Source organism: Coptis chinensis, chromosome 1 (assembly GCF_015680905.1).
Source record: "Coptis chinensis isolate HL-2020 chromosome 1, ASM1568090v1, whole genome shotgun sequence".
Classification (NCBI taxonomy): Eukaryota; Viridiplantae; Streptophyta; class Magnoliopsida; order Ranunculales; family Ranunculaceae; genus Coptis; species Coptis chinensis.
In genome coordinates, this window is record NC_141456.1 from 70175983 (window position 1) to 70236930 (window position 60948).

General features: G+C 37.9%; 2 protein-coding genes across 2 annotated transcripts; both read right to left on the reverse strand.

Moving 5' to 3' along the window:
• Positions 1-38647: 38647 nt before the first annotated feature.
• LOC147525084 (protein FAR1-RELATED SEQUENCE 5-like) lies at positions 38648-39905 on the reverse strand. Its single transcript, XM_086578010.1, has 3 exons — positions 39492-39905; positions 39139-39403; positions 38648-38754 (listed from the first exon to the last, which is right to left on the reverse strand). Exons 1-3 carry the CDS (start codon positions 39903-39905, stop codon positions 38648-38650), a joined length of 786 nt encoding a protein of 261 aa, XP_086434136.1.
• Positions 39906-39908: 3 nt separating this feature from the next.
• LOC147525085 (protein FAR-RED IMPAIRED RESPONSE 1-like) lies at positions 39909-42388 on the reverse strand. Its single transcript, XM_086578020.1, has 3 exons — positions 42334-42388; positions 40489-40628; positions 39909-40205 (listed from the first exon to the last, which is right to left on the reverse strand). Exons 1-3 carry the CDS (start codon positions 42386-42388, stop codon positions 39909-39911), a joined length of 492 nt encoding a protein of 163 aa, XP_086434146.1.
• Between the last annotated feature and the right edge of the window lie 18560 nt (positions 42389-60948).

Below are 60948 nucleotides of genomic sequence, written 5' to 3' on the forward strand. Positions count from 1 at the left end.
GTTACCATGGTACATAACGGAAAGGGTGACTATGTTGTCACACAAGGTCCTATGAAATGGAGAATCTGTATTGATTACAGACGTTTAAATGCTATGACACTAAAGGATCACTTTCCTTTACCTTTTATAGATCAGATGCTCGAACGCCTAGCTGGTCATGCTTTTATTATTTTCTCGGATGGCTACTCGTGCTATTTTCAGATTATTATTGATATTGATGACCAAGAAAAGACTACCTTCATATGTCCCTTTGGAACGATGCCTATAAACGAATGCCTTTTGGCCTTTGTAATGCTCCTCCCGGTACCTTCCAAATGATTATGCGCTTCATATATTTTGTGACATGGTAGAGTGCTTTTATGGAAGTTTTCATGGATGATTTTTCTATCTATGGAGACTCCTTCACAGATCGCTTGTCTAACCCGCCTAAGGTTTTGACACGGTGAGAAGAAAAGAGCCTCGCTTTAAAATTTGGGAAAAGTGTCATTTCATGGTGAAAAAAGGGCATAGTACTAGGTCACATTGTATCTAGTGATGGCATCGAAGTAGATAAGGCCAAACTAGATAAGATAGCTTAATTTACCTAAACCACGGACTGGTCCGTGATATTAGAGCCCTTTCTAGGCCATGCAGGTTTTATAGGCGATTTATTAAAGACTTCTCAAAAATAGCTAGGCCTTTAACTAATCTGCTTTTGAAAGATGCAATCTTTGATTTTAATTTTAACTATAAGCAGGCTTTTGAAACTTTAAAAGTCAGCCTCTAACCCTCTCGCACCAATTATACAGCCTCCCGATTGGTCTAAACCTTTCGAACTCATGTGTGATGCTAGTGATTATGCAGGTTGGTGCCGTCTTTGGGACGTAAACTAGATAATAAGTCCACTGTTATTTATTATGCTAGTAAAACCTTAAACGAGGCTCAACGGAATTATTCAACTACTGAAAAAGAATTTTAGCTGTCATTTATGCTTTAGATAAGTTTCGGCCCTTATTTGGTTGGTTCTAAAACTTTAGTTTACACGGACCATGCAAATTCTTAAGTACCTTCTTGCAAAGAAGGAAGCTAAGCGAGATTAATCCGATGGATCCTTCTCCCGCAAGAGTTCACATTAGAAATAAAAAGACAAAAGAGGGTCGAAAACGAAGTTGCCACCACCACTTATCTAGACTTACAAACGGCGATAATAGTGATTCCGAGTCCATATCGGACTTCTTTTCACGATGAGCATCAGATGCTATTTTTTTTCAGCACCATGGTATGCCGACATTGTAAATTATTTAGCGGCTGATGTTATGCCTTATAATTGGTCAAGAAATGAACGTAGAAGTTCTTGGCCAAAGTTAAGTTATACCTCTTGGGATGAGCCCTACCTTTTTAAGTATTGTGCGGATTAGATTATTCGTCGTTGCATTCCCCAGTGGGAATATAATGAAGTTCTATCGTTCTGCCATGACAAAGAATGTGGTGGCCATTTTAGTGGAATGAAAACAGCCGCTAAAGTTCTTCAATGTGGATTTTATTGGCCTACCCTTTTTAAGGATGCCCAAGTGCATTGCAAGACGTGTATTCGTTGCCAACAACTTGGGCGAATCACAAAGCGTAATATGATGCCATTAAATCCAATCTTGATAGTAGAAATTTTTGACGTTTGGTATTGATTTCATGGGTCCCTTCCCTGTTTCCCACGGTTATATTTATATTCTAGTTGTCGTGAACTACGTGTCTAAATGGATAGAGGCCATGGTTTGCCATAACAATGACCATAAGACAGTTGTATTTTTTATTAAGGAGTATATTTTCTATCGTTTTGGCATTCCTAAAGCCATCATTAGTGATGGTGGAACACATTTTTGCAACAGAGTTGTTGCTTCTCTAGTGAAAAAGTATGGAGTTACACACAAGGTAGCAACTCCTTATCATCCACAAACTAGCGGACAACCAAATTTCGATAGGAAAGATCGGGTCGAGGTTGCCTATCGGATGCCTTATGGGCGATCTGGGGGCGACTTTCAAAACTTCTATAGGTATGTCTCCCTTTAGACTTGTATTTGGGAAACCATGTCATTTGCGGATTGAATTAGAGCACCGCGGCTCGTGGGCTATAAAAGCCTTAACTTCAATATTGATGAGGCGGGTGTCAAACGCGAAGTTGTAATTGAATAAGCTTGAAGAAATCCGTGAGCGATTCTTACGATCTCATGAAGGATTATAAAGCTAACATGAAACGGTTCATGATAAGCAAATCTTGCGAAAAAGTTTGTGGTCGGTCAAAAGGTCTTGCTTTATAACTCCCGCCTACATATTTTCCCTGTGGAAACTAAAACCCGTTGGTCTGGCCCTTTTCTGGTTACTGAAGTCACCCCTTACGGGGCAATCACCTTGGTAAATCCCACGGACAACAAGTACCTTTCAAGTTAATGGTCAACGGTTAAAACATTTTCACAAACTTCGCCCCCGATGTAGGAAGTCCTTTTACAGACCCCGTCTATGAGGATCGACCTTTGTCATTTGGTGTACTTCCTTTCACTTCCATATAGTGGTAAGTGCACCATTCAGGTAACCGGGCCCTCCCTATGGAGTGTGTGGCTGTAAGTACCGGATCCTAAGTCCACGGTTCACATAATTCATGTTTTCCACTTTTGCATGTTTTTCTCTGTTTTTGAGTCATGTTCCTCTATAGGGTGAATTATGTATTTATTGTTTTTCGTGTTTTTTATAATAAACTAATAAAAAAATAAAAAAATAAAAATAAAAATAAAATTTCTAAAATCATAAAAATAGCAATCCAACAAGTCTTGGGAATCTGACTTTAAACGACCCACATAAAAATTTGTTTGGGGGTGGGCAGTCGGTCTTTCCATCCGGATTGCTCAAACTTTCCATTTGTGTTGCTTAGGCCCATTAGTTGTAGTTCATTGGGGTTGACGTTATCTAAAACTTAGATTTCCTTCGTTCGCATAACTTACATCACTCACACACTTCGAGGCATTTTCCACCTTCTTATACGTCACCCATGGTTGGAATTGAGTGTTTTATGGATCATTGGATTGGAAATTCTCTACTGATCATTTCCATAACTCATTCGCCAAAATCGGGCCAGTAACGAAGCGGCAAATTGAATTTGAAATTGCGCGAAAAATCGGAAAAGTTCGGAATTCGAATTGGGCTTGGGCCCAAACCGCACACACGTCTGTGCGTCTCCTTCCTTCCCAAAATCACACAGTTGTTTCCTTTTCCAATCCCGCCGGTTACCAAAGTTTAAAACAAACCTTAAACACCAAAATTAAAAAAAAAAAAAAAAAAAAAAAAAAAAAAAAGATGCCAAGCAATTAAATCAAACTGAAATCTTCTCCAAACCATTACCACCACCAACCCCACCAATTTTTAAAACTCTGAAAACAGCCACCAATTCAAGCTTAAACCTGCCACCGTACCCACCATCCCCACCACCGTTGTTTTTAGTTGTTTTTCATCAAACTCGCTTCCTCCACCGTCTACAAAACCATTGGTTGTTTCAAAAACTTCAATGGTACTACGACGAAGAATTGTGCCGGAGCACGCGTTTGCGGCCGACCGCTTCGCTCCATTTTACGATGCGGAGATGATTAGGAGAAATTGGAATGGACTGTGGTACTCGACTGAGGAGTTCTATCACTTTGATTTGGTAGAACAGTTTTATAAGAAGTGAGAATTGGAGGGGGATAGGATTTTCATTAAGGTAGCAGGAACGAGGAGGGAAGTAACGAGACAGTTGTTGGCTGAGCTGTTAGGAATTATGCCTGAAAGCAACCTAGAAACGACCATTCAGGAATCCTAAAAAAGATAATCTTTGGAGTTTCGCTTTGATGAAAGATACCGCCGTGGAGGGTGAATACAATACGAAGTTCTCATTCGTTCACCGTGCAACCTCGAGAACCAATCAACGGGTCAGAGCTCGGTGGATTGGTGGAAACGCCCTCGAAAGACAAAGTCAGCGACATCGGTCGCAATGTCCGCGACGTTCTCCGGATTTTGCAAACGAATAAGTATAATTTCTGCATCCTCGATTTAATTTTTAATCTGATTAGAGGAGTGGGAAAGAGCATGGCGCCTCTTCCCGTATTGATCACTAAGATCATGCTCTCATTTAGAGCTGTCGCAAAATCTGCTCCTATTAAGATCAAATTGCATTCTAATGCAAGTATCTATACGGATTGCATCCAAGAGACTTGGCCGTTGTCTGAAGGAAATGTGGTTGAGTCGGAGGATGAAAGGGAGGATATGATATGTCTGGATGACAATGCATTAGATAGTTGTAGTTCTAATTTAGAATGCATGCAAGTGTTGCAAACTGGCTTGCGTTGCGTTTATGGTATTTGTGAAGATATCCATGATAGACAGATTGTCGTTTGAAATAAACAAACGAACCTTCAGACGAGAGTTGAAATGCTCGAAAGGGGTCAGGAAGATATCTTGTCTAACATGAAGACTATCCACCAGCATCACCAAGCCCAGTATGCAGTACTCAGGACTGAGATGGAAGCACAGTGCTTGTTCCGAATAGAGATGCTACGATGCATGCCACCCGTGGAGGATTCTGTTTCAGCCGAGTCTGAGAGGCATGAGCGTCGTTGTCGAAGGACAGATGGCTCAAGCCATTCTTCATCCCAGGACCAATCTCCATCTCAGGGTCCATCTTCATCACATGGCTAGGTGTTCACCATTAGTTGTGTTCGCTGTTATTTCATTGTTTTTATTGTTTTATTAGTTGGATTTTAATTCAGTTGTTAAATTTAAATATTAATGTGTTTGTTTTATGTTGTTTGGATTTAAGTTTTAGTTTTAATATAATTGGTTATTTTCGAATTGTGCGTGTTTTTATCATTAATCCCACCTTCCGAATTGTTTGGGGTGGTAATATTTATACCGAAAGCATAATTCGTTATATGATCATCTTCTGTAAGGTTGTCTTGGAGTAAAGGTTGAGAATTTGGCCGATATCGGCATATCTATGATTATATGTGGTGGTAGCATGAAAGCTAGGAGAGTTTAGAAGTTACTATTCTAAATCCAGTATAAAAGATACTAGGGTTGTTATAAAATCTAAAATATGGTTTGTTTCCGTTTTCGGGTTTGGAAATTTTCTATTCTAAAAATGCCTTTAAACAATTTGGCAACTTGCCGATTCGTTTTGGAAGCTCAGAACCTATTTAAACTCCCTTCATTCTACACTCACAACCCACACTACACCCCACCATCATCTCTCACTTCTCACTCCAAGCTTTTCCTTCTTTTTCCTTGAAAACTTTCGTTTTCAAGCAATTACGGCGCATTCGCGCTCTAGACACCGTCGAAATTTTACTTTCGAGAGCGACAGCGCGTAAAAGTTGAGCGACTAGCGTCAAACACTATAACTCTAAAACACCTGACTTCGCGACCAGTTGAGCCAAACACCAAACACAGAATCCAAAACACCCGAAAGACTCGCTACCAAAACACGATAACTCTAAAACACCGAGCGCGACCCGCCTCTACCCTCCGCGGAACATGAAAATTTCCAATTTTCTCGAGGGTTGTTCCAAGATTTTGGAGCTGTTCAAAAGAGTAGTTGAGATGACATCTCCTATAGTCATACACGAACAGTCTTTCGAAGACGTGTTGGGAACCGAGACCTATGGACATTGGTTCCAAACGGGATCCCGCGAGTTAGGATGGGCCATCCACGGTAAGTGATGACGATTCATATTCAAAGATAGCCATCGCTTATTTCTACCGATTAACGTTAGATTCTATTGTAATCGGGATGGAGAACAAGAATTCTCCATCGTGAGTCGATGACACGACACTAGAATTCAATAAAAATGTGGTCGCTTTAGTTTCGTGGATTACCAATACCGATCCCGTTCACACATGGGGATATATGACCGATAATGCATACCTTTATGATTATACATATTTCCATGAATATTATGGGGAGGGTATTTCGAGTAATGGACCGTGGGCTTATATAGCATTGCCCTTGGTAGCCTGTCCCTAAATGTAGGCACCACCATGTTATTCATCCTGATGAATATTTTAGGGGAATTGCAGTTCACTTCTGCAAACAGTATTGCTGGTGACATTTTCCTCGCTTTAGCTGAGGGACGTCGTCGATATGACATTCCCCGAGTTTTAGTCGCTAGTCTTAAGAGAGCCCAAAGCATGAGGCGTAAGTATCATCTTATGCCTGTTTTGGTAAGCTGCATCATGCGTAGTTGTTTACTCAGATTCGCAGGCACAATTCACGATTGGAAAAGGGTTGAAGTCATGAGACCCACCAATTGGGTGGTTCGCTCATTGCGAATTATGACTTGGCCGGGATGGCAGGTGCAGCCTCATTTGGTCTCCCCGTACATCCCATTAGACATAATAACACTTAACAGGCTAGCATTAGTAGATGATAAATGGCAGCAAGCTTGGCAAGTTATAATGGCCTGGCAGGATGCGAAGGAACCTCATCTCTTTGATGAGGAGGAGGATGCTTAAGCGGAAGATAAGGTAAGTTTTTAATTTTTTTTTATTGTCTGCTTATGTCCCAAGCAATTTAATTCTGTTAACCCCATAATGGGTGGAACTCTTATAGAGTTGCGTCAGTTTTTTTTTTTATTATTTCCTATATTAGTATGTTCTAACCTTGTTTTGCAGATGTTCCAGAATTTCACGCGTTTCCATGGTATTTTTCTACCCTCTTTATTTAAATGCTTTGAGGACAAAGCATGCTTCTTGTTTGGGGGGGGCATAGAAACATGTGTAATTAAGCTATCTGTTAAGATATAGATATGTATAATATGTATTTGTTTTCAAGTTAAAATTTTCAAAAATATAAATAAATAAGTTTATGCTATACACTTAGGAATATTTTTATTGTTTTCTTTCTATGCTCTTAACAATCTAGAAGTCTCCACGTAGCTTTTGCATCGTAATAATTGTTAGAAACTTAGGTTAATATGTAGGTAATAATCTTTGCATCTATCTATAAATATATTACATGAGTATCTATGATTGTTAGCAAGTAAGTTTCTTAAATCTAGGCTAGAGTACTTATTCTACAAATCCTGTGAGAATATAGCCTAAAACCTTATATGAAATAAACATTTGAGAAATGACACAAGGGAGAAGTAAAACCGGATAGAGAAATCACACGACCACTTGCTTGATCACTATGCCATATCCTAAGCAAGAATTTAGGCCCTCTTTGGATCGATATAGCCAAAAATTCAAACCTATGAATTATTTTCCGCTAGTAAGCCCCTCGAGCCTTTCTTTAGCCTTCCATAAACCACAATTCCTTTACCCTGTTACAAAACAAAACAAAATAAAAATTCAACTTACCCAATCTAGAATAAGTCTGAGAATAGAATGAGTGAAGAAAGAAGAAGAGAAAAACCTGTGTAAACAAAAATTAGTTAGTTGCTTCAAAAAAAAAAAAAAAAAAAAAAAAGTTTCCATCCAAGGAAAAGAAAAAGAAAAATAGAAATAAATAAAAACTCCAAAAATAGAATAAAAGGGAGTCAAAAGCCAAAGAAAAGAAAAAGGAAAATATGGCGAAGGATGGAAACAAAGTAGAGAAGCAAAAGAAAATAACAAGGTTTTCTCTAAGTTACATAATATAAAGACTCTATTATCTCAGACTTGTCCTTTTGAATATCCATTTCCTTCCTTCTTAAACCATCTCCTAATCCCCGCAACACCTAATAAACACCTCTAGCTCAATTAGGAATAGGTTAGTGTGATAGTAAGTGGCAGATGTGTTTGATCGACTCCGGCTTCCTTGTTTGTCATTGAGATTGTAAGGTAAAGTGTGCCCACTCTGATTAATCGGAGTAGCTTAAACTTGAGCGGAAAAATCGAGTGGTTTTGTCTTGACATTTATGTGAGGACCTACTTAAAGACGCTTATTCGAAGTTTTCAGAAACGAACCACGCTAGGCATTTCATAGTATTACTCATAGTATATATATTTGTGTCATAGATGATTGATTATTATGCATATATTAGTTTAGGTTTTGACTTGGTTATTCTTATTCATTTGCTAGTGAGAAAAATAGATAGTTGAGACATGAATGAGGAAACAATAGTTTTATTTCTTAGTCATTGTAGTATAGATGAAGTTTGTGAGTACCTTTCTTCGAAAACTCTCACGAGGCTATAACTCGGCCCACTAGGGAATTCCTAGTGGTTTAAGGCCTTGTTGCATATGGTCAATGCAATCGCGACTCATCTAAACGGAGAGTAGTTAGAACTCCATTTTGGTCACTTATTCTAATTTCTCATATTTGCTTGAGGACAAGCAAAATGCTGTTTGGGGTGGTTTGATAAGAGCCCAAAACTGTAGTTTTAACCTCAGAATATCATACTTTTTAGACCAATTATGTAAGTAATAATTAAGAGTTAATACTGATTACGTGTTTTTATGCGTTGCAGGCTTCAAAGTCAATTATGTTCAGAAATGTGCCACTTTGATGAGATAAAGGAGAAATGGTTGGTTGCTAAGGAGTTCTGTGATTAAAGGTCAAGATTCAAGAAGACAAAGCCTTTCTAAAGCCCGATCAAAGCTGAAAAGTCAAAGTCAACGCGGGCAGAAATAGCACACAAAGTCAGCAGAACTTCCGAAGGCCGTATCTTTGGACTCAGACCTCGGGATTGGGTGTACCTTATGTCAAAACGACCGGCTCTGAAAGAGCTTTCCAATGGTCCAAGCCTTGGCCCAATCAAAAGAGTAGAAGGGAACGAAAAGTCTGTCGAAGCCAACTGCAGCTGAAGAGGCCTTTTTGGACTTAAAATATTGGGTTTTGGGCCTGATTCTCTAGCCCAAAACATGGATCCAAGCCTATGCACGATTTTTGGATCTGAACATATAAAAACCAAAACTTAGCTCTTTGTTAATGGTAGCTAGTTAGACCTAAAACTATAGATAATTCTAGATCTAGTTTTCATTAAATAAAAATTAAGTTTAGTTTAAATTCAATTCTTGTTTTAGATTAAACTCTTAGAATCATTGTTCTTCATTAGTTTGATAAATAAAATAGTTAGTTTGTCAATTTCGATTTTTGTCATTTACCATTGTTTAGATCTAAATTCCTTTATTACTTGTTATTCATTTCCTAGTTATTACCTAAGAATTCAATTATTGTTTAGATAAGTTGCATAAAGATAGAATTTTTATATGATGTCTAGTTTTAAATCAATGGGAAATGATAGTAGTATGAATCAAGGCTAAACCTCCATTAGAGGGGTTGAAGAAGCCTTGATGACGCTTGATCCTTGTTAAACTTAGAAATCGTCGTGATAATTATTCCACTCTAGAAACGATTAATTCACCATGAGAATGGGTTTAATCGCTCACATGCTAGTTATGAATTGGTAGAAATGTCATGTACAATTAGGGATTAGAATTACTATTTTGATATGCTAAGCATTCAATTTGGATCACGACGAGTCTTTGTTAGTAGGATTAAGTCGAGTTAAGGTGGATTCAATTTCCTTTAATTCTTTATCTAGATTCAACCCCTTAGCATTCTATCATTTCGATTTATTAAGTAACTTGTTAATTGAATTCACCTCGTAGTATAGAATTCCCCTCGTAAATCTCTCATTAGACTTAAAACCAATTAATTAGACTAGAAAACATTCCATGCTAAAGAACTAGGAGTGGAACGAATTTGTTACTCCACTCTATTTCGATAGAATTGAGAGTAGAAAACTTGATAAATTAGGTACATAATAAGTTTTAGTTTACTTACGTTTTGAGTTTTATCGTTCATTTCGTAGGTAAACTATCATTTTTATGTTTATCAGTAAATTATAAAGAACTAGGAGTGGAACGAATTTTCTACTCCACTTATTGCAATAGCATCGAGAGTGTAGAACTTTGATAATTAAGCAGGATTTAGTTTTAGTTTTACTTACGCTGAGTTTCATCGCTTATTCGTAGGTAAAACTATCGTTTTTACTTTTATCAGCCCAAAAAGGAGCTACTGATGCTAGCACTTGGAAAGTGAAGTTCTTGGAATTGTGCACCCACTTCACTACCCTGCAAGCAAAACATGACCAAGTCTAAGGGGAACTTAACCATAGGAACACCGAGATGAGGACCCTTGGGCAAGCCATTGCCCATGTAAATGAGGGCATGGCAGGCTATGAGAGGGCACTAAAAGAGAAACATCTTCACTCTGATAAGAAGGTCGGTGACCTCTTGGCAGAGACCTCTGAGTTCTATTCTCATATGGTGAAGGAGGTGAAGAAGTGGTCAGCTGAAATTGTCATCCGCTTTGCTCTGAGAGTACTTGATGTTTCTCGAGAGTCTTTCGATGCTACCAGACAAGTTAAGTTTGAGGAAGCTATTGAGGCTACTGGATATGTCTCTCAGTTAGATGCTCAGGGGCGAGTGACCAACCCTGTCATCTTTTTTCCTAATCTAGACACCAGTATCTCAAGTATCCATGAAGAACTTATGCCTGATGCCTCCTCATCCTCTGAAGAAGACACCGATGATGACATGCCTCCCATTCAACTTCCTTTTCTGCCAGTTCCAATTTCAGGTTAGTGTTCTGTTCAACCTTCAACCGTTCCAGCTAATCCAACTACATAGTCTGTTCTTGAGAGTGAAACAAGAGTTCCTGACGATGGTGCAACAACAAGCACTGATGGTGAACCGAAGTTTGATTCTACCCCTACTTCATAAGCTTTTTAGTTGATGATTCACATAAACAATTATTCTTAAATAATTATTCTATGGATCTGTAATATTGAGCTATGTAGCTCACATACAATTTACTTACTAAGCTCTGCAGCTCTTCTATTTTATGCATGTGTATTATTTACTTACTAAGCTCTGTAGCTCTTCTAGTTTATGTATACATTAGAAGCACTTTATGTTATATGACATGTGTTATTATGCATACTCTACCCCTAATGCCCCCAAAATTCATTTGGAACAACAATAGGTAACCCTAGTAGGCTAAACAGATTAAAATGAGGAATGACCAGAATCTGATCAGGATATCATGGGAACCATTCAAGTTAACTGTAATTGGGAGTTCGATCACAAGAGAGTCCTATGTCTTTGCGAAAGTAACTTGGTGCCATGAGCATGACACTGTGTTTGATAATGATAGGTTCTATTTATTTAGAAAATAAATTTGTTATCGCCAGAACAGCAGTAAGGGAGTCTTCCTCAACGTCATCATGTCGATACAGTTCCAAGCCCATGATTTGCGTGCTAGGATCTAGATCCAACCCAGATCTTCGCAGCAACTCCTATGTTGATGTTTCGAGAGTGGTAGGAACTGGCATACAGTTCAGGCTCTCGAGAACACTATCTCTTGCTCCAAGTCAAACTGGCATACAGTTTACTAAACAGTTAGTATGGTCGGATTCCCTAAAGGCTTAACCCATCGAGGATAATTGCAATTTGAAAAAAATGGCATACAGTTCAACTTTCCCATACTCAGTATCACTAGTTCTAAAGAAAATTGGCATACAATATTCTTGAACAGATGAGAAGATAATTCCCTAAAGGTTTAATCCATTGTGGATCATAAATAAAGAACTAATGCAAGGAATAAATTTGATGGCAATGTGAAACACTTTATTGATGACTTGGAGAGGAGTGAACAATGTATAGAAAAGCATAGAATAACAATTTACTTATAGTACTTGCGAAGGTGTTGCGCGTTCCATGGTTTGACAAGAACGTCCCCATCAACAGTGCGTAGTTAATAAAAACCAGTTCGACCAACCTTGTCGATGATGTATGGTCCTTCCCAGTTGGGCCCAAGCTTGCCATTGGGCTCTGGGATCTCGCGCAAAACTAGATCTCCTGATTTGAAAGATCGAATCCGGACTCTCTTGTCATATGATCTCTTCAGAATCTGCTGGTTAGCAGCTAAGCAAAGTGCGACACCTTCTCATTTTTCATCTAGGAGATCCATTTCTCTACATAACAACTCCTCATTGTCCAGAGTGTGCACAACGTCTGACTTCTGAGTGGGAGCTACCAGTCCTGGAGGTATGACAGCCTCAGTTCTGTAGGTTAGTGAAAATAGGGATTCACCAGTTGACCGTCTGGGTGTAGTTCGGTATGCCCATAGGACCTTAGGTAGTTCCTCAACCCATAAACCTTTTGCGTCACCTAATTTATGCTTCATGTTATCCAAGGTGACCCTATTAGAGGCTTCAGCTTGGCCATTACCTTGTGGGTACCTTGGAATTGAGAACATATGGGTAATGTGAAACTCCTCACAGAGTTCAGAGACTAATCTTCCTACGAACTGTTGCCCATTATCTGAGATGATAACTTTAGGTATGCCAAACCTGCAGACAATGTTGTTCCAAATGAACTTTCTGACATCATGTTCTCGAAATAAGACAAGGGGAACTGCTTATATCCACTTGGTGAAGTAATCCATCGTAACTAGTAGGAATCGGACATTACCAGGAGTAGGTGGTAGAGGTCTAACGATGTCAGTTCCCCACTGTGCAAATGGCCATGGACTGGCTAATGGGTGTAGTTTTGTGGCTGGAGCATGGATTAGCGGAGCATATCGTTGACATTTTTCACATTTGCAGGTAAGAACTAGTGCATCTTTTTGCATATAAGGCCAAAAGTAACCTTGCCTCAGGATCTTGAGAACTAGTATTCTGCCCCCAGCATGGTTGCCACAAATTCCTTCATGAACTTCTCACATAACCTGTTCAGCGAGGTGTGGGGAGAGACATCTGAGATGAGGTCCCATAAAGGACTTCTTGTACAGATCGTCTTTAACGAGGGTGAATCTTTATATCTTTTCAAGCAGACGCCTTGCTACATTCTTTTCCTCAGGGAGTGTTCCGTCTTTGGGGTATGACTTATATGGATCCATCCAACTTGGAGTAATGGCTGGAATAACACAAACTGTTGTAACTGGGATCTGAATGCTAGATTTCTCCTGGAAATCTATAGGGATGGAACGTGACTCATTATTGCCCATCATTGAGGCAACATATGCCAAAGCATCTGCATGTCAATTTTCGGATCGAGGCAGCTGATATAACTGAATGTTCTCAAACTTTCCTTGAAGACCCCTTACCAGTTCTAGGTATTTGGCCATTCGTTCAAACCTAGCCTCATACCCTCCATTAACTTGGAACATAACCAGCTGTGAGTCACTAAAAACTGTGAGGTGTGTTAAGCCTAGGTCGAGGGCCATTGTGAGGCCAGCAAGTATCGTCTCATACTCTGCGTCATTGTTAGAGGCGTTCCAACCTAATCAGATGGATTTCTCTAGCCGCATATTGTCGGGAGTAACTAACACAGCTCCAACTCTAGCACCTCTGTCATTTGAAGATCCATCCACAAACAGCCGCCATCCGGAGCTCGACTCCCATAGATCTGGACAGGAGTTTGGAGATTCAAGTAGGATGCCATCATCGAAACTGGGGGTGGTTGAATCATACCCTGTGTAGGTTATTGGCAAATCTTCCAAGAATTCTACTAGTGCCTGACCAATCTCTGAGATTTTGGGGATGGAAATAATATCATATTTTGATAGTTGCACAGACCATTTAGCTAGCCTTCCTGACCTATTCGGTCATTCCAGAACTAACCGCAATTGGTACTCTGTGATCACTCTGATGGTGTGGGACTGGAAGTACGGTTGTAATTTCTCTGCAGTAAAAACAAGTGCTAAAGCGACTCTTTCGAGTTTAGGGTACCTTGTTTCTGCTGGTAGGAGTATCCGACTCAAGAAATAGACAGGTTTTTCAACCTTCTTTTTATCTACCCATATCAGTATAGAACTGATGCCGTAGTCAGATGAATAGAGATAAAGACCCAAGACTTCTCTCTCAACAGGCTTTGAAAGGATTAGCGGTGCCCCCAGGTATGTTTTGAGTTGATTGAATACCTTTTGGCACTCTTCCGTCCATGCGAAGGAGGTGTTCTTTCGTAGTAACTGAAAGAGGGGTTTGCACTTATCAGAACTCTTAGACATGAACCTGTTCGGAGCTGCTAACCTGCTTGTAACTTTTTGAACCTCTTTCATATTTTTAGGTGAGGGCATTTCTATGAGCGCTCGGATATGATCTGGGTTCACCTCAATCCCTCTCTTAGTAACTAGGTACCCTAAAAACTTTCCTGATGATACAGCGAAAGCACATTTTGTAGGGTTGAGCTTCATGCGATATTCTCGAAGAACGTCAAATGCACGTTTCAAGTGGGAGATATGATCTCCCCGTTTCAGACTCTTGATCAGGAGATCATCCACATATACCTCCACAATGTCGCCTATTAATCTTTCAAACATCTTGTTTAGCAAACGCTAGTATGTGGCTCCTGCATCTTTCAATCCAAATGGCATAACCTGATAGCAGTACAGGCCATCCTTGGTTATGAAACTGGCATGCTTGTGGTCCTCCTCATGTAAGGGGATCTGGTTGTAGCCTGACGACCTATCTGTGAAGGATAACAGTTCATGTCCAGCCGTCGCATCCACCAACTTGTCAATTCGTGGCAGAGGGTAGCTGTCTTTCGGACATGCACGGTTCAGATCCGTGAAGTCAATACAGATTCTCCATGACCCATTCTTCTTTCTTACTAGGACAATATTATAAATCTAAGTGGGAAAATTGATTTCCCTGACAAAATTAGCTGCCTTTAGGTTTTCAACTTCAGCTTGACCACTTTGGATCTGTCAGCACCTATCCTTCTCAGTTTTTGCTTGACTACTACTGCATCACTGCGGACATTAAGCTGGTGGCATGCCACGTGAGGGTCAATCCCTGGCATTTCTTCTAATGACCAAGCAAACACATCTCTGTGCTCTCGAAGGAAGTGTATCAGAGCTTGGCGCTCTTTAGAACTCAACAAGGTGCCGATGAAAGTGGGTTTTGGCAAGCTACCACCTACAATTTCCACTTCCTCTAATGGCTCCAATGAGGGGGGATCCTCCCTATCTCGTGGGACCAGGTTCGGGAGAGGTAGATCCCACTGTAATTGCTATTTGGCGGGTTGCCCCACCTCCATTGGTTCAAAAGGGAGTGGGGACTGCTTCGTCGCCAGCGTGTAGCATGCTTTGGCTGCCACTTGATCCCCTCTGATCGTCTTAATTGTCCCATTATGCGGGAACTTCAGACATTGGTGATAGGTGCTAGGAACAGCTCAGAGTCTGTGCAGCCAGGTCCTGCCTAAAATCATATGATAGGGTGTGTTAGCTTTTACTACGACAAAGTTTATTATGAGAGTTACCAGACTAGTAGCTATTGGTAGTTGGATCTCCCCAACAGTCAAAGCTTTGTCCCCACTGAATCCATATAGGTTGGAGTTGGTGGCGACTGATAAGAGCCCAAAACTGTAGTTTTAACCCTATAACAGTCATACTTTTAGACCAATTATGTGAGTAATAATTAAGAGTTAATACTGATCACGTGTTTTTATGCATTTCAGGCTTCAAAGTCTATTATGTGCAGAAATATGCCACTTTAGCGAGATAAAGGAGCAAAGGTCGGTTGCTAAGGAGTTCTGTGATTAAAGGCCAAGATTGAAGAAGACAAAGCCTTTCTAAAGCACGGTCAAAAGCTGAAAAAAGCGGGCGTAAACAAAGACACAAAGTCGTGAGAACTTCGAAGGCCGTATCTTTGGACTCAGACCTCGGAATTGGGCCTACCTTATGTCAAAACGTCCGGCTCGGAAAGAGATTTCCAATGGTCTAAGCCTTAACCCAATCAGAGGAGCAAAAGTATAATAAAATTAAGTTTAGTTTAATTTCAATTATTGTTTTAGATTAATCTTTAGAATCATTGTTCTTCATTAGTTTGATAAATAAAATAGCTAGTTTGTCAATTTCGATTCTTGTCATTTACAATTGTTTAGATCTAAATTCCCATGTTACGTAGATAGTTAGGTTAGAAAATAAGTTAGGTTAGGAAGCTAATGTTAATGGAGTTTAGGGTTAGAAAAAGATAGATCTAGATCTAGTTTTGAGTTTTATCCCATTAATGAATTAGTTTTCATACCTTGTTTAAATATAGATTATTGAATCATTGTTACTTTTCATTAGATTAATAAAGTTAGTTGTTTTTTATAATCTAGCTTCATTTTCCATTAAACATCTATTGCAATTCATTGATGTCATTATTAGTTTAATTAAATTATTGCATGATTAGTTTCCATTGAGTTTAAATAAGCAAAGTTCAAATCTTGATATCATGTCTTGCTTGAATTCCATTGGGAATGATAGCGTAATGATTCTCGGCTAAACCTCCATTTGAGGGGGTTGAGAAGCCTTGGTGAAAGTTTGATTCTGATTATCGTAGAGTCGTCGTAATTTCCTTTCCACTCTAGAAATGATTAGTTCACCATGAGAATGGGTGTAATCATTCACATGCTAGTTATGAATTGGTAGAAATGCCATGTGTAATTAGGGATTAGGAGTAACCATATTGTTCTGCGAAGTAGTTCAATTCGGATTACGACGATTCGTTGTTAGTAGGATTAAGTCAAGTTAAGGTGGAATCAATCCCCCTCTAACTCCTTATCATAGAATCAACGTAGCATTCCCATAGTTGTTCTTAATAGTCGACTAGTTGCGTCTTGTGGGTAGTTGCATCGTAGTCTAGTTGCCATTTCGTAAATCTCTCATTAGACTTTTTAGTTAAGTTTACTTATACGTAGAGACCTGACAAAGATGAGAAGGACTAGGAGTGGAGCTAATCATCTACTCAAAGATATCTCATAGGATTGAGAGTAGAATCTTTGATAAAATATAGGCACATAAGATAGTTTTAGTTTACTTACGTTTTGAGTTTTATCGTTCATTTCATAGGTAAACTAGCAATTTTATGTTTTATCAAGTGGTGCCGCTGCCGTCTTAGTTTCACTTTCGCATTGTTTTCGTAGTATAACAACTCTTCTTAAAGTCCCATTTCACCCACCCACCCTTGTTCGATTCTAACCGTGGTTGTCTTTTTCAACTTTAAACTTCATCGGAAAATTTTTTTTTTGCACGGAGCGCAACTCGCGCCCAAAAAGAGCGCACCTGCGCTCAAGCTACTGGAAGTTGAGGGCGACCCGTGCCCAAACACTGTAACTTGAACTTACACTGAGCGCGACCCGCGCCCAAAGTGAGCGCGACCCGCGCCTTGAGAGGTATTTTGCCGGATTTCCACAGTTTTGATTCGAACTTTGATTTTTCAAGTTTTTCAGTGTTCTAACTTGTTATATACACTGAACACGCGTAAACAAGACGTTATTTATAAGCTGAGCAAGGACGCAATCAGGTATTTCTTTCTTCCACACCTCGCATAGCATCTCCTGTTAGAGGTTTATACTACTATATCAGATTTGTTTGGAGTGTTGATGTGTTTAGCTAAGTTTGGTCTTAGCGTTGTATGAGATTAAGGTATGGTCGAACAAAAACACCGAACGTAATTACACAACAACGTCAACAAACAAGTCTATCTAGTATACCACCGACTACACCTCTAGCTACTATTTCACACACACAATACCCCGATATAATGCACGAAGATCTAAGAGACTCCTCTCTCGACTTCTACAAAGCCTTGAGCGATAGCCCTAAATCTTGCATCGTTTAGGACCGGTGGGGATTTTTGAATCCCCAAATATTTTTAATTTGTTACCCGCTTTTCATGGGTTAGACCATGAAAAACCTTATCAAAGATTATCGTAGGATTGAACAAGTCCTAACAACATTCCACCATCCAACGGTTGGTGCGAGAACAAATTAAACTCGTGGTATTCCCTTTCACCTTAGTTGATAAAGGCGTCTTGGTTAAGCGCCAAAACGCCTAATTACGTGGACTCGTGGGCTAAACTTGTTCATTTATTTATGGAACATTTTACCCACCCCTAAAGACGGATGAGATGCTTTCCAAGATTCATTTCTTTTCGACAAAATCCTCATGAATCATTTTCGGAGGCTTGGAATCGTTTCACCGATCTCCTTATAGAGTGTCCACAACATAACTTAGCTTAAAGACACGTTAGTTAGGTGCCTTTTCAAAGGACTTGTACACCACCATAAAGAAGTCCTAGACATAATGAATGGGGGTAGTTTCTTAAGCAAAGGAGCCTCGGAGGCTTATAAATTTTAGATGATCAAACTAAAGTTTAAATAACAACTGGGGGTTAGTGACGATATCCACGCTCGCTAGTTCTTCAAATACGCAGTTAAGGCCGCAAGATGTTTGAAATTAAACACGATCCCGAGCTTAAAACTCTAATCGAATCACTCACTAAAAGGTAGAGGCCATTTTACGTTCAACAAAAGCCTATCCTCGTCATGAATGTAAATTCAAATCCATGTAGTTTCATTTGGAACCCACGAGCATCCCGACTTCCATCGTCCTATAGCCTATGAACAGGCTTGTTCCATTAATAGTGAACCTAACGCCCCTTGGAGACAAAATCCCAACTTCGGTTGGAGAAATAACCAACACGTCACACCTCTAGGGTACAATAATCAATATGTTAGGCCAACGCACAGTTTTAACCAAGCTCCACCACGACAAAGACAGCGTCAGGGTAATTTTAATAATTATAACAACCAAGTGCAACCTCGACAAGGTCAAGCACAAGGTCAAGGTAGTTATAATAATATAATGCTAATAGAGGTATCGTTCGGTAAATAATAATTATCAAAATCCACCCATAAATAATTCACGCGAAATAGTTCAGTCCACACCCCCGTAACTACTACACCCACACAACCGGATCGTCTTGACACCTTCATACAAGTGAGCCAAAAAACTTTTTCCAAACCATGGCTCAATCTAACCAGCGGCTTCTACAATCCGTTAATAATTTAAGCCAACGGTTGGCCCAAGATAAAGCCCAACCCAAAGGTGTGTTTTCAGTCACGCATAATACCTAATCCTAAAACAACAAACACGGCATTTGAGGTAACCGATAATACTAGTAATGAATATGAAAATGCAGGTGAGCTAAAGGCCATCACCACTCTCCATTCTGGCAGAGTGGTTGATAACAAAGTAACTATGCCTATAGTTACCCCACCAGTAGCCCTTACACCTGCTACTTTACTAGATACCAAAATAGAAACTGAAGAGCGCCCTTTGTAGAGGTACCGCCACAACACAACCTAAGAAACGAGAAAGCCAAGGTTAAACATCCGGTGATACAATTGCTAAATATAGAGAGAAACCACCGTTTCCACAAAAATTAGCCATGTTAACTAGGGATACTAATTCTGAGGAGATTAGGGACATTTTCAAAAATCTAACTATAAACCTTCCCTTCCTCGAAGCTATTAAAAAGCTACCACACCATGCTAAGTTTCTTAAGGAGCTGTGTACTACTAGGCGTAAGACCAATATACCAAAAGCGCTTCTTCTTAAGGAACAATTCCCAACTCTATCGAATATAATGGAATTGTTAAGTACAAGGATCCCGGTAGATCCCTCTTGTACAATGCACCTTAGGAGATTCCTATACGACGACCGCGTTATTAGACCTGGGGGCTAGTGTTAACTTACTCCCGTTTTATTTATATAGACAAATATGTCTAGAGGAGATGCAACCCACTAAAATGACGTTGCAATTAGCTAATCGGTCTATTAAGTATCCTAAGGGTGTGGTTGAAAATGTACTGGTAAAAATTCAGGATTTCTACTATCCGGCTGATTTTGTCATCCTCGTCTGAGTAAGTTAAGCTAACGACTCTGTCCCGATCATCTTAGGGCGTCCTTTCCTGGCAACTGCCAATACGCTCATTAATTGCCGCGATGGTTCAATGTCCATGTCTTTTGGCCATCTTGCAGTTGAAGTAAATATTTTTAAAACAAAGACACATTTATTCGATTCGTCTATGGATGGAGAGGTTAGCATGATTGAGAGCTTCTGATAAAAGATAAAAATTGAATAGTCTACCTACGAAATGAACGATGAAACTTAAAACATAAGTAAACTAAACTATCTTATGATCCTATATGCTTATCAAAGATTTGTCTACTCTCAATCCTATGAGATATAGTGGAGTAGGAAGTTCGTTCCACTCCTAGTGCTCTAGCATGGAATTGTTTTCTAATCTAATTAATCGATCTTTAAGTCAATGAGAGCTTTACGAAGGTGTGTTATACTACGATACCTATATGAAATTGATTATGTTGAATCTAACTACGAATGCTATGGAAATATGATTGTTTTGAATCTAGATAAAGGATTAGAGGGGAATTGAATCAACCTCGAATCCAACTTAATAACCTAGCATAGATTCTTGTATCTCGATTCTTACGTTCTTACGGCAAGAAATTCGAGTTCTAATCCGTAGTGTTCATGGCATTTCTACCGAGTACTAACTAGCATGTGAGGTCGTCCACCCATTCTCATGGCGAATCACGACCTTCTAGATTGGAATAGACTCTACAATGCTTCTACACTATACCACTAAGTTTTCATCAAGGCTTCATCAACCCCTCTAATGGAGGTTTTAGCCTTGAATCATTCATAATCATTCCCATATGAATCTAAACTAAACATATTATCAAGATTCGAAATTTACTAATCTAATTAAACAATGATTAAATTCTAATTAACAACTAAGAAATGGTAACCAACAATAATTAAAACTAGATCTAATATATTGAAATAACACAATTCGAAATTGATAAAATAATTATTTTAATTATCTAATCAATTAAGAACAATGATTCAAAGACTTAATCTAAAACAAGAATTGAAAATGGAACTAAACTTAATTTTATTAATTAAACTAGATCTAGAATTATCTATATTGTTTTAAGTCTAACTAGCTACCATTAACAAAGAGCTAAGCATTTGTTTTTATATGTCCAGATCCAAAAATCGTGCATGGGCTTGGAGCCATGTTTTGGGCCAGAGAATCAGGCCCAAAACCCAATTCTTTCAGTCCAAAAAGGCCTCTTCAGCTACAGTTGGCTTCAACAGACTTTTCATCTACTTTTGCTCCTCTGATTGGGTAAAGGCTTAGACCATTGGAAAGCTCTTTCCGAGCTGGTCGTTTTGACATAAGGTAGGCCCAATTCCGAGGTCTGAGTCTAAAGATACGGCTTTCGGAAGTTCTGCTGACTTGTGTGCTGTTTCAGCCCGCGTCGACTTTTCAGCTTTTGACCGGGCTTTAGAAAGGCTTTGTCTTTTTGAATCTTGGCCTTTAATCACGGAACTCCTTAGTAACCGACCTTAGCTCCTTTATCTCGCTAAAGTGGCACATTTTTGCACATAATGGACTTCGAAACCTGAAATGCATAAAAACACGTAATCAGTGTTAACTCTTAATTATTACTCACATAATTGGTCTAAAAGTATGACTGTTATAGGGTTAAAACTACAGTTTTGGACTCTTATCAGCTTCGCTCGAGATTATTTCAACAACACGTTCCCTGATAATCATATGCCCAAATTTCTTTCCTTTGGAAGTTCAGACTCCAACAATTTCATCCCTACACTAGTCGATACACATATTATGGATGAGGACGAGATAGATGACTTTCTCAAAGATATAGAGGACTACCATAGTAATGTGAATATGACCAATCTAGATGAGGAATTCGATGAGTTTCTTAGAGCAGGTGATGATTCACCCTATCAAGAACTACTTTGCACAACATCCACCTCGACTTCCCTCCTTCCACCCTTTCAAAGGAATCTCGAGTTTGCACTCGATCCTTTTGTTTCTCCTGTGCTTCACAATTTTTTAAATCCACCTAGTAAACAAATACTTCAGAAGGACAAACCATTTGACACCTTCATTTTTAGACTTGAGACAGTCCCTACCTACACCATGAATGAGTTTTGTGCTAAACCCACATCCTCATTGTTTACATGCTTTCCTTCTACAACTTATCCATATCCACCATATCTTCCACAACTGTTCACTTTTCCACACTTATTCACTAGGACACCCTCTCGTGTAAAAATGAAAAAGAAGGTGCATGCTAGGTTATGTTATAGGGTTATCCGACTTCACTGTCATTTCACTAGGTTGCGTCATAGGAAATCTTGGTGCTTGATTGTGTTTGGATATGTTTTCTGTGATATTTATTTATGGAATGATCCACAACTATTTCGGTTGTTGATATATGATAAACTGCATGTTCATACATATGTTTTTAGATAAAGTCTTGAGTATCGACTATAAATGACTCAATTTTTGTTTGGTGCATCCCTTTCATTTCGGATATTGGTGAGTGTAGCATTAAGGTAACTGGGCCCTCCTATATGGAGTGTGTGGCTGTAAGTACGGATCCTAAATCCACGTTTAACATAATTCACGTTTTCCACTCTTGCATGTTTTTTCTCGATTTTTTTGAGTCATGTTTTCTATGGGGTGAATTATGTCCTTACTCATTATTGTTTTTCCTTATATAAGTAAAATATATATATATATATATATATATATATATATATATATATATATATATATATATATATATAGTAATATAGGAAGTCTCAGGAATCTGACTTTAAAAGACCCACTTAAAAAATAAATAAAAATAAATAAATAAATAAAAAAGAAAACAAATTTTCTAAACCTTGTTGTAAAAAATTTGTTTGGGGGTGGGATGGTCGTGTTTCCGTCCTAGAATGTTTTATGTCCCATTAGTGTTGTTTAGGTCGTTTAATTGTAATTCTATTCAGATTGACATATTCTATGAATTTATAGTTCATTCGTTCGCATAACGTATGTCATGCACGCACTTCGAGGCATTTTCCACTATCTTATATGTCATCCACGGTCGGAATAGAGTGTTTTATGGATCATTGGATTGGAAATTCTCTCCTGATCATTTCCATATCTCATTCGCAAAAATCGGACCGGTAACGAAGCGGCAATTTTAGTTTGAAGTTGCGCGAAAAATCGAAAAATTCGAAAATTTGGAATTGGGCTTGGGCCCAACCAGCAAGACCGGCGGCAGCCAGCGCCTTTTACCTTTGCACCAACAGTCGCGTTCTTCACTTCCAAGTCGCCCTTAACGACCACCAAAGCTTCAAAACCTTAAAAAAAAAATAAGAAACCTAAACTAACCCACACCAACCATCAAAAATCCACTTCAAATCTTCTCTAAACCCAAACCACCACCAAATCCACCAACTTACATCACCAAGAACCACCGAAAATTTCAAAATTGTGAACTGTCGCGCCACCACCGCGCCACCACTACTGTTTGTTTCATTCGGTCGACTCAAATTTCAACACCACATCCCATTTACACCCCCACAAAATTCCTAACACTCCAATGGCTCAACAACGTCGAATCTTGCCGGAGCAAGCATTTACTGGTGACCACTTCGCACCGTTTTACGGTGACGAAATGATCAGTAGAGACTGGAATAGCTTGTGGTACTCGACTGAAGCCTTTTACCACGAAGAATTAGTCCGACGGTTTTACAACACGAAGGAGGTGGAGGGGACTAGAATTTTTGTTATGGTGGCGAAGAGGAGGAAGGAAGTAACTACTGGGTTGTTGGCAGAGATTCTAGGCATTCCGCCTAGAATCCATCTGGATGTCACATTACCGGAGTCCCAATATAATGGGGTAGAGCCGTTGATGCACGTGATAGTTACCGAAGGGAACTACAATGCGAGATCGTATTGTGTTCGTCAGGCATCCCTCAGAACCAACCAGCTGGCTGCAGCTCAGTGGATTGGTCGAACGTCCTGGGGAAGGAGAAGGTCAGCGACATCGGTCTGAACTGCCTCCACATTTTATGGATACTCCAGGAGCAGAAGTACGAGTTATGTATCTTAGAGTTTTTACTTAGCATGATTAGGGGAGTGGGAAAGTTGATGGCACCTCTCCCTGTTTTAATAACCAAGATCATCTTTGAAGTTGAGAGCGGCTCCGATTAATGCGATAGGATTTACATCACCCTACACCGAAATCCTCGGATCTATAAGGATTGTGTCCAACGAGTTTGGAGGTTGCCTGAGGATAGAGAAGAGGACGAGGACGATAGGGAAGAGGATGAGGAGGATGGTGGAAATGAGAATGCCTCGGAGGATGAGGAGGACTTGACTTGTTTTGATGCTGATACCTTGGAGAGGTGTTGGTCAGATTCAGAACGCATGGCCGTAATTCATCGTGGCATGCGTTCACTCAACACTATCTGCAAAGACCTCCGGACTCGACAGGCAACTATCCACCATAATTTCGAGATCCGTACCCAGAAGGAGGACGAGCGGTGGGAACAGATGAGGGCCGAGCTAGAAGCTCAGCGCCAATTCCAGCCGACATGCTTGCACGATTCCCACCTCACGAGGATTCGCCTTTTGAGGACACACCATCGAGGCACCAGCGTCGTCGCCGAAAGACGAATGGTGCTGGCCCATCGGGAGCTCAGGAGCCATCTCCTGAGCGTGTGCCCTCCGCTACTAGTACCGAAGTGGTTATGGATAGTATAGTTTGATGTTTTTTTTATTTGTAGTTTCATTATTGTTATTTATTTTAATGTAAGTTTAATTCCGTAATTTGAATTTTGTAGTGAAATGTACTTCGAATAAAATTTTTAATATAATGCGGTTATTTTCATTGTGCGTGGTTGTTTCATATTGATCCCACCTTCCCAAATTGTTTGGGGGTGGTGTTATCTATTCCAGCATGATTTTTATATGACCCTCGTTTTAGAATTTATTCGAGTCAAGGTGAGAATATAGCCGATTAGGCATATCTATGAATAAGTGTCATGGTAGAATGAAATCTCGATAAAAATTCTATCCTAAATTCAACCTAAAAGATACTAGGTTTGTTTTAGAATCAAGAATATGAGTTGTTTCCGTTTTCGGGGTTGGAAATTTTAGTATTTCTGGAAACTGCCGTAAAAACTTTTTGGCAACTTCCCGATCCGTTTTAGCAACTTAAAACCTATATAAACTTCATTCATTCTACACTCACAACCCACACTACACCTAACTTCCATCACTCACCTTTCAATCCCACGTTTCCCATGTTTTGCCTCATTTTTCGCTCAAGCACCTTGAGCTGGCGCTGCTTTAAGAGCGCTTTCGCTCCCTACACTTTTGTCGAATTTTGTACAGGCGACTTGCACCCAAGGTGGCGTGACTTCGCTTCAAAAACACTGGAATTCCTAAATCTTCAGAGCGCACTCGCGCCCTGACTTTCGTGGACTAGAAAAATTCCAGTTTTCTGCGGGTTGTTGCCGGGACATTCGCAGCTATTCCAGAGCGTAATTTTGAGATGACATCTCCTACATTGATACGAACAGTCTTTCGAAGATTTGTTCCAAAGCACTACTTATGGTGCTTGGTTTCATGAGGCGATCACATACGTTGTTGGGAACCGCTTATGGTAAGACCTGATGCACTTTATTCTCCAACACTAGCATCTTATTTTTACGATAACTGCATTTTCTTTGAGAGACCAGATGGAGAACAAGTGTTCTCCATCAACATTGATAATGAACCAATGGAAATTACCAGGTTCTTGCTAGCATTTGTTCTTGGACTTGCTATGCCCGCTGAAATACAAGACCCATGGTGTTATTGGGTAGATAATATGTACGTCTACACTTATGAGTTTTTGCATGAGTCCTATGGGGCAAGCATTTTCCGTATCGAGGACCAAGGGGAATATAACGTCGCCTTTGGTAGCCTGTCCATGAGCATAGGAACTGTTATGTTTTGGATCATGCTAAACATTTTAGGGAATGAATTTTTTTTCTTACGTGAATGATGCCACTTGGCGTCTTCCTTGCTTTAGCCCGCGGGACGTATGTGTCATGACCTTCCCTGAACCTTGATGTCTAGTTTAGCTCGATCCCATAGCATGAGGCATAAGTACCTTCTTATGCCTGTTCTAATTTCTCGTATTATGCTATGTTTCTTTCCTGTTTTTTGTACACGTTTCACGGATTGGATTACGGTCGACACTGTACAACCCACCAATAGTATTATTCAATCTTTCCGTGCAATGACTTGGCAAGGGTGGAGGATACAACCTCATCAGGTTGCACCTTACACCCCGTCAGACCAAATGGCTCTTAATAGGTTAGCAATAATAGATGATAAATGGCGGGAAGCCTGGCAAATTATCATGGCATGGCAGCACGCGAAGGAACCTCACTTCTTTATAGAAGAGGATGAGGAAGATGATGAGTAAAGCAGGAGATAAGGTAAGTTTTAATTCTAGTTAGTGTCTGCTTATGTCCCAAGTAATTTCATTCTTGTTAACCCCATAATGGGTAGAACTCGTATAGAGTTGCGTCAGTTTTTATTTCCTATATTAGTACGTTCTAACCTTGTTTTGCAGATGTTCTTGAATTTCACGCGCTTCAATGGTATTTTTCCTACCCTCTTTATTTAAATGCTTTGAGGACAAAGCATGCTTCTTGTTTGGGGGGGGGCATAGAAACACGTGTAATTAAGGCATCTGTTAGGATATAGATAGGTATAATATGCATTTGTTTTCTAGTTAAAATTTCAAAAATTCAAAAATATAAATAAATAAGTTATGTTATACACTTAGGAATATTGGTATTGTTTCTTTCTCTATGCTCTTAATAATCTAGAAGTATTACGTAGCTTTTGCATTAGAATAATTTTTAGAAACTTAGGTTAATATGTAGGTAACAATATTTGCATCTATCTATAAATATATTACATGAGTATCGATGATTGTTAGCAGTAAGTTTCTGAAATCTAGGCTAGAGTACTTATTCTGCAAATCCTGTGAGAATATAGCCTAAAGCCTTATATGAGCGAAACATTTGAGAAATGACACAATGGAGAAGTAAAATCCGGATAGAGAAATCACACGTCCACTTGCTTAATCACTATGCCATATCCTAAGCGAGAATTTAGGCCCTCTTTGGATCGATATAAATTTAAATTCAAACCTATGAATTATTTTCGCGCTATTAAGCCCCTCGAGCCTTTCTTTAGCCTTCCATAAACCAAAATTCCTTTACCCTTTTACAAAACAAAACAAAATAAAAAAAAAAAAAAAAAAAAAAAAAAAAAAATCAACCTACCCAATCTAGAATAAGTCCGAGAATAGAATGAGAAAAAAAAGAAGAAGAAAAAACTGTGTAAACAAAAAGTTAGTTAATTGCTTGGAAAATAAAGAAAAGAAGTTTCCATCCAAAGAAAAGAAAAATAAAAATAGAAATAATATAAAACTCCAAAAATAGAATAAAAGTGAGTCAAAAGCCAAAGAAAAGAAAAAAAAAAAATATGGCTAAGGATGGAAACAAAGTATAGAAGCAAAAGAAAATAACAAGGTTTTCTCTAAGTTACATAATATGAAGACTCTATTATCTCAGACTTGTCCTTTTGAATATCCATTTCCTTCCTTCTTAGACCATCTCCTAATCCCCGCAACACCTAATAAAGACCTCTAGCTCAATTAGGAATAGGTTAGTGTGATAGTAAGTGGCAGATGTGTTTGATCGACTCCGACTTCCTTGTTGTCATTGAGATTGTAAGGTAAAGTGTGCCCACTGCACACTAGAGTAGCGAAACTTGAGTGGAAAAATCAGAGTGTTGTATCTTGACTATTATTGTGAGAACCTACTTAAGGACGTTATTCCGAGTTTCAGAAACGAACCTACTAGACATTTCATAGTATTACTCATTGTATATATGTTTATTATAGATGATTGATTATTATGCATATATTAGCTTAGGTTTCAACTTGATTACTCTATATGCATTGCTAGTGAGAGGTATAGTTAATTTAGAGCATGAATAAGGAAATAATAGTTTTATTTCTTAGTCGTTGTAGTATAGATGAAGTTTGTGAGTACCTTCACTGGAAAACTCTCACGAGGCTATAACTCGTTCACTAGGGAATTCCTAGTGGTTTAAGGCCTTGTTGCATATGGTCAATGCAATCGCACTCAGCGAAACGAGAGTAGATAGAACTCCATTTTTGGTCACTTATTCTAATTTCTCATCTTTGCTTGAGGACAAGCAAAATGCTGTTTGGGGGTGGTTTGATAAGAGCCCAAAACTGTAGTTTTAACCCTGTAACAGTCATACTTTTAGACCAAAATGCTGTTTGGGGGTGGTTTGATAAGAGCCCAAAACTGTAGTTTTAACCCTGTAACAGTCATACTTTTAGACCAATTATGTGAGTAATAATTAAGAGTTAATACTAATTACGTGTTTTTATGCATTTCAGGCTTCAAAGTCCATTATGTGCAGAAATGTGCCACTTTAGCGAGATAAAGGAGCAAAGGTCAATTGCTAAGGAGTTTTGTGATTAAAGGCCAAGATTGAAGAAGACAAAGCCTTTCTAAAGCCCGGTCAAAAGCTGAAAAGTCGACGCGGGCAAAAACAACACACAAAGTAAGCAGAAATTTTGAAGGCCGTATCTTTGGACTCAGACCTTGGAATTGGGCCTACCTTATGTCAAAACGACCGTCTCGGAAAGAGCTTTCCAATAGTTCAAGCCTTGACCCAATCAGAGGAGCAAAAGTATACGAAAAGTCTGTTGAAGCCAACTACAGCTGAAGAGGCCTTTTTGGACTGAAAGAATTGGGTTTTGGGCCTGATTCTCTGGCCCAAAACATGGCTCCAAGCCCATGCATGATTTTTGGATCTGAAAGTTTAAAAACAAAAGCTTGACTCTTTGTTAATGGTAGATAGTTAATGGTAGCTAGTTAGACCTAAAACTATAAATAATTCTAGATCTAGTTTTCATTTAATAAAATTAAGTTTAGTTTATTTTCAATTATTGTTTTAGATTAATCTTTAGAATCATTGTTCTTCATTAGTTTGATAAATAAAATAGCTAGTTTGTCAATTTCGATTCTTGTCATTTACAATTGTTTATATCTAAATTCCCATGTTACGTAGATAGTTAGGTTAGAAAATAAGTTAGGTTAGGAAGCTAATGTTAATGGAGTTTAGGATTAGAAAAAGATAGATCTAGATCTAGTTTTGAGTTTTATCCCATTAATTAATTAGTTTTCATACCTTGTTTTAATATAGATTATTGAATCATTGTTACTTTTCATTAGATTAATAAAGTTAGTTATTTTTTATAATCTAGCTTCATTTTCTATTAAACATCTATTGCAATTCATTGATGTCATTATTAGTTTAATTAAATTATTGCATGATTAGTTTCCATTGAGTTTAAATAAGCAAAGTTCAAATCTTGATATCATGTCTTGTTTGAATTCCATTGGGAATGATAGCGTAATGATTCTCGGCTAAACCTCCATTTGAGGGGGGTTGAGAAGCCTTGATGAAAGCTTGATTCCGATTATCGTAGAGTCGTCGTAATTTCCTTTCCACTCTAGAAATGATTAGTTCACCATGAGAATGGGTGTAATCGTTCACATGCTAGTTATGAATTGGTAGAAATGCCATGTGTAATTAGGGATTAGGAGTAACCATATTGTTCTGCGAAGCAGTTCAATTCGGATTACGACGATTCGTCGTTAGTAGGATTAAGTCGAGTTAAGGTGGAATCAATCCCCCTCTAACTCCTTATCATAGAATCAACGTAGCATTCTCATAGTTGTTCTAATAGTCGACTAGTTGCATCTTGTGGGTAGTTGCATCGTAGTCTAGTTGCCATTTCGTAAATCTCTCATTAGACTTTTTAGTTAAGTTTACTTATCGTAGAGAGCACACATCGTGGAAGGACTAGGAATGGAACGAATCATCTACTCCACTATATCTCATAGGATTGAGAGTAGAATCTTTGATAAAATATAGGCACATAAGATAGTTTTAGTTTACTTACGTTTTGAGTTTTATCGTTCATTTCGTAGGTAAACTAGTAATTTTATGTTTAATCAGCGACCATTTCAGAGTTAGGAATTTGCATCGTTTTTAATGCGGCATAGTATAACATATCTATTGAGCTGTCTAGATCAACCAATATGCAATGCAAATCATAATCTCCAAAAGGAAGTGTCAAAACAAGCGCACCCTCATGGGGGCTCTAGATGCTGCAACTGTTAGCCTTAGTGAAGAGGATGAGCGGATCTTTGTGGGGTACCGCATTAACCTGAGATCCTGTAGTCATCTCGCTGTTCATGATCCTCATCTGCTTGGCGATGCGCATTTGATATCGCGCATCCTTTTCAGTGATCTGTCCATTCTGTTTACTTTCTTTTCTGGAAATCATATTTATTTGGAGTCAACCATTGAGCGGTCTAGTACCTGGGGGATCCTGAACTGACGTGTTAATCTCCTCAGGATGTAATGCGTTCGCCTGTTCGTGTGCCACAAATTGCTTCAGATACCCCCTTTCATTCAGATCTTGTAGTTTATTTTTCAGGGTCCTGCGGGCTCTGTGTAGTAGGTCCTTTGGTCTCTGGTACCCAGAGAGCCTGGCTTTAGCGGAGCTGGCCATTTGAGGTAGCTTTGATTTTTAATCGAGTCTAGAACCTCATCTGGCATTTTGTTCAGAAGGGCGAAGTTTCTGTCCATCGAGGGAAGAGCTTCTTCAGTTCTTTCCACACGTGGCTTCTTCTGTGGTTTTCCATCTGCACTACTTACTACATTTTGGTATTGCCCTCTGGGCATTCATCCCTTTGATAGAGATTTGGCCCTTTGGCGATTATGATTACGGTATCTTTTCAATTTTTAAGGGGAAGAATTTACATTCCCTTCTCGGGGAAGCCCAAGAACTGTCCGACTAGTCATCTTCGTTTCCTGATGTCTGTTCAGGACATCTTCTTCCCACCCCACATGAGTTTCAACTCTGTCAAATAGTTCCTCTAAATCGCGAGGTGGTTTCCTGGAGAGAGATCCGAATAAGGCGTTGTTTTCATCCAACCCTTGTTTGAAAGCTATTATAGTAGTCTATTTGTCACAAGACTCTATTTGGATTTCCATGAACCGTTGCATGTAGGATCTCAATGCCTCTCCATCCTTTTTCTTGATGTTGAACAGTGCATTGATCTATTTTGGTTGATGCTTGTTGCATGAGTACCTGTCTATGAAGGTCCTAAATAGTTCTTCTGAGGACCTGATCTGATGCTCAGGTAATCTGTGATACCACTGGAGCATAAATCTAGACAGGGAGGCTTTGAACTTTTGACACATGACATGGTCACATCTCTTATTTTGTCCCATAGTGGCACGATACCTGAATACGTGATCAACCAGATCTGACTTGCCACTAAAGACACTGAACTTCGGTTGTCTGTACCCACGGGGATATGGCTTCCTCATCACCCGTGATGCAAAAGGAGATCTGCTTGCTCCCATTATGGCAGATTGAACAAGGGAGTCTTGCATTTTCCTCCTCTTGCTTGTCATCCGATGCATCTGACGGATCAGGTCATTCTTCTCAGTTTCCCATGCACTTTCTTTGGTAAAAGTTTCCTGTTCTGAGTTCTTTTTTGGTGTCGAGGGTTGACATCACAATCCTGGTTAGTGGACGCCAGTTCTGAGGCTGTTCCTGAGTCCTCATCTGAGTTGATGTATTCTGACTTAGATAGCTTGCGCCAAACTGGGTCCCTACGCCTTGGGTTCATAGCACGACCACTTTCCAGAGGGTTGTCATCATCGAGATCGGTGAGTGGCTCCTTCCCTATGTCAGACTGATATAGGTGCCTTAGTAGCTATAATTCTCGCTCGAGGTTGCTCCTTTGCTGTTCCAGAGCCTGCACCGCCTGGCTCGCCTGAATAGACTCTGGGTTGGTGAGGACAGCATTCTCGCCATTCTGACGTTCCTCCTGAGCGTTACTCCTGGGACCTACTCCGGGAACAACTGGTCCATCGGTGCTGGTCATAGGTCCTTGGGGGGGATCATTTGCATCTTGGAGACCAACATTCTCACCCTCTTCATGCATCTCGTGTACTTCTTCTCATATGGCGACGCTGCGTGTGGTAGCACCACCCTTTGTTTTCTTTGCTCCTGCCATCACAACAATAAGAGTTTTTAGAATAAATCAATCATTTGAAACGAATATTTACCTACTTTCGTCCCTACGGATAGCACCAAAAGATGTAGGGGAAATTCTGAGTATCCCCCGATCTTCCTCTGTGCCTTATGATCTGGAATCCTTTGTTGAATAGAGAAGGGATGAGATGATGATGAGTTCTGGGTTGAACCGTCTAACGGCTGCCTACGTATCTCCTTTGTTCTATTGGAGAATCAAACCCTATTTTGCTTAGTTCCTAAGAGTGAATCCCTATGGTTTATATAGGAAGAGCGATGAGAGTCCTAGTGTTAGGGCTGTCCTCACCGCTTGTGAGTTCCCTTCTATCTTTGGATTTTACCTTCCTATTAGGATTCCTCTTCTTATGGAAGTTTGAATCTAAACCATATCTTATGAGAGGTAAGTTTTCTTGTTGATCATAATGTCCCATCATGTATGGGAATATTATATCTAAAAGGTAACTCCTAAGATATGTCATCACGATTCCTTCCTTATCATCAAAGATCGCCATCTTTAATTTCCTTCTATTCAGGAACTGTCTATATCAGCTCCTAACGACTGGGGTAATTGTTATGTTTGAAGGCGGTCAATCATATGCTTGGCACATGTCCACTAAACACTCGTACTAAGCACGAGATCACTTATTCACAGAACTAATCCGATGGTCCTTGTCTCATTTTGGACATCTATAGTCTTAGGTTATTTACCATACACGTGTCATCTATTCAGTGACGGGAAATCCCCCCTACACACATGTTGCCCCACTTGGAATCTTTTGCACTTCGTCTAACCTGCCACGGTTCAAAGGTTAGAGCCCTTGACTAGCTAATTTATTTCGTTGCTGCACTTCGGTGCATTTCTTTTATTTCTCTGCTTACATTGTTGTAATGGCTTTGATATTTTCCCCTAAACTTTCCATGATTATTTTACTACTTCTTTGCTTACATTGTTGTCTCAAATAGGAATTTAGGCCACTCTTTGTTACATAGAAGTTTTACAAAAATAAATTTCTCGAGAAACCTTTGGGCAAATGGATACACAATAAAATAGTTGTGCAACCAAAGAGATAACATTGTAAGGTAACAATTGAAAGCTATGAAGGCATTGGTATTTGTTTGAAGTAAGTGATTGGTTTTACTACTTAAATTCATTCTAAGCTTGGAAAACTAATATTGTCTAAACTCTAAATCTCTTATTCTTATTCTTTTTCTGCATGAATACCAAGTTGTATGTAGGTTATCATTTATGCATATTTCGTTATCGTTATAAAATGTTTTTGTTTTGAATATTAGGCTATTAATTATGCTTACATGTCTATTGTATAAAATTCTATTCTTTCAAATTATAGTCACCATGGACCAACAGAGAACTGTGAAAATGCATCGACCAAGGTGCGCGGGAATAATTACGCACGAATGGTTGATGTATCTTAGGTATGTTGATTCTTTGACGTCATTTTGTTTCCTACTATAAACAACCACTTCAAAATAAAATGACTAGAAATTCCCACATAGGTCACACATTTGAAAATACTTGGTTACGTATACCAAGATGAATGCCACAAACAAACATAATAAGCACCTCATAACAAAATGTGTCGTAGGCACGGGTGATACCTAGAACTAAACATGGCAGAAACTCCTATATATACTAAACATGCCACTTATAAATTACCAATCCTATATATATATATATATATATATATATATATATATATATATATATATATAGCCAATCCTCTGAAGGATAGAGGCACGATTCTTGTGAGCCACATTCTAGGAAACCTGATGAATCCAAACCATCAATTTGTAGCCAATCCTACGGACATAGTTTATTCTAAATTACCAAAATGAAATAAACGAAATTTCAGAAAAAAAAATTTTGCGAAACAAAAAAACGAAATAAACAAAAAATCGATCGAACCTTCTTCTCTAAAATTAGATTGAGAATTTTTCTCTGGAACACTCTTCTCTCCAAAATTCGGTGACTATCACGAGTGGGTTCTCTCTTTCGACTGTGTGCTTCTTTCGTTCGAGGTAATTTCTCTATTTCCCATTGCCACATCGACTTCTCTATTAATGTATTGTTTTCACAAGATCGGCATATTTTTCATTTTTCATATACTTTGATCTGATGGACTCAATTTCCTTTGCATGGCCAACGACACTTTTGGAAGTTAGTATCATCTTAATTGTTGTCAAGTTTTTTTAAATTTAATTTTGTTTTATTTAATTAGGGTTTTATATGATATGGGAATTTGGTGTTAATTTTGAATTTTGAGGATCTTAATGTTATGGAGTTTTTAATTGGGAAATTAAAGCGTATGTATCAGTTGAATTTTGTGTTGTAATGTTTTAGTTTGGATTTTTGTTACTGTAGATGGAAAGAACTCTGTGCAATAGGTGTGGTGATAACACTCATTCATCAGAGAAATGTTGTTGGTTGTCTACCCCTTGTTGCATTCGAAAATGTCGTGGAAGTAGGATCCTGAAACAGTCGAGCCAAATCCAATCTCTTGGGAAATAATTTTTGACCTATCACGTTTGCGGAGACTTCCAATGGTTGGAAGACACGAGAGCATCGTCATTAGTACCTCTGGAGAATCAAAGATGCAGGCAGCTGAATTGCGCGGGGTTTAGAAAGGTTAACACAACTATGAAGAAAAATGATAATAAAGGCAGAAAATTCTTGAATTGCACCGAGTGTGGGAAGGATTTTGAATGGTTGGATACGTTGTTAGCTTTGTTAAGGCGCAACATTGAGTTGGCAGCGAGTTCAAGCTCTTCCATAGCCACCTCTTCCGCGTCTTCAAAAAAAGATAAAAAAGTCAAAATTACAATTGAAATTGACGACGATGGTTTGTCGAAAAAATTCGAGCTTCATTGTAAAATTAGATGAGTGGTTGATTTCAAGTTCTTTGTATTGCGTTTTTTTGTGAACTTGTGGTGAATGTAATTATGCTGGTTATGATGTAATAAGGGAGTTATTGAATTTGACTCTTGGATTCTTCTATGTAACAAGGCTTTGTATGCATTTTCATTGGTGGCTTTGTATGCTTTGTATGCATCACTAACTATTTGTGTTTATGGAGGTGCTCACTAGCTTGTGGAGGTGCTCATGTCATTGCTTTGAGTAGAGAAGATGGAAAAGTATTAATTTGGGGTAGAGGAACAAGTGGACAATTGGGTCATGGAGATAACGCTTGCTCATTGCTTAATTTACTGTGTTTCTTTGTTTTTTTGTATAACACTTGTGTTTAATGGACTTGGGTGTTTTTTTGTGTTTTAGATACTAAAAGAGTTTTTACTTGTGGAGATGGAACATTTGGGCAACTTGGGCATGGAGATTTTCAATCATAGTGTTTACCTATTTAAGTTGTGTATTTCAGGTTTAGGCATATATGTTGAACAGATAACCTGTGGAATGCGTCGTACACTTGTTTTACTTAAAAGTAAACATCTAGTTATTAATATTTCCTTTGTTGAGTGATAACAATTAGCATGGCCCATCTTGCACCCTTTTGATCTTGTTTTACAGAATTTTTGCCCTTTGTATAGTTAGACTATTTCAAAAGACTTGTTACATTTGCATTACTTGAATACCTTAAAAGTCATGACGATGGTTTTTAGTCTCTTTCTTTTCCTTTTCTCGCTAACCCCTGAATCTTGTTTCTATTGTATCAGGACTGAGAAAGATATTACTCCCATTGGTGAGCTTCGTCATTATGGTGTGGTGAAGGAAGACTATCTACTGATCAAGTATCTGCTGATCCCATTGTGAAGGAAGACTATCTGATCAGCTACAGCTATACTCAGTCGATATAAGAGCTACCATAAGTCCATTATGACTAGCCTCCATCTCCAACAGAAAAAAAAAAAAAAAAAAAAAAAAAAAACTAAACTAAACTAAACTCTGCAACAAAAAAAAAAACTAGCCTCCATCTCTAACAATGACTAAGCAACCAAAGAAGGCAGGTATCATCGAGAAATATGGTACCCGTTATGGTGCAAGTTTGTGAAAGCAGATTAAGAAGATGGAAGTTAGTCATGATGCAAAGTACTTCTGCGAGTTTTGCGGCAAATATGTTGTGAAGAGAAAGGTTGTTGGAATCTGGGGTTGCAAGGAGTACAATCCGACCAGTGATGTAATTGTCAGGAGTACAATCCGAAGGTTGAGGGAGCAGACAGAGGGATAAATCTTATTGGACCATTTGGTTACACTATGAATTGAGATTCCTTGTTTTAATTAGTTTTGCTCTGTTGTTTTGGGATGCTATTAGACTAGCTTGATTTAGCCGATTACCAGACTTGCAGATAAAGTAAAAGTGTTATTTTGTTAAAGATCATTGATATAATCCTATTGAACTGTTGTTGGTGGGTATTAATTGTAAGAGTTGTTTTTTAGATTATTTGACATGTGGTAAGTCATTTTACTGGTGATAGAGTTTTATATTGTTTCCTATTATTCTGAATATGGATTTGAATGTTTTAAGATTATTCAGGAGGCACATCATTGTATGATGTCATGATGTTCTGCAGACTTTGGAAGGTTACACCGTGTGCTTTTTCATGAAGTGCTATATGGATAGACTCATTTGATTTAACCATAGTGTGAATGATTCACCTATTGGTTTTAGTTCAGCTTCACATCCACAATGAACTTCTCAGACTTTAGTTCTGACAGGGGCAAAGATTTCTGACAGAAAAAATGAACTTCACAGAAAAAATGAACATTTATGATAGGTTCCAAAATGAACTTCACATAACAAAGCCTTCTGAGAGGTTCCAAAATGAACTTAACAGAACAAAGTTCTGACAGGTTCCATTTAACATAAGGGGCCCCTTAACATAAACATGACTCTGAGACCAGAAAGAATACCATTGTGAAGGATAATGATAAGTACCCAAAATTGTGTTTTAAACCCCGCAGAGACATTACATTTGGGTCAATTATGTGTTTAATAAATGTAAATTAATTGTATTTTTATGTTTTCACAGGTTTCGATAGTCAACGATAAAATACACACAGAACCTGCGTTTTAGCATGAAATACAACCGAATAAAGCTTGAACTTGAAATCTTCAGTATCAGCTCATTTAAAGCTCATGGACTCAGAGAACCATGAAACAAGTTGAAGAATCCAAACTTGAGTTCCTGAGCTAGCCGAAGGAGTCATGTTCGGGTCAAGACTTGGTCAAACTGACTTGTAACAGTCCGAAAATTAGGAGAAAGTTCAAATGGTGACATCTTCCGTCTCCTAACTCCGATTGAAGCATATGACCTGTCAAAATGATCAGCGCAGAAAACTCTACACAACGGTATATTGCTTTTACAAAATGGGCGTATGGTTTGAAATCAGAGATAAAGCCAAGCACGTCACTATTCATCGAAGACGACGTAGATATTTTAGATATTTTATTATTTAACTTTTTGTAAAGTCAAAAGATGAATAGTTCCGAATAGTGTCAAATAATGTTGAATAGTGTCAAATAGTGATTACTATTCCTTAAAGTCAAAAAGTTGAATAGTGATCAAATCTCAGTCGTTGGATCAGATTTCTGAGATTCGATCACGACCGTCCATTCAACTATAAATAGAAGGGTCTAGTTTTAGTTTTTTCCGATGGAATGGTTAGCATTCCATCATTAGGAGTAGAGTAGTTTTACTGCTTTCCTAGTGTAATGAAGAATTTAATTTCCAGTTTTTAATTAAAATATTTTTAATTCAGTTTTATTTTCTATTAATTAGAATAAAACTTTAGTTATGTGATCTCAGAGCAGAAACTCTGCCCGAGTGAGAATTATATCCGTTTGGGGAGTTAATAAAACTCATGTGAGGGAAAAACAATTGTTGTTGGTTTGGTAGGTTATTAGGAAGAACAACTAGCTCTACATCCTATCCCAAAATGATAGTTGGTGTAGTGTCTAGTTAGGAATCAAAGCAATGAGCTTAGAGATAAGTCATTGCTTAGTTCCACTTGCTAGCATGTGTGAGCTCTTAAGTGAGCCATACATGCTAGGGATCAAGTTTTCTTCCATATTAGACTTGTCTATGAGTTCTAGGAAGAATAAAATGAACTTATCAAACAACAAAACTTATTAAAATCATTGAGATGAAATATTTTGCAATTTTATTGAAATGTGAACGAAATGACAAACCCGACCGCTGTTTTACAAATAGATCAGATAACAGCTCTTAATCTAGCGCGCAAAATAGAATTTTTATATCTTGACCTACCTAAGGCAGTTTAAGCTAAAACATCCAAATCAGATTCCAAAATTTGAAAATCTATCAAAACATATTCAAATTCTAATCTAACACACAATACTAGCATGCAAATCAACAAACAAACAAACAAACAGTCATGGATTAAGCTAAAAATGTAAAAATGAAGAAAATCTATACAAGTGAAAAATGAACTCACCCCATTAAAATTAACACCAAGATGAATACTAAGCTCCATGAAAAGCTCACCAAGGGAATTTTATCAATATTCTCAAAGCCCATGGGCCTTAAGAATACACAAGATCTTTCTACCAGTGACACTTATGACCTGAGTAATACCGTGAGAATCACATAGAGACAATTTTCAAAAAGAATGAGTACTAACAGCTAACAGTTTCAAGCTAACAGAAATATCGATTTCAAGCTAACAGCTAATAGTTTCAAGCGCAAACACAAGATTTCATTGCCTTAAACAAACAATGAACTACAAAAGAGAAACACAAGCTCCAACAATCAACAGTCTAATATAGAAAATACAAGCTTCAATCATATTCATCATCATTTGTGTCCTCGTCTTCGTTCTCCTCCCCATCCTCGCCTTCATTCTCCTCATCGTCGTCGTCTTCGTCCTCTAACTCTACATCCAATACTGTAAAGCAAAAAGAATGGAAAACGTAAAGTTTTAAAGGCAATTACGTAAGATAGGATACTACGAATTAAGCTTAAGGAAACAATATTATACTTACTTGGGCCCTTTTTTCTGTTTGGATTTTTAGGACAATTTCGTCTGTCATGGTTAACACCAACTTTGTTACACCATGTACATCTCCTCTCTATCTTTGCTTTGGATTTTGTGTATGCTTGTTCAAGACCCCCTTTTATTCTACCACTGTAGTTTTCTTATAAATCTTCATGACTTTTTTTCTTCCTTTTGTTTGAGAGATGTTAGGATTCAAAAGTAAAACTTGGGATGGGTAGTCAAGTGGCGGTGCTGAACTATCAGCAATGGTGCATAAATTAACAACATAAACACCAGGGTCAACTTCCTTCTGTTTCTTGAGCTCCACTGACAGTTCTTGTAGTCTTTGCAGCATTAATTGGTAAGCCCAATCAGTTTCCACAGCTTCATAAACCAATTGATTAGCAACCATTTGAAGTTGAGTAGTTCTCAGTACCTCAGAGTTCTCATGGCCACTTACCAGTCCATGGTCATACTCAGCTCTATACTTATTTGCCCCTTTCATCCACTTCTTAAGAATAAAGTGCTCGGGAATCTCAATATCATGACTCTGAAATACCTTTATGAGGTGTCCACAAGGTATCCCCAGAAACTCAAAAGTTTTGAATTCACAATTACCTTCTTTTGTCACTGGGATTGAACTTCACCTTCCATTCACGCTCATCACCTGTAACTCGCGACTTATAAGTGTAGGTTCTGTTACCGTCAGTACCTTTTTCATCATCATGTAGGACATACTCAATTTCAGCTAACTTGAATTCTTGCTTGAACCTATCATACGCATTCCTTGTATATACACTTGCTGCACTCTTCAAGAGAAAAGAGTTACCACCTACAATCCAATTCGAGTGTTCAGTAATATAATCATCTTTTTTTTCTCTTTCAACAATCCTCATCAAACACTTATCATTCTTTACTACAAACTCTCTAAGAGTTGTCATAGATGTGAAAAAGTTCTTGTAAACAGAATTCATGCTTTCAGAACACCCGGTAGTCGAAGTGCCAGCATAAAAAGTATCCAAGTGATAAACTAGAGCCCATTTGTGTCGAATCTTGTACATCTCTTAAAGCCATTCATTCTCCTCCAAATTAAAACTAGACATCAATTCTGCCCACCTCCTTTCAAACACATCAGGAATAAATATTTGCCGAATACAATTCTTGAATTCTTTTTTGAATTTTGATTTCCTATAATAATAATTTGGAAGTTTTTCAGGGAACTTCTTCATAATGTGCCATAGGCAGAATCTGTGTCGAGCATTTGGGAATACCGTACCAACAACTAGAGTCATAGCTCTATCTTGATCTGTGATAATTGCAGATAGGGCACGTCCGCCCATAGCTCCACTGAAAAGAATCTTCTGTTTCATCCAGAAGCAGTGCACAACCAAATTGGATTGATTGCATATGGTGGTTAACTCCAGTAAATGGGGCGAATGGAATTTCATATACATTCTTATGATATGTGGTGTCAAAGAAAACCACGTCACAAAAATATTGAAACTGTGTACGCGACCGACCATCTACCCAAAAAAAATTAATGGTCCTTGCTTCATGATCTATCTGTATTGCATAAAAGAAATTAGGATCCTCTATACTTTTCTTCTTGAAAAAATGAAGCACCGCGGTAGCATCACCTCTCACCGGTTTTTTGTATTCTTTCGAGGGGCCCAAATGGTTCCAACAATCCCTATCATCAAAACCAGTTTGTACTCCATCAAGTATATCAACAACTTTATTCACAGGTACACCACCGTCACAAAATGAGTCAATCAACATCTTAGCTACAGCAAGCATATTTATATTAATAGGCATACGCATCCTTTTTGCCGAACTAACCAGGTTGTGATTGTGCTCGCAACCTAATTTCACCACTTTCCATATTCCACTATTTTGTTGCTTTGTCACTGATAAGAGCCCAAAACTGTAGTTTTAACCCCTTAATAATACTACTTTTAGACCAATTATGCGAGTAATAAATAAGAGTTAATGCTAATTACGTGCTTTTATGTATTTCAGGCATGGAACTCAATTATGTGAAGAAACATGCCATTTTGGCGATATAAAGGAGCAAAGGGTTGGTTGCTAAGAAGTTCGGTGATAAAGGCCAAGATTGAAGGAGACAAAGCTTTTATAAAGCCCGGTCAAAAGCTGAAAAGTTAATACGGGCAGAAACAGTGCACAAGTTAGCAGAATTTCTGAAGACCATATCTTTGGACTCATGCCTCGGATTTGGGCCTACCTTACGTCAAAACGACCGGCTCGGAAAGAACTTTCTAATGATCTAAGCATTGACCCAATCAGAGGAGCAAAAGTGGACGAAAAGTCTGCTGAAGTCAAAGTCAGCTAAACGAGCTCTATGGACTGGAGAAATTAGGCTTTGGGCTCGATTTTCCGGCCCAAAACATGGCTCCTCAGCCCATGCATGAAATTTTGGATCTGTTCTCCTCCTTTACATAAAACAAGACTTAGCTCTTAAGAAATATATAGTTAGAGAATCTAGAATAGAAAGTAGCCATTAAAATAGCTTGTAGATCTAGTTTTTGAATTCAATTAGTTAAATTAATTAGTTTCATACACTGTTTTAGATTAATTCTTTGAATCATAGTTCTTCATTGATTAGATAAATAAAATAGTTATTTCTTGTTCATTTCGATTTTGTCATTTAAAATTGTTAGATCTAATTTCAGTTGTTGTTATTCAATTCTTAGTTATTAATTTAGAATTCAATTATTGTTTAGTTAAATTTAATAAAGTTATAATCTTTATATTACATCTAGTTTTAATTCACATCGAAGTATAATTCCCACCATTGCTCTCATTAGACTTTGAATAGATTAGTCAATCTAGGAAACTTGAATGCTAAAGAACTAAGAGTGGAACGAACTTTTTACTCCACTCTATTTCGATAGAATTGAGAGTATAGAAATCTTTGATAGCAACGTGTAATTAAGTTTAGTTTCACTTGCGTTTTGAGTTTCATCGTTCATTTCGTAGGTAAATTATTCAATTTTACGTTTATCAGTCACCCTCATTGAAGCAAGGCACCTACATTTAACTGTATTTGTGTTTCTTTTTTCTCACTTCTTTCTCAGTTCCATCCACATTCTTATTTTTGCCTCCTCGATCTCTTTAAACCCCAAATCGCTCACAAGTCATTTGACAACTACTAACTTCATCCGAACGAGAAAATGATTTTTCAGAGCTTCGAATTACAGGTCTAAATCCAAATGATTTTCCGTAATCTATATAGAATTGTTTTGCAGCCTCAAGAGTTTCAAAACACATTCCCAAACATGGTGGCTTAACAATTTCCACTTCCACTTCAAACTCCGGAGGTTGAATAGAGGAAGAAAATGTCGCAGAAGGCTTGGGTAACGCAAATAAATGTGTCCACGTCAAAAAAAAACAAAAAAACTAACACGGTACAATAATACAGTATTGAATTAGTTGGTAGAAATCGAAAATAAAATTGAAACATTAGCTCACCTGAACCATATTCTTCCTGCTCTCCAACTTCATCAATCAATATGGAGTCGTCCATTCCTACAAATAACTCATGCAAAATGTTCCATTAGCCAACCACAATCAATAAAATTACCCAATTAAAAACTCCATAACATTCAGTTCCTCAAAATTCAAAATTAACACCAAATTCCAATATCATATCATATAAAAGCCCAATTAAAAAAACAATGTTGTAAAATCCATATATTTCAATTAAATTTCTTGACAAAAAATCCTTAGATATAGATAAAACTAAAATGTTAGTTTTACCTATGCATAAATGATGAAACTCAAACGCAAGTAAAACTAAAACTAAACTTGTGTCTATAAATTGTTTATCAAAGATTTCTACCTCGATTCTATCGAAATAAAGTTGGAGTAAAAGATTCGTTCCACTCCTAGTTCTTTAGAATTCACTTGGTCGGATGGGGTGTAAAGAGCAACCTGATGAGGTTGTATCCTCCACCCTGGCCAAGTCATTGCACGGAAAGATCGAATAATACAATTGGTGGGTCTCACAATGTCGAATAATACACTTCAATTAGTTTTTCTTAGTTGCATAATAGAATTACAATTCTTGAAGTTACAAATGTTTTACAAAGATGTGGTCGAACACATTGTGAGAAGGCCAGAACAAACCACATTTGTAAGACCTAAGCAAGTGAAAAAAGACACTGAAAAGATCAGACAACATTGCTCATGGGCATAGATATTACAAAAACCACATCAGAAAGCCGTAACTGAAACGCCGTAAACTTATATCCCGAAGGCAGCGCTATCGTTCATGAAAGCAAAAATATTTTTCTCACGACCCATTCAATTTCTATTCTCTTTTCCTGATCACAAAAGGATTGCTCATGGTATAATTAAAGTAGATTATCAACTATTAAGTCTTAAAAAAATCTCAATGCAGCGGATCTCACAAGTTAACTGCACATATACCACTCATAACTCTTTCCCTTCATTTAAGTCTTTGAAAAAATTAGATTCCTAATCCATGGGGTATGCGTAAAATTCAGTTTCATAAGTGTTACTTTTGTTTGCACATAGGGCACTAAACGCAGCTTATTAGAATTTCGGAGTGATTCATAAGTTTTTAATTATAGCTAACCTGAAATTATAGAGTGCAAATTCAAACACTGAATGGTTCACGTCGATAATGCTCGTCAAAGACAACAGAGGCGCGTAGCGCAAGGGATCTATTTTGTTCAGTTCCATCCATCCATAATGATAGACGGGAAAACGATAGTTTTACTCACGAATGAATGATGAAACTTAAACGCAAGTAAAACTAAAACTATTTTTGTGTCTAATTTATCAAAGTTTCTACTCTCGATTCAATCGAAATAGAGTTGGAGTAGAAGATTCGTTCCACCCCTAGTTCTTTAGTATTCAATGTTTTCTACGACTATCGGTCTATCCAAAGTTAATGAGAGATTTACGAATTTATACTATAATGCAAATTATACTAACAAGATATGAATTTCTACGACTACGGAATACTAAATTGATACTAGATAAAAAAAATTAGGGGGGATTGATTCCACCTTAACTCAACTTAATTTACTAACGAAGAATCATCATAATCCGAATTGAACTGCTTCCGCATACAATTGGTTCTTCCTAATCCCTAGTTGTTCATGGTAATCTCTACTAACTAACATCTGGTATGTGAAACAATCAAACCCATTCTCATGGTGAACTAATCGTTTCTAGAATAGAATGGAAATTACAACTACTCTACACTAACAAAAATCAAGCTTCATCAAGGTTTCTTCAACCCCCTCTAATGGAGGTTTAGCCTAGAATCATTATGCTATCATTTCCCAATAAAATTAAACAAGACATAATATAAAGATTGCAAATTTACTTATTTCAATTCAAATGGAAATCTAATTATGCAAGAATTGATTGAAACTAACAATGATAATAACTAAATCTAGGAATCAAAACTATAATGATTAATGAAATGAAACTATATTATGAAGAACAAACTACTTTATTGATCTAATAATTAAATAACAATTGATTTAAATACTAAATTAAAACAAGGTATGAAAACTAATTAATGGAAAGAAAACTAGATCTAGCACTATGCTCTAATGGCTACTTTCTACCCTAAGCTAATTATTACTTAAGAGTTAAGTCTTGTGTGTTGAAATGGAGGAGACCAGATCCACATTTTCGTGCATGGGCTTAGGAGCCATGTTTCGAGCAGAAAAATCGAGCCCAAAACCCAATTTCTTCAGTCCACATAGGCCTTTTCAGCTGGATTTGACTTCCACAGATTTTTCGTCCACTTCTGTTCATCTGATTCGGTCAAGGCTTGGACCATTGGAAAGATGATTCCAATCCGGTCGTTTTGACATAAGGTAGGCCCAATTCTGAAGTATGAGCCCAAAGATACAGTCTTCGAAAGTTCTGCTGACTTTTGTGTGTTGTTTCTGCCCGCGTTGACTTTGACTTTTCAGCCTTGACCGACCTTTACAAAGGCTTTTTCTCTTTGAATCTTGGCCTTTAATCACAGAACTTCTTAGTAAACAACCCTTTCTCCTCTATATCGCCAAACTGACTTCAATGCCTTAAATACATAAAAACATGTAATCAGCATTAACTCTTATTTATTACTCGCATAATTGGTCTAAAAGTATTATTGTTAAGAGGTTAAAACTACAGTTTTGGGCTCTTATCAAACCACCCAAACAGCATTTTGCTTGTCCTCAAGCAAATATGAAAAATTAGAATAAGTGACCAAAAATGGAGTTCTAACTACTCTCGTTTCGCCGAGTGCGATTGCATTGACCATATGCAACAAGGCCTTAAACCACTAGGAATTCCCTAGTGGACGAGTTATAGCCTCGTGAGAGTTTTCTAGTGAAGGTACTCACAAACTTCATCTATACTACAACGACTAAGAAATAAACTATTGTTTCCTTATCTATGTCTCAATTATCTATACATCTCACTAGCAATGAATACAGAATAATCAAGTCGAAACCTAAACTAATATATGCATAATAATCAATCATCTACGAATAAATATATATACAATGAGAATACTATGAAATGCACTAGCAGGTCCGTTTCTGAAAACTCGGAATAGCGTCCTTAAGTAGGTCCTCACATAAATGTCAAGACAAAAACCACTCTGATTTTTCCGCTCAAGTTTCGCTACTCTAGTGTGCAGTGGGCACACATTACCTTATAATCTCAATGATACACAAGGAAGCCGGAGTCGATCAAACACATCTGCCACTTACTATCACACTAACATATTCCTAATTGAGCTAGAGGTCTTTATTAGGTGTTGCGGGGATTAGGAGATGGTTTAAGAATGAAGGAAATGGGCATTCAAAAAGGACAAGTCTGAGATAATAAAGTCTTCATGTTATGTAACTAGAGAAAACCTTATTCTTTACTTTTGCTTCTACACTTTGTTTCCATTCTTAGCCATATTTTTTCTTTTTTCTTTGGCTTTTGACTCCTTTGATTCTATTTTTTTTTTGGAGTTCTAACACTTTATTTTCTTTTATTTTTTTTATTTGGATGGAAACTTTCTTTTCTTATCTGAAGCGACTAACAAATTCTTGATTTCAAAGGTCTTTCTCTTTTCTATTCTTCATCTCTATTCTCATACTCATTCAAAGAATGGATAGGCTGATTTTTTTTTTTTATTTTGTTTTATTTTTGTAATAGGGTAAAGGATTTGCGGTTTATGAAAGGCTAAAGAAAGGCTCAAAGGGGCGACTAACGGAAAATAATTTCATAGGTTTGAATTTGTTGCTATATCGATCCAAATAGGGCCTAAATTCTCGCTTAGGATATGGTATTGTGATCAAGCAAGTGGACGTGTGATTTCTCTATCCGGATTTTACTTCTTCCTTATGTCATTTCTCAAATGTTTCACTCATATAAGGCTTTAGGCTATATTCTCACAGGATTTGTAAAATAAGTACTCTAGCCTAGATTTCACAAACTTACTGCCAACAATCATAGATACTCATGTAACTTATTTATAGATAGATGCAAAGATTATTACCTACATAGTAACCTAAGTTTCTAAAAACTATTCTAATACAAAAGCTACGTGAGACTTCTAGATTATTGAGAGCATAGAGAAAGAAAACAATACCAATATTCCTAAGTGTTAGCATAAACTTTTTATTTATATTTTTAAAAAATTTGAATTTTTAACTAGAAAACATGTGCATATTATACATATCTATATCCTAACATATACCTTAATTACACGTGTTTCTATGCCCCCCCCCCAAACAAGAAGCATGCTTTGTCTTCAAAGTACTTAAATAAATAGGGTAGAGAAATACCATGGAAACGCGTGAAATTCTGGAACATACTAATATAGAAAAAGAAGAACAGACGCAACTCTATATGAGTTCCACCTGTTATGGGGTTAACAAGAATCAAATTGCTTGGGACATAAGCAGACACTAACTGAAACTAAAAACTTACCTTAACTCCTGCGTCTAAGCATTATCCTCCTCATCTTCCTCTCCAAAGAGGTGAGGTTCCTTCGTATCCTGCCATGCCATAATAATTTGTCAGGCTTCACGCCACTTATCGTCTACTATAGCTAACATGTCAAGCACCACTTGGTCGGATGAGGTGTAAGGTGCAACCAGATGAGGTTGTATCCTCCACCCTTGCCAAGTCATTACACGGAACGATCGAATAATACAATTGGTGGGTCTTACAATGTCGACCCCAACCCAATTCGTGAAACGGGCACAAAAAACAAGGAAGAAACATATCATAATTAAAACAGGCATAAGAAGGTACCTATGCCTCTTGCTATAGGCTCGGACTAAACTAGACATTAGGGTCTGGGGAATATCATAGAGTGTACATCCCCCAGCTAAAGCAAGGAAAATATCACAAGTTTCGTCATTCACAGAAGAATAACGTCATTCCCCTCTAATGTTTAGCATGATCCAAAACATAACAGTGCCCACGTTCATAGACAGGCTACCAAGGGCGACGTTATAATCCCCTTGGTCCTCTATCCAAAAGATTCCTACCCCGTAATGCTCATGCAAATCCTCGTAGTTATACATGTATATATTATCTACCAAATAGGCCCATGAATCTTGTATTTCAGCGGGCATAACAAGTCCAAAAACAGAGGCTAGCAAGAACCTGGAAATTTCCATCAGTTCATCCCCGATGGTGATGGAGAACACTTGCTCTCCATCTGGTCTATCAAAGAACTTACAATTATCATAAAAATAAGATATAAGTGCGGGAGAATAAAGTTCATCAGGACTTACCAATAGCGGCTCCCAGCATGCTAGAATGATCACTTCGCAAAACCACGCACCATAGGTGTCACTTTTGAACAAGTCTTCAAAAGACTGTTCCGGTATGATACGAGGTGATGTCATCACCAAACTACTTGCTGGAACAGCTGCAAAGGATCCTGGAACAACCCACAAAAAATCGATATTTTTTGTGCCCACGGGGGTTAGGGCGCGGGGGGCGCTCAAGCTATGCCTGGGTAGGGTGCGGGTTGCGCCTTGGTGAATTTCAAGTTCTAGGCACTTAGGTGCAGGGCGCGCTCACTTTTTGCCTGGGATGGGTGCGGGTCTCGCTCAAGAGGAAAACTGGAATTCCAAGTGTTTTTGAAGCAGTCGCTTCCATCTGAAGCCGCCAGTCGCCTGAGGTGTCTTTGAAATCTTGAAGTGAGAAGGAAAAAGAAGGAAAACGTAGGAGTGAAAGGTGAAAGATGTGAGGTATGTGTGAAGAATGAATGAAGTTTATATAGGTTTGAGTTTCCAAAACGAATCGGGAAGTTTCCAAAAAGTTTTAAGGCAATTGCCGGAAACAAAAATTTCAAAAACCGGAAACAGAAACAACCCATATTCTTGATTCTATTATAAACCTAATATCTCTTAGACTGAATCTAGAATAGTAACTTCTAAACTCTTATAGATTTCATCCTACCACCACATCTAATCCTAGGCATGCCAATATCGGCAATATTCTCAACCATCACTCCAAAACAACTTCTAAAATGGAGGATCATATAACAAATCATGCTATAGTAAATAATACCACCCCCAAACAATTTGGGAAAGTGGGATTAACAATAAAAACAACGCACAATTTGAAAAGAACCATATTATACTAAAATTGAAATTCGTACAACATTTAACTACCAAATTCAAATTTAACTACGGAATCAAAAATTAACATCCGAACTAAATAAAAACAAATACAAAATAACATCAACGCATAATATCCCTAAAGAACGCGCTGCTGGTAGTGGATGGCACATGGGAAGGAGATGACTCTTGAGCTCCCGATGGGCCAGAGCCATCCGTCCTTCGGCGACGACGCTCGTGCCTCACAGACGCCTCCTCAGAAGAAGAACCCCTGTGGGGTGGGTAGTGGTCAAGCATATCTACACAGAACTTTCGCTGAGCTTCCATCTCGGCCTTTATCTCCTCCCAACGCTCATCCTCGCGCTGGGCACGAGCCTCGAAGTTATGATGCATGGTAGCCGGCCGAGTCTGGAGATCTTCACAAATAGTATTGAGGGAACGCATGCCACAATGAAGCACCGACATGCATTCTGCATCAGAGGTACACCTCTCCAAGGCATCGGCATCAAGACATGTCATGTCCTCCTCATCCTCCGCGTCATCCTCCAACTCATCCTTTTTAACTACCCTCTCTTCAGGCAACCTCCACGTTTTTTGGATACACTCCGTATAAATAGTAGGATTTTTGTGCTCTTTCAGCCAAATCCTATCAGACATCGAAGTCGCTCTCAAGGTCATCATGATCTTCGTTATCAAAACAGGGAGAGGTGCAATGTTTTCCCGACTCCTCTAATCATAGTAATCAAAAACTCGAGAATACAGAATTCATACTTCTGCTCCTGGAGTATCCATAGAACATGAAGGCAGTTCAGACTGATGTCACTAACCTTCTCTTTCCCGATGACATTCCTACCAATCCACTGAGCGACAGCCAATTAGTTAGCTCGCAGAGACGACTAGCGAACACAATGCGGGCTCGCATTATAGTTCCCTTCCAAAACAGTCGCGTTCATCAAAGGCTCGATCCCAGTAAATTAGGATTCTTGTAATGTGGCATCAAGATGGCGTCTAGGCGAAATGCCTAAAATCTCAGCCAACAATCTTATAGATACTTCTCTCCTCCTCCCGGCCACCTTCACAAAAATTCTATTCCCATCCAATTCCCTCGTCCTATAAAATTGTCGGACCAAATCTTCGTGGTAAAAATCGTCTGTCGAGTACCACAACCTACTCCAATCTCTCCTAACCATCTCGTCACCGTAAAACGGCGCGAAGCGGTCGGCCTTAAACGCTTGCTCCGACAAAATTCTCCGTCTTTGAGCCATTAGAAGTTTTGAACTGATTTGAGGGTTTGTATATGGTGTAGGAAACAATGTGAACAACCTCACTAAAAAAAACAATGGTGGTGGCACGGAAGTTCCAATTTTTTTGAATTTTTTTAATGTTTTGGTGGTGGAAATTGGTGGAGATGGTGGTGGGAATGGTTTGGAGAAGATTTGGGGTGGGTGTAGTTAGGTTTTCTTTTTTCCTTTTTATTATTTTGGTTGCTAGGTTTGAAGCTATGTTAATGGCGGTGGGAAATGGAAAATGCGAACTGTTGGTTTGAAGGAAAGGGACGCACGTGCATGCGAGTTATTGGGCCCCCAAGCCCAATTCGATTTTTTGAAATTTGTCGATTTTCCCGCGCAACTTTAAACTAATATTTCCACTTCGTTATTGGTCCAATTTTTGCGAATGAGATATGGAAATGATCAGGAGAAAATTTCCAATCCAATGATCTATAAAACACTCTATTCCGACTGTGGGTGACATATAAGAAGATGGAAAATGCCTCGCAGTGCGTGTATGACGTAAGTTATGCGAACGAATGAAATCTAAATTCATAGATAATGTCAATCCGAATCGAAATACGATTAAACGGCCTAAGCAACACAAATGGAAAGTTGAACAATCTAGGATGGAAAAAAACGAACACCCCACCCCCAAACAAATTTTTGGCAATGAAGTTTAGAAAATTTTGTTTTAAAACGTGGGTCTTTTAAAGTCAGATTCCCGAGACTTTCTAGATTACTATTTTTATTGTTTTGATATTTTTTAATTTTTATGAATAAGATTTAATATAAGAAAAACGAAAAACAATAAAGACATAATTCACACCATAGAACAACATGACTCAAAAACCAAGAAAACATGCGAGAGTGGAAAATGTGAATTATGTTAAACGTGGACTTATGATCCAGTACTTACAACCACACACTCCATAGGGAGGGTCTGGCTACCTGAATGGTGCACTTACTAATATATGGAATTGTAAGGAAGTACACCAAACAACAAAATGAGTCGTTTATAGTCAGATACTCGAGACTTTAACAAATAACTGGATATATATATATATATATATATATATATATATATATATATATATATATATATATATATATATGCCCTGCAGTTTTCCATATATCAACAACCTAAAGAGTTATGGGTCTTTCCATAAATAAATAACATGGAATACACCCCCAAACCGAGTCAAGCACCAAGATTTTCTATGAAGCAACTTATTGAAATGAAAGAAAAGTTTGATAGATCTTAAACGTAACCGAGCATGCACCTTCTTCTTCATCTTTGAACGAGAGGGTGTCCAAGCGAATGATCGTGAGAAAATGGATGTTTGTGGAAGATATGGTGGAAATAGATGAATTTTAGATGTAAAGAATGGAAGAAATGAGAATGTGGGTTTAGCACAAAACTCATTCATGGTGTAGGTGGGAACTGTCTCAAGTCTGAAAATGAAGGTGTCAAGTGTCTTTTCCTTGGGAATTATTTCTGTATTAAAAGGATTTAGAAAATTCTTAAGCACAGAAGAAGCAAGAGGGTCAAGCGCAAACTCCAGGTTCCTTTGAAAAGGTGGAAGGTGGGGAAAATTGGTGATAGAAGATGAATGAGTGTCAACTAGAGCTCTCAGGTCTAGATCATTAGAAGCCTTGAGATATGCAAGACATTCCTCGATAGGTGGGTCAAAAGAATCACTGGGATAGAGGGTGAAAAATTCATCTTCCGTCATAGTGTCAAGGGATGAAGGAATGTTGGCAGGGTGGGACTCATGAGGTGGCAAGGAAGAGTTGCAAAATAAACGAAGGAAAGCTTCCTCGACTTCCAGGGGGTTATCGTCGAAGTTGGAACTTCCAAAGGAAAGGAATTTGTGCATCTGATCATCCGGAAACGTGGTTTTGAAATAATCCTGAGCTAAGCTCTCGATCATGCTAACCTCTCCATCGATAGTCGTGTTAGGAAACTGTTTCCTCGTTTTAAAAACATTAACCTCAATATAAAGATGGCCAAAGGACAAGGACATCGAACCATCACGGCAGTTTATAAGTGCATTGGTAGTTGCCAAGAAAGGGTACCATAAAATGATCGGAACAGAGTCTTTAGCGACTTCTGTATCGATGATAACAAAATCCACAGGATAGTAGAAATCCTAAACCAGTATGTTTTCAACTACACCCTTAGGATACTTGATAGACCTATCAGCTAATTGCAACGTCATTGTTGTAGGTTGCATCTCTTGTAGACCTATTTGTTTATATAAATAATAGGGGAGTAAGTTAACACTCGCCCCCAAGTCTAATAAAGCAGTGGTAGTGTGAGTATCCCCTAAGGTGCATTATACAGTAGGACTACCAGGGTCCTTGTACTTAATGATTCCATTATGTTCCATTAAAGTTGGAAACTATTCAGTTAAAAATGCGTCTTTAAGAATCTTTGTCTTACGCCTAGTAGTGCACAACTCTTTGAGAAACTTAGCATGGTGAGGTAACTTTTTAATTGCTTCAGGAAAAGGTAAGTTTATCATTAGATTTTTAAAAACTTTCCTAATCTCGTCAAAATTTGTATCCTTGTTTAACATAGCTAATCTCTGAGGAAATGGTGGTTTCTCTCTATATTTAGCATATGGATGAACAAGATGTTTAACCTTGGCTTTCTGTTTCTTAGGTTGTGGTTTAACTGGTACCTGTACAGGGGTAGGATCTTCAGTTATCATTTCGGTATCTAGTTCAATATCTGGTGTAGGGACTACTGGTGGGGTAACTATAGGCATAGTTACTTTGTTATCAACCACTCTGCCTGAATGGAGAGTGGTGATAGAATTTAGTTCACCTACGTTTTTATTTTCCGTACTAGTATTACCGTTCAACTCAAAGGCTGTGTTTGTTGTTTTAGGATTAGGTATTGCTTGACCTGGAAACACACCTTTTGGTTATACTTTCTCTTATGCTAACTGCTGTAAAGAAAGTTAGATTGCTTGTAAAATCTGTTGTTAAGATTGCATAAAGGCATCAAACCGATCCGGTTGTGGAGGAGTGGTTGTTACAAGTTGTGTGACAAGAACTATGTCACGTTGATTATTAATGGGTGGGTTGTGATAGTTATTATTATTAACCGGAACGATACCTCTATTAGCATTATAATTATTATTGTTATAATTATTATAATTTCCTTATCCTTGTCCTTTCCTCGGTTGAGTGTGGTTGTAATTGTTTGTTGGCCTAACATTTTGGTTATTAAACCTTGGAGGTTGTTGATTATTTCTCCAACCGAAGTTGGGGTTTTGTCGCCAAGCTGCATTAGGTTCACTATTAATAGAACAAACATTATTTTGTTGTGATTGTTGTTGTTCATAAGCGAGAGGACAATAGGAGTCGGGATGCTCAGGACTCAAACAGAAATTACATGGATTGGTGTTGACATTCATGACGGGAATAGGCTTTTGTTGAACAGAAATAGCCTCTACCTTTTTAGTGAGAGATTGGATTAAATTTTTAAGTTCAGGATTGGGTTTCATCTCAAACATACCGGCAGCCTTAACTGTTGTAGAAGAACTAGCGGAACGGGAGATATCGTCACTATCCCCCCCCCCCAGTTATTATTACGCTTAGTTTGATCTTCTAAAAATTTATAAGCCTCTGAGGCTCCCTTACTAAGGAAACTATCCCCATTCATTATGTCAAGCACCTCTTTGTGGCGGTGTAACAGTCCCTTGAAAAAGGCACGAACTAACATGTCTTTCGCGAGGTTATGGTATGGACACTCTATAAGAAGATCGGTGAAACGATTCCAAGCCTCTGAAAATGATTCATGAGGATTCTGTCGAAAGAAATGAATCTTGGAAAGCATTTAATCGGTCTTCAGTGGTGGGTAAAAATGTTCCATAAATAGTTGAACAAGTTTGGCCCACGAGTCCATAGAATTAGGCATTTGGGCAGTTAACCAAGACGATCGCTGTGTCAGCTAGGGTGGAAGGAAACACCCTCAGTTTAATTTGTTCAGCACCAACCGTAGGATGGTGGAATGTAGTAAGGACTTGGTCAATCCTACACATGTGCTGATAAGGTTTTTCATGGTCTAACCCATGAAAAACGGGTAACAAATTAAATATATTTTGGGGATTCGGAAATCCCCCACTAGGTCTGATAGAACGATGCAAGATTTTCGGCTATCGTTCAAGGCTTTGTAAAAGTCAGAGAGAGGAGACTCTCTTTCTTCAGCCATTATTTCAGGTGTGGTGTGTGGTATATTAGCTAGAGGTGTAGTGAGTGGTATACTAGAAAGGCGTGGTTGTTAACGTTGCATGTTGATTACGTTAGGCGTTTTTTCTCTGCCTGACCTTAATCCCATGCAAGGCTAAGACTAATCTTAATGAAACACGACAACACTCCAAACAATAATGATATATTAGTATAAACCTCTAACTGGAGATGCGAGGTATGGAAGAAAGGAGTACCTGAATGCCTCCTTGCTTCTCTTATAAATAGCATCTTGTTTTCGCGAGCTCAGTGTATATAACAAATTAGAACACTGAAAACCTTGAAGAAATGGAAGTTTGAAACAAACCTGTGGAAATCGGGTAGTTTTTCAGAGAGGTGCTGGTGGCGCCCATCGAGGCAGTGAGGCACACTCCGTCGCGACCGATGTCCGAGTGATTTGGGATGGTGGCGCTCCCCTGAGGCGCAGGTGTACACCAGAGAAATTTAACTTACAGTGATTTGGGCGCGGGTGGTGCTCCTCTGGGGCGCAAGCGCGCTCCATGTAATCCTGCGTGGAAAATTTCAGTTCTGAAACGGACAACCACAATTAGAATCAAACAAGGGTGGGTGGATTTAATGGGACTTGAAAAAGACTAATTATACTAACGAAAACAAATCTAAAGGGAACTAAGATGGCAACGACGCCATTTGATATACGGGAAAACGATAGTTTTACTCACGAATGAATGATGAAACTTAAACGCAAGTAAAACTAAAACTATTTTCGTGTCTAATTTATCAAAGTTTCTACTCTCGATTCAATCGAAATAGAGTTGGAGTAGAAGATTCGTTCCACTCCTAGTTCTTTAGTATTCAATGTTTTCTACGACTAACGGTCTATCCAAAGTTAATGAGAGATTTACAAATTTATACTACTATGCAAATTATACTAACAAGATATGAATTTCTACAACTACGGAATACTAAATTGATACTAGATAAAGAATTAGGAGGGGATTGATTCTACCTTAACTCGACTTAATTTACTAACGAAGAATCGTCGTAATCCAAATTGAACTGCTTTCGCATACAATTGGTTCTTCTTAATCCCTAGTTGTTCATGGTAATCTCTACCAACTAACATCTAGCATGTGAAACAATCAAACCCATTCTCATGGTGAACTAATCATTTCTAGAATGGAATGGAAATTACGACTACTCTACGCTAACACAAATCAAGTTTCATCAAGGTTTCTTCAACCCCCTCTAATGGAGGTTTAGCCTATAATCATTATGCTATCATTTCCCAATGAAATTAAACAAGACATCATATAAAGATTGCAAATTTACTTATTTCATTTCAATTCAAATGGAAATCTAATTATGTAAGAATTGATTGAAACTAACAATGATAATAACTAAATCTAGGAATCAAAAATACAATGATTAATGAAATGAAACTATATTATGAAGAACAAACTACTTTATTGATCTAATAATTAAATAACAATTGATTCAAATACTAAATTAAAACAAGCACTACAACAAATTGGTCTTTTTGCAACTTTTTATATCCGACGCTTTGAAAGGGTTGCTAATACACATCATTGGCAACGCTTTAAAGCGTAGCAACTCTATTTGGGTAGGGTGTAATCAGGACATTATCTGCGACGCATGTAAGCATTGTTGATAATTTTTTTGCACTTAATATTTTTTAAAAATCTTTTTAAAGTTATTTGAAGTGTAGTAGCTACGCTTTTAGCTTGCAAGTGGTGACCTTATTCAGAAATGCTTTCATAGCGTTGGGGAAACTTTGATTTTTGTTTTCTTACTCCCAATATTGGCTACGCTTTGTAATCCGTTGGTGGTGTTACTTGGAGACATCGTAAATATATTACATGTATTCCGTTGTAGAGGCTCTAGCGCTAATATTTCAGAAACTTTGAAAAATAAAAATCGGAAACAAAACATAACCATAGCACTCTCTCTCTCTCTCTCTCCATCTTGACCACCATCGCACAACCACAACAATCTCTCTGTCTCTGCTCCACTAAACCACCACCGCACCATCAATCTGCCTCTCTCTCTTCATCACCGCACTAGGGAACTAGAAGGAACAACGAGTAACGCGAACCCAAGCATCAAACACGAACCCAGATTGAACCAGCAACCAAGGTTAGCAAGTTATCACCAATTCTTTTCCACATGCTTTCAAATCAGAAGCTTAGAAAAATATTCTTTGAATGTTTAAGTATTCTTAATATTTCAAAATGGCGATATTCTTTGAATCATTTAGTTCTTGTGATTAAAGTCGTAAGTTTAAGTTTCTGGTGTTCTGTTCATTAGAGTAATCGATGGTTTGCCACACTTGCAATAATTATCAAAATAGAGTTAGACTAGAAATTATAGAAGAGAAAGGGATAGAAGACCTTCTGAGGTTGTAAACTTTGAAACAGTTATCTTTAAGTTGTTATTTAATTCAGAACTTTCAATTAAGTTTTTTATGTTTCTTAAAGTTGTGATTTTTTTGAGGTTTTGATAAGTTTTTTTCTTTATTTTGGTGTAGTCTAGCCTAAAGTATTTGTCTCGGAAGAATTATCGAATTCCACGTTCAATATGAACCTTGGAGCTTGAGGCTTGCATTCGTTGAGAAACTTAAAAGCCAAAACTACAGGTTCTTTTTTACTCTTAGTAGAGCGATAGGCATCATTTTTTCAAAAATGAATCTTAAAATAACCAGAACTACTAATAGTGGGACATTTTTCCCAAGTTCTAGAAATTGGGTTAGATCGATTTACAGCTCATACATGTATATTAATTTATTTAATTTGGTGGTATTATGCGAAATAGGGATGAAACTATGAAGATTGTTGAAGCACGGTAAATTAACCAGAACTGCTAACCCTCAAAAGTAATATCACTACCTCAGTGAATCATTGTTTCTAAATAGTATGCTCTCTGTCAGGCTAATTAAGCTATCAAATGTAACAACTTAGACAACTTTCACATAAAATGACCATTTCCCCTTTGTTAAATATCCTTGTAAAAAAAATTGACTCTATTGTGTCTACTAATCAGCTGATGTTTAATGGTATTGTATTTGTCTAGCTCAATACTCTATTTCCTAGCTAAAGTTTCTCAATTTTGCAGATGTAGAGCTTCATGTTGCCTATTTCATACTGGTATGTTTGTTTGCCCTCCAACATTACGGAACTTACCGGGTGGGCTTCATGTTTGCTCCAATTGTCATAACATGGCTTTTATGCATTAGCTCGATTGGTGTATATAATATTTTTCACTAAAATCCTCAAGTATATCAAGCATTATCTCCCTATTACATGTATAAATTTTTGAAGAAGACACAAAGTAGAGGGTGGATGTCATAGAAGGTACTAATTGTATATACGAGCAGAATCTTTACTTGCACCTTCTCATTATCCATTTCTTTTCTCAGTTCTCTTTCCATTCTTGTAGGTTCAGTAGCTATGTTTGCTGATCGTGGACACTTTTCGCAGTTATCAATGAAGGTAAGCAATACCTTGCTGCACAATCAATTTCCACTCTATTGTATGTTTTGTATTCCCAAACTGATCTTACACTTTAGCAATAGCAAATCTTTATTTTCAAGGAATGTTTTAATGGACAACATTTTTCACCCATATGTTAGACACCTGTGAAAACACTCTCATAGCTATTGTGTAGTTTACCGAAGGTAGGGTGCACGACAGTTCCATAATGTATATTTGTTGCACTTTATAGTTGTTGGGTGTAAAACAGTTTAGGATGAGCACTTTGTTATCCATCAGATAGGTAAGTAGGAGAAGATGAATGCTAAATCATAAATCGAGCCAGTTTACTCTTTTTGGAAAAATAATCTTAACTGTTACAGCTCAACCTATTATGTCTGAAAACAATGAGTCCTAATCAATACTCCTTATAGGCTGTGGGTCGGAATCCTGCATATATTCACAATTTTTTTTCATTTTCAATCCATGTTAATTTCTATTCCTAAGTGATCAGCCTAAGCGCTATTTTAACCTTTTTATAGCTTAGCCCATAAAATTATATCCTAGATCTATGGTTCAGCTCTCGACATCTTGAGGAGTCCAAGGTATTAGTCCAGGTTATGTAAATGCTTTGTGTCTGGGTATGGTACCTGTTTTGGCTTAGAGGGTCTTTGCCTTGTTTCTGACCTCTTCATGTCGTGTCTTCTTGTCTACATGATGATGATCTTTTTTTTAGACATGACACTAACATGTAGACACCTTAGAAAAAACTTAGGAAAGAACTTAACTTACAATGCCCCACGGAGAATTGTCAAACCTATAACCAATAGAAACCTCCATGTAGCTCAGATTTGTGACTACTAGTACTTGGCACATCTCCTGGAAATCTGTTACTATTTCATTGATGTGGGTTTTAGATTACTAGAACATTTTTGTATTACAGGATTTAGCTTTTTTACCAACACCTCTGAGTTGTTCTTTTCCAGTTATATATAGATTACTAAGTGAAGCTTGAGAAAGAAAATAGAAAGTCTGATGATGATGCATTGATCATATGCATACTCATAAGACATGCACACTAATAACTATATGCTTTACGAGGATAGGGTTGAGGATTTACAAAACTGAAAAGCAACATCTGAAGCTAAATTGAACTCTATCATGGTACACATTGGGCCCAACTTTACTGTGGCATGTATTTACATATTATAATGTGTTCATATCTATATTTATCTATGGTATGTGATAAACGTTAAAATGATAATTTTACTAATGAATAAAGCGATGAAACTCTATACGAAAGTAAAACTACACAATAGTTTACGAGTCTATATTTATCAAAGTTTCTACTCTCTTTCTATTGAACAGATATAGTGGAGTAGGAAGTTCGTTCCACTCCTAGTGCTCTAGCATGGAATGTTTTCTAGTCTAATTAGTCAGTCTTAAGTCTAATGAGAGTTTTACGAGGGGGAATTATACTACGATGCAATATGAAATTGATTATTTGAATTTAAACTACGGAATGCTATGGAAATATGATTGTTATCTAGATAAAGGATTAGAGGGAATTGAATCCACCTCGAATCCAACTTGATAACCTAGCATAGGTTCTTGTATCTCGATTCTTACGTTCTTACGGCAAGAATTTCGAGTTCTAATCCCTAGTGTTCATGGCATTTCTACCAAATACTAACTAGCATGTGAGGTCGTCCACCCATTCTCATGGCGAATCACGACCTTCTAGAGTGGAATAGATTCTACAATGCTTCTACACTATACCACTAAGTTTTCATCAAAGCTTCATCAACCCTTCTAATGGAGGTTTTAGCCTCGAATCATCAACCCATCATTTCCCATTGAATTATAACTACACATCATATCAAAATTCTAACTTTACTAATCTAAATTAAACAATAATTAAAATCTAATTAATTAACTAAGAATGAAATAAGAACAAGAATTTAAACTAGATCTATAAATGCAAATGACAAAAATCGAAATTGAATAATAATAACTATTTTATTTATCTAATTAAATGACGAACAATCATTCAAGGAATTAAATAAAAACAAGATATGAAACTAATTAAATTAAACTAATTAAATCTAAGGAAAACTAGATCTATAATTAATTAATGGAGGCTACTAATCTAATCTTTAATCTAGGTCTAACTATCTACCCTTAACAAAGAGTGAAGCTTTGGTTTTTATACATTAAGATCCAAAAATCGTGCATGGGCTTGGAGCCATGTTTTGGGCCAGAGAATCAGGCCCAAAACCCAATTCTTTCAGTCCAAAAAGGCCTCTTCAGCTGCAGTTGGCTTCAACAGACTTTTCGTCCACTTTTGCTCCTCTGATTGGGTCAAGGCTTAGACCATTGGAAAGCTCTTTCCGAGCCGGTCGTTTTGACATAAGGTAGGCCCCATTCCGAGGTCTGAGTCCAAAGATACGGCCTTCGGAAGTTTCACGACTTTGTGTGTTGTTTCTGCCCGCGTCGACTTTTCAGCTTTTGATCGGGCTTTAGAAAGGCTTTATCTTCTTGAATCTTGGCCTTTAATCATGGAACTCCTTATTAACCGACCTTTGCTCCTTTATCTCGCTAAAGTGGCACATTTCTACACATAATGGACTTTGAAGCCTGAAATGCATAAAAACACGTAATCAGTGTTAACTCTTAATTATTACTCACATAATTGGTCTAATAGTATGACTGTTATAGGGTTAAAACTACAGTTTTGGGCTCTTATTAGTATGAAAGTATCTAAAGTTTTATGTCTGTTGGTTTTTGTTTTGATTTTTTTTTATATTTTCTTTTGCACTTCCCTTAGATTAATGTTGGAGTATAATCTAATATAAAGTGATGGATGTATTATGATGGAATCTACTTGGAGGATGGGTTGGGGGTTACCCTCTGTCAAATTGATTTTATAATAGTTTTAATTGTTTTATGGGTAAAAAAAATTGTGTAGGATCTGGTACATGAATGGGAGCTTTGAATGTTTGCACTTCGGGCAAAAAATAATTGTGTAGGATGTGGTAGATTGATAGATTATTGTACTCCCACTAGGATTGGTTTGAATGTTTGCTTTACGGGTCTGATGGACTTGCAAACTTTTATAAGAGATTATAAACTCAGCCTGAGTGGGTTGCTTGTGACTTGTACGTAGGTACTAGGTAGTGTTTGAAAAGTATAGATGGTTAATTGTGGGAGTATGGGACATGCATGGTATCAAGCTAACCAGAGACCCTGAGTTCTGAAGCTGAAAATGCATGCTATTTGAAGGTCTCAAGACTGATTCAGAGAGTTCATACATTATTGGGAACAAAGTATATTATTAAGAAGTACAAACCAAAGCAGTTCATATATATGAATTCAGTCTATTCTAAACTAAGAATGTTTCACTAATACAACCATTTCCCAATTTTGAGAGTGAAGTGCCGCATTTAACCGCATACCTTAACCGTTGGATTGCTCCACGAGTTATACATGTCTATGAGCCCT

Coding starts and splice junctions, on each gene's coding strand:
- LOC147525085 (XM_086578020.1), bottom strand. CDS start 42,388: ATGGACGACTCCATATTGATTGATGAAGTTGGAGAGCAGGAAGAATAT. Junction 40,629..42,333: donor GCAGGAAGAATATGGTTCAG/GTGAGCTAATGT, acceptor TGCTTGCTGTAG/CTAAGATGTTGATTGACTCA. Junction 40,206..40,488: donor CGAAAGAATACAAAAAACCG/GTGAGAGGTGAT, acceptor TGGATGAAACAG/AAGATTCTTTTCAGTGGAGC.
- LOC147525084 (XM_086578010.1), bottom strand. CDS start 39,905: ATGTACAAGATTCGACACAAATGGGCTCTAGTTTATCACTTGGATACT. Junction 39,404..39,491: donor GTGATGAGCGTGAATGGAAG/GTGAAGTTCAAT, acceptor CACCTCATAAAG/GTATTTCAGAGTCATGATAT. Junction 38,755..39,138: donor ACAGAAGGAAGTTGACCCTG/GTGTTTATGTTG, acceptor TTTGCTTTACAG/TATTGGATGTAGAGTTAGAG.